The sequence below is a fragment of the Miscanthus floridulus genome, chromosome 9 (genome assembly GCF_019320115.1).
Source record: "Miscanthus floridulus cultivar M001 chromosome 9, ASM1932011v1, whole genome shotgun sequence".
NCBI lineage: Eukaryota > Viridiplantae > Streptophyta > Magnoliopsida > Poales > Poaceae > Miscanthus > Miscanthus floridulus.
Window position 1 is genome coordinate 93964465 of NC_089588.1, and position 72089 is coordinate 94036553.

The 72089-nt window shown below is 42.7% G+C and overlaps 1 non-coding gene and 1 pseudogene across 1 annotated transcript; one reads left to right on the forward strand and one right to left on the reverse strand.

Annotated features, from left to right (window-relative positions):
• Positions 1-20817: 20817 nt before the first annotated feature.
• On the reverse strand, positions 20818-20924 carry LOC136484454 (small nucleolar RNA R71). Its single transcript, XR_010765973.1, has one exon. It is a non-coding gene; the product is annotated as a small nucleolar RNA R71 (small nucleolar RNA).
• A 25057-nt stretch (positions 20925-45981) lies between these two features.
• On the forward strand, positions 45982-47896 carry LOC136480313 (regulator of nonsense transcripts UPF3-like; annotated as a pseudogene).
• The last annotated feature ends 24193 nt before the right edge of the window (positions 47897-72089 follow it).

Sequence of the window (72089 nt, forward strand, 5' to 3'; positions counted from 1 at the left end):
TTGATTATATGATGGTTTGATCCAATGGAGGAGGGATGGAGAGCATGCAGATCACTGATGTGGTGATGGAGTAGCCCCTACTCCACCTCAAGCTATAAATAGGACCCCTATCCCTCATTTGTAATGGCACCATCTCATTCCATCACTCCATGTGAGAGTAGTAGGTAGGTGAAGATCTGTATCTCTACTACTTAGAAGTAGAAGATAGAGAGAGAGTGAGGAGGAGCTTGGGGAGGAGCCAGGGCTGTCGGCATCCTCTCCACTTGTGCTTCGGCGGATGAAGCTCTTCTTCGAGTGAAGTCCAGCATCTTCTGTGGTAACTCTGCTCTTTTGCATTACTTAAGTATTATTTATATTATTGTGTTTACTGGTTTCACCACTTGGTTAGAGTGCTCTGATCTTGTTCCACCATACGTAGGATTAGAGTAGTAAGTTTATAGATTAAGCTTGGTGCTTGGGCTATAGCTTACCTGTGTTTATGGCTAGGCCTCTGGGTAGATTGTGGTAGGTGGCAGGTGGTGACAGCACTGTTCATCCTCTATATTCCACCACAATAGGTCTAGTTATTTTATCGTAGGGCTCGTGGTAGACCTTGTCTAGTTATCCCTCCTAGTTGCTAGGCAGGATATGCCCCGAAGTAAACAACCATGATATAGGCTTCTTTAGTCTTGCCTTTTTTCATGGAAACCACATATATCCTCTCTACCTGTTACTTTTACCCTTGGACACTCTTAGTTCTTAACTAGTCTAGTTTGCGTTCCCCGTGGAAATTTGATACCTTGGAATACTCCTAGGTGAAAGCTACATTGACATCCGTGCGCTTGTGGATTTATCTGTTTGCCATATCTTGTGTCAACAATGACCAAGCCAACGAATCAATACATGGGGCCAGAGTCGATGGCAAGATTTTACGCTGAAGCCCTTTGACTACCCAAATCACCGACAAAGACCAATGTGGTCTTCAGCGGCTCTGGCTAGGTCCCTCCATGGTATTGATCCCACATGCTCTAACTATGGACTACGATCAGTAGCTGGATGGTACCATGGAGGCATTCTACCCTATCTTCGTGAAGCATCCTCTAACACCCTGGACGAGCGGACATAGCTGCACCCAGGTGATGGCAGAGGCTGATCTTGAAGGCCATCTCCTAGTGACACCGAAGTCGATGGAGGACTAGGGTAGCCATGGCGACGGGAGACTAGGAGCAACTGAAGGGTTTCTCTAGTTTGTTTGATGGTAAGGGATGAAGAAGGTTGGGATCGGAGTGCGCTTCAAAGGCTCGCCTTACCTTTGCTTAAATGGCCACACCTCAATATGCGAGCGGGGAAGGAATCACCAAGATGCATGGTTTGTGTGGTCACCCACGCGGGTCACGAGCAACGGCGCGACGAAGATGACGGGTCATGGAAATCGAGGCAGTTTACATTCACTTGCACATTTCATACTCATCTATAAAAGGCCGGTCTTGGTAGGACTTTCATTTTCATTAATTAGGCACGATTACCAACTATATATGAGTCATGAAAGTATGGAATGAACATTCAATAATAAAGTCTTTTGAATTAGTTTGCTGACCCCTTAATTTGTTTCTCCAGTGTTGCTTTCCCTAGACCGTTTGATATGGCTATTTAGACCTATCATCGTTAAACCACGAAATCTAGTGTCATCTGATCTAATTGCATGCATAATTGTTTATAAAATTGAAATGTTTCAAACTGCATGTAATTTTTTTATAGATGGGGTGTCTAGGTGGTAAGTCTAATGAGTTTAGAAAGGAATCCTATTTGCTACCCTGCCTTAGCCTTTGCTTTTATAGAAGGAAAGGCGAGCTAGGCGCCCATTGGATTTCCATATGATTGCACATAGCGAGAGTAGGAGTTAAGGTGAGACCACGTCTCCCATGATCTTAGTGGAGCATGCTTATCCCGGAACAGGCATTGGAGGTTGGATGGAGAAAATTGACTACACCACATGGCTTGTTGTGAGTTCCCACGCTAGTTTGTAGAGGGTATTTGAAGAACTCATGTTGTAGCCCCCGCTCGGCCACCTCCCCCACCTCCTCAATCAACATACATTGATCGCGCCACTCTACCTCTCTAGCCATCTGGCTGACCGCCATCCACACGTCATAGCTCCATCCACAGCCCTCATAGTGGCGAGGCAACACCCCACGTCGCTATTGCTAGCGCTGCCTACCGAGCTTGCCATTGAGATCATCGGCCACGTCGCTATAACCTTGGAGCAGCCCATGGACGACCTCAGTAGCCTATGGGCGACTTGCTCATTCATGTGCTGCATTTGCAGTGACCCCACCATCGGTCGGTGCATGGCAATGGACTGATGAAGACGGGGGGCGAGGTCATCGAACGATCTCGACAATTACTACACCCTCCTTGCTAGCCACACCCAACTAGGCAACCCGAAGGCTTACTTCCTCACCAGGATACCAATGGTATTCATGGATAACCATAGCCCTCGGCCATCCCTCGATGATCTCTCCCATGCCGTCGATGGTGGGCACAATGTGGCAACCTATCTAGTCGCCATATTGCTCTATAGGCGCAATGATGATGCCGACGACGATGACACTGCACGGTGGTACATAAGATAGGTCGAGGGCGAGGAAGAATCATCGGCGGCAGTAGTGGGACGGTGGTGGTGAACTAATGATTAGGTGTCTACGCAACAAGGGGTGTATGCTATGCTGCCAGGCGACCACCAATGTGATCATCCAAACAACATGGGGAAGGATAACGCTGCCACTACCGGCACAGGTGCGTGGCGATCTTGCATGCGCATGCGGTGTCTGTGACCATGTAGATAGATGGGAAGGAAGGGCTGTGTTTTGAAGTGAGGACTGTAGGCTTTCCCAAGAATTTGAGTTGTTTGCATGGGAAATGGGAATAAGAAACTGTATGTAGTTATCTTTTGATTTTCTGTTGCTTCTACTTTTGTTTTCCTATTCTTTTGTTTCAATATTATTTGTAGTGCCCCACAACTTAAGACAAATTAATAATAGACTATATGTACAATGGTTGGCCCTTTAAGTTTAATTTTCTTAGAAACAATGCGTTATATCTGGCGGATCAAAGGACGCTTGAAACAATCTCGATTTTCCACGAAGGTAAAATCCACAGATTCGAAACATAACATGATAGTCCCAGATGATCATTCCATCACATTATCGAATAACAGTTGATATCACAAGTCATACATCAAATACCTATTTTATAGAATACAAATAGCTAGGTTTACTTGTTATTACACCGCCACTTGGTGGAATCAATCAGAGCACACAACATCTAGAATAACATAGGGTAGAACGGTGGTGGGCGTCGACTCCATCTTCACGAACCAATCTTGAGCGCTAGGAATGAGACCAACTAATCCTTCAATCCTCCATTGTCGTCAGTCGTAGATGATGTGCAAACCTGCCAAATATCTTTTAGTATGGTTTGTACTGGGCACTGGCTCCCATCCTATGCTTGGCGTTTGCTATGTGGTAGTGGAATGCAAGGGTAGAGCAAAAGACCTATCTGAGGATGTAGTTTCCTATGTGAGTATGTCAAGTTTTAATAATAATTCATCAAGTTTCATACCATCCACACATGTTTTCCCACCCATCACAAACATCTCACCACACTCTCAATCTCTAGCGGCAAGAACGACTCCCTCTCGTACCTTGCCTTATTGGCTAATAGCCGAAGTCCAACAAACCCAGAGGGGAGAAGAAGAAAGGACTACACTCACTAATCAAGGGAAGCAGAGGTCATAGGAATGTCCATATCCGAGGACAGTGGCTATACATATATATTGATCAACTCTATAGAGCGTGTACACCTAGAACCAAGATCACCATCATCGGCGGTGCCCTGCCTAGGCTGATACCGACTGCCTCCCAACTGGTATGGTGCCATCCTACCATTCAGCCCTAGGACACCCCAGGAGTCCACCGGCACACTGAAATTATGAGACGTAGTACTAGGCCCCAAAGGTCACTATGCTATCTTAAGAGGGTGTGGGCCATACGCCCGTACCTCCCTACACTATCCACTTCCAACCTAGTGGTAATGGAACCATCCTAGTTGGTCGGGTAACCATCCCCCCACCCATTCAGGAGCGAGTGATGTGTACATAAGGTCCTATGATCTAGTTCTCTCGACATACCAGTCCTTAGGGGGACCAGACTAAGATATCTTCTCAATAGGGGATAACTAACATCCAGTGCCTCGATGACACCTCCATCTCGGGGCTTCATCGCATAAAGACACTCAACCTCGGGATCTCCTCATCTCACATGCACCAGCCACAGGTACCACTCGTAGGGGATGCCTAGGTCGCACCCCCCTAGCAAGACTTGTCCAATGACTCATCATAAGACCCCGCTCATTTGACTTAGCCCTCACCACACACCCAAGACTGCACGCCAAGATCTCCTCGGTTGTTACCACATTATCGGCACCAAGTGCCTTAGCCACTCAAACATTCCTCCACCAAGCATCACATCATAGATATAATGCATAGTAGAAGTAGTAGTAAGTAAGTAAGCAAGCATCTATCCTAATAGCGGGTGTACAATGGGTATGGGTTGTGACAAGGTAATGGCTTACAAGCAATTTCTACCATGCAACCTATCACAAATCATTTTCATAAAAGTACAGCACTAGCATTCAATTTTATTGCATGTCTAATAGGATTCTATGAGGTTGGGTGGGATGTGGCACCTACAAGCAAATCTTCTCCAAGCTCCTTGGTGTAGCCGGGGTCATATTCCTCAGTCTACGACTCCTCTGAGTTTGTCAAATAGAACATATAGCTGCGATAAGCAACTCCTATAGATGATCACAAAGAAGCAATCAAAATTCAAAACATCCAAATGCACTCAAACATAAGCCTATTAGAGCTTATTTTTAGAAAATTTTGGGCACTGGTTTCATATTTTTCTGAGGTTGGATGAGTTTACTATGAATTTTCTAAGTTTAAATCATATTTTGAAAAAGAAAAAGAATTGGATTAACTAGAGGATGACATGTGGCAGCACGTGATTGGGCGAGGCGGTTCTAGTCGTTGACATGTGGGACCGGGTCCATGGTCAATGTTGACTGGGCTTAGGCTGGGCTCGGTGGGCCAGATATTGGGACAGGGTTGGGTCAGTCTAGGCCAGGCTGAGCCTGAGCACTTGTCGTGCAGGCAAGCGGCCATGTGGCGTAGCGGGCTGCTACTAGGCTTAGGTCCCTAAGGCTGGTCCATGGTGGACAGCGCGGATGTGGATCCATGGACCGCAGGCATGGTCTATGGTGGATCGCGTCTACTCCCTCTCTCTATCTTTGGTCTATGGTGCACCGGGTGCATGTGGGTTCAGGCGGGGGTGTCGGTAGCTCCCTCTCTATCGCGGCAGCGCTCTCACCAGAGGCAAGCTCACATTATAGTGCTACAGTGGCTTGGAGGGGAACCTAAGGGGGTCTATGGCATCATGAGGTAATGGGGAACTCCATAGTGGGCCAAAGACGGTGACTTGGAGGCTTGGGCACCCGGCATAGGCATCATGACTTATGGTGGTGGCTGTAAGGAAAATGGACCCTTGGCCCATTTACTTTGGATTTTGGTGTTTGATGATCAACACAACCAAATTGGACTAATGAATTTGCAAGTGATTGTTTTGTAGTTCAATAGGATGCAAGACGTGACTTGGATAAAGGCGACGTGATGATCCGATGATCAACACCTCAAGCAAGACCTTAGAAGCACAAGAGAAGACCCAAGATATCAAGCAAAGTCCAAGCATGAAGATAGAAACCAAGCCATACGCAAGATCACGAAGAAATGAGCTCATAGAGGTGACTGGACGCTAGACCGGACGCTGGAGGAAAGTGACCGGACACTCCGATCAAGAGGCTCAGCAACAGGCATGACCGAACACTAGACCGAACGCTGGCGACAGATCGACCGGACATAGGACAGCAGAGTCCGATCGAGTACAGAGAGGTTCTAGAGCGGCGAAAATGCGATCGGACACGTCCGGTGGCATGTGACCGGACGCTGGCAGCATCCGATCAGTAGTTCGTGACTCCAACGGTCGGGACGACCGGACGTGTCCGATCAGGATGACTCCAGCGTCCGGTCAGTAGCAGAAAAGTGGGATTTCATCCCCAACGGCTACTTTCTCAGTGGGGCTTATAAATACAACCCCCAACCGGCCATTTGGAAAGTGTGGAGTTGAGGAAACATACCAAGGGTTTTGATACACCATTTTAGTGATCTCCACTTACATACTGCTTAGTGATTCATTAGGTGATTAGCGTAGGTGCTTTGCGAAGTGCTTAGGTTGATTAGACCACTGCTTATGCGCTTGCTCTAGGTTTAGGCCTAGTGTTTAGTGAGGTTTGCATACCTCTTACCACTCGGTGCTTGCTCGCACCATTGTTGTACATCGGAGGGGCTTGTAGTCTTGCGAGATCACACCAACCATGTTTGTGGTGTGGCCATCACCGTGTACTGGAGGGAACAAGGCCCGCGGTGTTTCGGCCGAAAGCTTGATAGTGAAGACGGCGGGGAGCATCCGGGAGAGGCTTGCTAGAAGGCATGTCGGAGACCCACTTGCGCGTGGGGAAGGCCTGAGGCTATCCATGGAGTTACCCGACCAGGAGCTTGGCCCTTGCGAGGGATTCCTTGTGAGGGGCTCCAACGAGGACTACGGGGAAGCTTGTGCGCTTCTCGATACCTCGGTAAAAATACCGGAGTCAACGATGGGAGTTTGCATATCTCTACCTTACTCTTTAGCTTCCGCATTTACATTAATTGTATTACTCCTTTTGCGGTAGAGATAGAAACGCACTAGCAAAACCATAGTTGCACATTTAGATAGTTTATCTTTTGCGTAGGTTTTGCTAAGGTTAGAAAAAGAGGCCATAGTTTAGAGTTAGTTTTTTTGAGTTGCCTAATTCACCCCCTCTTAGGCGTCACAGTCCCTTCAGTGGCATGGATTGATGGCAAGGGCACTAAGGACATTGGCATAGGGCAAGCAGGGCTTGTATGGCTTTCGGTTGCTCCAGCAAGCATGACTAGGGTACCTGGCGAGGCTCCAAGGGCTCTAGTGAGGTTGGCCACGGCGGCAGTGGCTCGGTGGCAGTGGCGGTGGCAGGTTGTAGCGAGGTGGCTATGGCCATGATTTGGAGCTAAAGGTGGCCCTTTTCCTTTGATTGGGACCATGGGGAGGCTAGATGACTCATCGACAGTGACCAAAAAGCGCGGCGGTGTCCGTACCATGATGAGGTGCGCGGTGGAGCTCCGACGAGTGTGTGGCTTCGACGGGCAAGGGCAAGATGGGGCTTTTCCTCCAACCAGCTAGTCAACGGGGTGTGCGAGGTCATGACAAACATCATCGGCTCCTACACATGATGTGTGGTGGCTGGGATCATCGGGATCATCCATGACACGGTGATGCTCCAACGTGCGGCCACGCTGGTGAGGCGAGCATGGCTACAGCATCTAGGCATCCTATGGCCAAAAAGGTGGGCACTTTGGTAGCTACATGTCAAGGCAAATCCATCCACAGTGGTTTGGGAACCGCAACCAGACTAGCGTGTCTAGAACGTCTCCAGCATGGCGGTGGTACGGGCGCGCAACAGTCCAATGAGGTAGACATGACCAGCGGCACTCGGTGCTTCTCTTCGCCTCCTATCTAGCGCCCAATGCATCCCTCGATGAGGCAAAGCTTGCTGAGGCACCTTTCATGACTCTACCAGCATGAGGTGGCCTAGAACAGGGGCGGTGACATGGCAGATGCCGACCATGGTGACCGTGGTGGGTGCGCTGCATTGGCGCTGGCATTTCTGAGTGCTAGTAGCTCTACAAGGCCTAGGCCTTGGCTTGTGAGCATGTGGGCAGATCATCACAATGGTGAGAAAGGGTTGGCCTTTGGCCCTCCCAAGGGGAGAACACAGGTGGTGCGGCATGGCATGTCCATGGCGATGAGATGCACGGCGAGCTGAGGAAACAACGGCTCACTATGGGGCTTGGGGTGGTAGGCTAGTGGTGCGGTGATGAGGTGGTGCTGTGACGAGGTGGTGCAGTGCCGTGCCAAGCTGCTATGCTAGGTGTAAATGATTAGGGAATCATCTCCTAGCTCTGGTAGTGGCTCCTCGGTGGCAGCGGCACGGTCGTCCTCCTTCTCCTTCCCTCTACCCTTCTCCTTCCCTTCTATTGGTCATGGTGTGTGGTTGGTGAATACACTAGTTGTAGAGGGGCGATGGAAGGGCGCTAGGGCACCGAGTGTGCCCTTTTATAGGGAGGTTGTGGCCATTGCTGTCGGTGAATGGTAGATGGAGGGGAAGGGGTACATGGAGGGTGATCAAGGGCTCCAACTTAGGGTTTTGGGAATGCTGGGTGGTGGTGCGGGTGCTGGTGCTCCCAATTCGAGTGGTGTCCAGTCAAAAAGGTGGATGGGGTGACATCATGGTGTGGGGCCATGGTTGTGGGTGTCAGCAGCGGCGTGGCATGGCTGGGAGAGGGTGCGTACACCGTGGATCATGGACGTGGTGTCCATCCATGCATTGGCACCCAACGGCTCAAGGGCGAGCGGCTGTGATGTGAGGGTACGGCCTTGGATGCCTGCACCAGTGAGGTGCTCTGCTCAGCGGTGGGAAAAGCAGAGGGGGAGAGTGAAGGGGATGACAAGGTGGGCCCGGTGGTCAGCGATGGGAAAGGTGACAGTGGCAGCGCATCTCAATGCAGGGCACTGGTGTGGGCCGTTGCTAGGCTGCGCAGCTAAGCGAGCACGAGCGTGGGCATGGGTGGGGTGCTAGGGCCATGTTGCTGGGCCAGCGTCGGTGCACGCATGGGCGTGGAGGCTAGGCTACGCAAGCGACGTGGGCCAGTGGGGCTGGGCTGCCTGCTGTGGCTGGGCTGCTTTCCCTTTTCTTTTCCCCCCTTTTCTAATTCTTTTTCTATTTTCTATTTCCCATTCTATCCTATACCTTGGGTTCTTATGCTTGTATACATGTGTTGCCAAGCATGTACACATCCTATGGGGTCCACTAGGGGTCATCTAGGGTATTAGTGTCCAAGCCAAGGGTTGGCAACAGACACACAACAAGTTATTTATAAAGGTTGAGTTGATTTTATTTCATCACATAAAATCAAGAAAAAGCAACTCACAAGTTGAATTAAAATGCAAATGCACAAACAAGCTAGCTTGGGTTATACTTGTGTAACTACATGGGTGGTTTCCTAGTATGCACACTCACCAAGCATGGGTTTTGTTAGAAAATTTTTTAAGTTTGAATTTTTGGTTCTAGGAAAAACCCGGGTTGTTACAACGCCTGTATGCACAACGTATGATACGCATAAGTGTGCACGTAATTTGCACATGTACAAAGTTTTCTCTGTGTTGCTTTGCCAGCCATGTGTCTAACCTGCCACTGCACTAACAAGCACGTAATTACGGCAACCACACGGGCACATCCAAACCATATGATATGGCCAGGCTCAATGGGGGTTTCACCAGAGTTTCATGGCATTAAATATGTTGATGTGGCACCATATTGCTGAAGAGAGATATGAAGAAAGTTTCATGGGAGTAGAGAGCATTTCATGGCGAAGAAACTCTTCTGCACTATTTCCAAAATATTGATGTGTTGGAAACTGAGCCATGAAACCCCCACTAAGACCGCTAAGTATTTAAAACTGAAATGTGCACCGTATGATATGCATCAAAACACTCAGCACATGTACACCATATGATACGCAGATTGACTAAACCGTGCAAGAACTAGTAACATGTGATCAAATTGCATGCATAATTGTTTAAAACTGAAATGTTTCAAACTGTAGGTATAGTTTTTTATCCAACTCAAATGTTACATTCACATTTAGGTACATTTCCTTGATGAAGGTGGCTTCGTTATGATCACTTCTCACATACACTAGTTCGTCGCCCTTGACAAATAGGGCCAGATCCACATCTATACCAAGAGCAGATATGTCTCGATAGCCATTCCCTTCTTCCTCGTTTGTAACTTCAACTGATGATCTTCCTTTTACCTTGAAGCACCACATGCTCACCACCTCCATCACCTAGGTTTTTTCCATAGAATAATTGGACTACATCTTTTGCAAAAATGAAAGGCTCATCCAAGTAGGCAAGATGTTTGAAATCTATGGTATGCATACCATACTTGTCTGTCATGATGCCCTTTGGTACTTTTACCCACTTGCACCTAAAAAGAGGGACCTTCATTTCTTCTAATACATAGTCTAGCTCCCAGATCACTTCTATGAATCCATAGTATGTCTGCGCATGATTTTTGCTGTCATAAGCTTTGATTTGGACAATGCTATTTTGGTTGGCGCTCTTGGCATCTTGTTTTCTCGTGTAGAATGTGTACGCATTTATGTTATATCCTTCGTACATCAACACTGTCGAGGATGGTCCCATCGCCAAGTGATAAAGCTCATTTGAACTAGTTTGCTAACCCAAAAATTTCTCCTTTAACCATTGACCAAAGTTTTCTCTATGCTGCTTTGCCAGCCATCTATCTAACCTGCCACTGTTTGTTGCTCATAGCTCTACCTTGTGCTCCTTGATATAGGGAGAAACTAAGCTTGCTTGGCGAAGGACATCAAAATGAGCTTGCCAGGAAGCATCAACCTCAACATGTACTAGCCTTTCCCCAATTGTCCCCCTACGATGTAGCCTTCCCTCATGCCAAGACATAGGAACACCAATTCAATTTAGACCCAAATAGTATGTGTAGAACTCGATTGCCTCCTGTCGGTGTTTTTTACCGACAAATATTTGGTTTTTATGGAACCCCACTTGGTGCGAATAACAATCACAAATGGAGATGAAATTTATATTGGTTTGGTCCCTCGGGAAGCGAGTAAAAGCCATATGTCCAGTTGCTACTCTTGTATTGCTTGTATTCGGCGAGATTGTGATTACAATTTAGCTATTGCTATGAGAGAGTCAATGATTACAACAAGGGATATTGCTAGCTATTTATTTCTAGGATCAACTTGCCCTACAGGCTATGAAGTCATGCCCTATTTGGAGTCTTGGCGCAATCTAGAGATATTCCTTCCTTGAATAGGGTCATGTGAGCCTTCGGGTCTTCTCTGATCTGAAGTCGGTAGTCAGCAATATGGAAGTCGGGGTACCGGGGGGTTTGGCAACTTGGTAGTCTATGAGTAGTTGGGATTGCCTTAGTTGGGTGGATTGCAGTTTGGGTACCAAGAAGTAGCCCGAGTTACCAATAGCAACCTAAGTCCCGATCTCATGCAAGCCGATAAGGGTGCGCTATTGGGAGATGAGCTTGTTCCAGTGCCATCTCCGGTTCATCTTGTCTTGTTAATTCTATTTCACACGCAAGCCTAGGGGTGTGCAATCATCTGTTAGTTGAAGCACTATGTTGGCTCGGTTCCCCATGAGTGCGTGTGGTGGAGTTTTAATTCCTTTTTAATTGGGATGGCATTAGAGATTCCAAGGAGGGCGGCTTGATCCTATTTAATTAGGCCCACTCGTGTTGAATCTGCATCCTCCATTCTCTAGCATCATAGCAAAGATGAGGAAGAAGACCGCTGGCCTCAAGCGTCCCTGTAAGGTGCCATGTCTGCTGCTCACTAACTCGCCCACCATTTAGCCACCGTGGCATTGTTAGGCATTATGCCATTGCCTCCGCCATCTACACCCACATCTCCATCCCCGACATCCTCTAGAGCCCAAGTGCTGGTGGTGGCATTGCCGCTAGCTGTGCTCCCTGCGCCTCTAGCCCTAGCGGTCCTAGGATGGGAAGCTAGGGTAGATGACCCAGCTGGTGCCATCGGCATCGGAGGTGGTGATTGAGCTCTCTAACGAGGACGAGCTAGATGGCCTGACCCCACCGGTTGGTATTGATCCCGCTGCCCTAGTCATCTCCATCGCCCTGGTCATCTCCATCACCTCCGCCACCCTCGACATCCCTGGCCCCTATAGTCCCCGCGCTGGTGGCTCACCAGACACTAGCCGTGATGAGGAGATTGTAAGGAAGCTCTTCGTCAGGCTAAATCGTGAGGCCATTGGCATCCCGGGGGATGGTGGCCTAGTGATCCTCAGCAGTGACAGTGAGGAAGAATCCATCGAGGAGGAGGCTAACGAAGAGGAGAAGAAGGAAGAGTTGAAGGATGAGCCCGTGGGCAGCGGTTGGTCGACGGGAGGCGAGGCTGATCCCATCTCACCACCAAGCCCTTAAGGAGCTTGGTGATGATCGGAGGTGGTGTCTACCATGATCGTCTTAGATTAGGGCTCTACTTTAATCATTTGTAAAACCATCTTTATGAATCATTAATGAAACGAGTAGTTCCCAATATGGATGTTTTTTTTAAATTTTTCATCCACGTCCTTTAAACTATCTCATGTTCAAGCCACCGCAAGCAGAGTCGCAATGCACTTTGCACGTGGATGTGGTTTAAAGTCAGGATATTTTCTTTTTATAGTTTTGTCCTCGTCATTGAGTTTACACGCAGCCCTGAGCTATAGCCTAATCAAGATGCTATAGTCGGGTTGGAGCTTTGCTCTCAACTTAGGCGTAAAGTATCTTAAATATGAATTATTCATAGGGCATCGAATCACCAATTTTATTCTAGGAATAAAAAAGTCATAGTTTTCCTTGTGAATAACTGTTGGTGTGGCAGTCTAGGTGCACATTATGGTTGTCGAGTGATTTTCCATGGATCGTGCATGACAGATGGCCATTTAACCCCTTACCTCGCCTTGGTGGCAACCACTGCGCCTATCCTCCCGCTTAGCACTTCCAAACTCTACCTTTAGCCTTTTCGCCTTTCCCCTCGCCCTCAACACTTTCCCTCCACCATCGTCATGGCCTCAAGATCTAGGCATGATGCCACCGCTTGCCATGAGGAGGCTACGACAATGGTGCCCTAGCCCCTAGTCTAACCAAAAGAAGAACCCTAGGACTTGGCGGAGCCGGTGGAGCTGATGGTCATCGTTCAACTAAACAAATACTGGGTCACCTTGATGACATCATGAATGAATCTAGAGACACTGAGGGGCGTGGTCTTCTCGCAGAAGGTTATGAATGGACTGTCACCCAAGGTGAGAATCATTCGACCTAGGACCCTTCCAAATAACCACCTTTACCACTGATTATGAATGCAGGTTTGGAGTGCCACCATCCAAGTTCTTGGAGTGAGTCTATAGGCATTATAAGATCGAGGTTGCTCAAATGCTGCGCAATGCCTTTCTATGTGAGGCGTGGCTTGGCATCAAGCCTATCTTAATTTATTGCCCTACTTTTACTTGAGCATGTACCATGGCACCAATCTATTCCTTGGGTCAATCGGTTTCTACCTTAGGATGAACGCAGAGTACATTTTGTTCCCAATTAAGTCCTCCTAGAAGGGCTATGTAGAGAATTGGTTTTACATTGATCTTCAGGAGAAGAATGTCATCAAGGCCGATTATAGGATGCCTATGACTAGTGAAGCCTAGTATTTGACCCCATCATGACTGAGAAGATGCGAGGCCATATTGAGCGTGTTTGGGCTCTCCGAGAAGCCAGATTGACTGCCGCACAAGTGGTTGAGACCTTTGCTAGGTGGAGGATCATTGCCTTGAAGTGCAAGAGTCTGGCCCACACATACTCGAGGATCACAGATCCAAACAGAGAGTTAGTGGCAGGTTAGATGCCCCATCCCAACTTTGTTCTTATTTAGAAATATTACCCCTTTGATTGTTTGATTTTAACCTTGCCATGTTTATTTCCAGAACTGCCAGAGGAAGAGATCACTCGCCAGGTGAAGTTTATCCTTGGCATGGATCGGGCCAACCAGGAAGGTGTCCTATAGCCATATAGCACCGAAAATCCACTACCTGGTGTGAGTGGCTTAGGTCTCTTTAGACTTGCTTCCCAAAACAGTCAGGTTAACTCGATCTCTTGTGTTGTCAGGCGCTCCCCGGTATTAGAATTGTCTCGGGAATATGAGTGACAATGAGGGGGACACCACGGGAGCTCCGAAAGCCCCTGCCCCTAAGCCTTTTGGGGCTGTGGATAAACCAGCCCAGGGACAAGCAAGGGTCGGGGAGAAGACTACCTAGGAGCAGGTAGTGGTTGGGGAGAGGCTACCACAGGAGCAGGCTATCCCTGAGAAGACCCCCGCCCCCAAGTTGAGGATGACTTGGGGAAAGAAAACAAAGGAGGGCATAACACGGGGGCCACGAAACCCAAGAAGAAGTTGGCCGCCCGACTAGCCCCTCAAGTGGAGAAGAGAAAGCTCCGATCACAAGGGGAACCCGACAACGTCTCCCTTCTAGAGAGCAAGAGGGCTAGGAGTAAATCCAAGAGCCCCCTGTCTGCAGAGGGTGCGAGGGTGGCCAGTACCCAAGGCGACGCTAGAGAAGAGCGCTCGATTAGGGACCCACCCCGAGGACATGACCAGGTATCCACTATGATCATCTTTGGTAGGTTATTTGAGGCATTCCCTTATTTGGATGGTGTTGATGGTCACTAAACACCCAATTTGACCATCAACATTCCACCCAATTCAAGGTGAAACAACATCACATGTGCCATATTATTTTTAAAATTCACCTAGTAGCACTTGTACATGAAAAAATATTTGTATCTAGGAAAAATCACAAAAATGGACAAATGATGTGCATAGGAGGCAATGGGATGTGGCAGGGGTCATGGGCCCATAGTGCCATGTTGTTCGATGCTTAAGGGCATTGCCCAATGCCCCACCTGGCCTACCACGTCACTGGTCTATGTGATATGCAAGGTGGCACCTCCAGGAGTCATCACCATGCTATCCATGTCAGTTTGATCCAAAGATGGAGGGTGACACTTATAGCCTTGTTTAATCCTTTGTAGTCTACCTCGTTTGTAGGCCAAGCAAGACCTAGTTACTATAGGAACATACTCTACCTATGTTTCCCTTAGTAACATCCCTAGAATTGAACAATAGAAGACATAGCTTAATAACATTAGAACTAGAAGACCTTTGTGATCTCCTCTATACTCCTGTTATCTTAAGAGTTGTTGCTACTCCTGGTTAAGTTAGATTGTAGTTAATCTCGCATGTTTTCCTGTGGATATGATACTTGGAATACTTTCGGGTGAAAGCTATAGCGGTATCCATGCACTTGCGGATCTTTTTCTGTTTGCATTAATAAATACCAACAGAGGTTGAGCTCCAATGGATCCACAAGCCCACCGTGATTCACTTAGAGGGGCCAAACCAACCTCTAAACCACCATTCTAACCGCAGCAACTAGCCTCCCTACTATGCAACCGCCTCCAAGGGCCATCAAGCACCATTGGATGGCAAGGCAGTGGGATGGGCGGTCAGACAATGCCCCCTATGTCGGCCGACGTGACCCTGCCTCTCCACCACCTCTCCTTCACCTACAAGTACCCCAAAGCCATCTACACACTATAATAGGGGCACTGGAGCTCGGTGGAGATCATCACTCAAGCATTCAAGGCATTCAAAGGTCTCTAGAGTCTCTCTAAGAGTAGTAGCTTAGAAGTAGTAGCTAGCTAGTAGTGATAGAGTAGAGCGGAGCTCACCTCGGAGTCCAAAAGAGTCTTCTGGTCTAATATAGCTCCTTTGTAATCTTTCTTTTAGCATTTACTTTATTTAGTACTTTACTTTGTTAAGTACTTTATTCAGTAATATAGCTCTGCTTAGTTCAAGTCCCGTCTTGCTCTTGTTTATCATTGGTGAGTCTAGGTGCTTGTCCTTTGGCATTTGCATCATTATTATCTTAGTGTTTAGTTCGTTCATCGTTAGTACTTGTTCTACCATATGGCTAGGGTGTTTTGATCTTATTTCACTAGAGCTTGGATGAAAACAGTAAGTTTATAGATTAAGCATGGTGCTTAGGCTATATCTTGCCTGTAGGTACAGCTAGATCCCTGGATAGATTGTGGTAGTTGGCAGGTGGTGATAGCCCTATCCTTCCTCTATATTCCACCGTGTTGGGTCTAGTTGTTAAAACATAGGGCTCATAGTGCATTGTGCCTGATTCAATTTAAGACAAGTACACCCCTCATACTAAGGACATTCTCACTATCATTAATTTACTTTTGTTGCTTTAAGATTACATACCTTGCTTCTTACACTCAGCTACACTACGCTTCTAGTTACCACTGCTTGTGTGATCAATCCTTTTATCTTTTCTTTAACATTCCTCATCCATCACCCTAGTGTTGCTAAACTTACCTACTTAGTCTACCTAGCCACATCCCCTAACAAGCCTAACCACCTTCCTTTGGGAAAATATAAAGTTGACACTTGGTTCTCACCAAGCGAAGTGCTACACGATAGTTCTATGCACTTGCAGAATCCCCTTTCCTATATACACACTTATGAATCGTCAACTAGTGCATGTTACCAATGTGTCTCTAGGTTCTGCTAGCTAGGTCCCTGTTGATATAGACTAGGTCTGATCTTCCGAAAGGTATGATAGAGTCGATTGGTGGAGACTCGACGTTCACGATCTAGGATTTGAACCAAGACTGATTTGGACCCCCGCAACCGTTACACCACTGCTTTGTTGGTTATCAACCATGCGAACACGATTGACCTCACCGAGAAGGCTTTCCTGCAAGCGAATCGAGAACACAAGCAAGAACAAGATGAATGCAATCTAAAATTGCAAATAAATATGAGGCTTATGATAACAAGAAGGAGTTCAAGTCTTTATTCGAAAGGACTAATCTCCACAGGCGAACAAGATCAAGAACTGTGGCCCTGGTTCACAGCAAGTAGCCTTGGTGGCACAGTTGCAGCAAAACGATGTCTGGTTCACAAGGAAATCAAGAACTAAACAAAACCCAAACCCTAAGGAGAGTGACTAGTTTAAGGCAGACTGGTCCTGGAGGCCGAGACAGACTCAAACTTGAGTTGCTTTGGGCCTCCACCTCGGGGACTCAAATTGAATTAGCCTCAGGCCTCCTTCTTGACTTGGAAACCCTTGCTGGCCTCCTAGCCCTCCTAACCATGCGCCAAACATGGTCATAAGCATGTGTGTCATGTCCTCATCATCCTCCCCTTCTTGACGAAAAGCCGTCCTCGGCGTCGATTTTGTTTGAAGTCGATCCTGCACAAGATGAGGACAAATGAGGTTTCCAAAATAATGGGAGTGGACAATGTTGTGAGAAAGAATATGACCACATGTCTAGGTTTGTAGCATGTTTTGTCCTATAGACATGTAGTCTGCTCTATTGAAATACACATGATCTTTGCCAATACTATCCTGCAAAAGATTAGTACTAACAAGAAACATATGCTCCCTTTCTTTGGATTCCACTTGTGTTCAAAAAGCAAAACTAGAGGAATATGGCATAACAATAGTGTTGATTTTACTATCCTCTAGTTGATCATTACTTTGCACAATAAAAGGAGAATTTGGATTTGTACAAATGTAAACTCATTGTATCAAATATTGTCCTGGGTTGTTATATTTGCCAAAAACATGATATGTATGTCTAGAGAACCATGGCAAATCAACATATGCATAAAGTTTCTCCTCTAAAGAGCTTAGATTACACAGAACATCAAATTCAATGTAACCCGAAGTATTTAAAGAAGACAACAATTTCAGCTCATCAACCTTGCTAGCATTATGAATAACAAGTCTATTTTTAGCACAATTGCTCGATTTCAGCACACATATAGCATGATCATTCTTCAATGATTGCATGGGAATAACATAAATATCATCATGCAAGTCATCTTCATCACAAGAAACATCAAGCAAATCATCTTGTGACAAAGGTAAATCAAGCGAAGGCTCCACTAAAATTTGCTCTATCATAGCATGATTGGTGGAAAAATTCAGCATGTCAAGAGAACTCTCACCTTCTGTGAGTTTAGCATCATGGGCATTACCTTTGCTCTCATGTTCAGTAGGAGTAATAGTTGATAGTTCTGAATTTTCACATGAGGTTGTGAGCTCCTTTTCTTCCATGACATCCTCTCGCGTATGTACATTATCCTATAAAAGGTTAGTCATAGCAAGAGGAATAATAACAGACTTTTCCTCTAAATAGTGCACCTCAGCATATGAAGTCAAAACATGAGGTGGATTAACGAAGGTTTCTTGCATAAGGAGTTTCATATCATTCCAAGTTTGAGGTTTATCAGAAGGATCTAAAGACTCCCACCAAGATAAAGCAGAATGTCGCAAAACACTAGCTGTATTTTTTACCTTCCTCCTTGGACACATAAAGCAAGTAGCAAATATGTTATCTATGGCAATTTCCCACTCCATGTACTTATCAGCACCTATACCATCATAAGTCGGTGGATATGAACAACCTGTCATTGTTAGAATCAAACAAGAAAACACACAAGTATGTATTTTTCTATCAGCTACTATAGGATGTGGTCAAGGAGTAAAGTCACACACTCTCAAGCATCTTACCACGGTCTTACAAGTGTTCTTACCAAAGCAATAGGCGGTGTAATTGGTCGATAACTGTGATACCGTTGTAGCTTGAGTGTAACAGTTGCAAGGCGAACATGTACTTGTTTAGAAGAAAGTGGAGCTTAGACAGGCACAATATAGTAGCAGGGAATAGCAATAATTTAATTCAGAAATTACAAGATTGAAAGGTAGTCCCAAGCTAGTCTATGTCACTAGCCTAGACTCGTCCTGGACCTAGTTCAACAAGCAACAATATCTCAGCACAAGGACTAAATAGGATGCAAGCACTTCTGAATTTTTTTCACCTTCCTTTTTTTTCTTTCCTTTTTCTTTTGGTGCGACTTTTTTCTTTTTTTTGCACCTCTTTGCCTTTTGCATTACCTTGTTTTTATCTTTTTTTTATAATAACATAATGTGCTGCAAGACAAGTGCTCATAGATCTTCTACCTTCAATGACCAAGCAACAAATCTTCTTTTTTTAGATGCACAAAACCTCAGCGCTAATCAGTCTAAAACACGCATGCGTTGATGACACAAGCTAGGCAAAATCTGGACTTTCCTTTCTTGTGGAAAATGTGACTGAGAACAACACAGGAACAAGCTATCCCAAATATCTAGACTTTCCTTTCTAAATCAATATCGCCCAAAGAAACAATGGGGATGGAATGTTACCATGCACAAGGATTATAGTTTCTGTCTCTCACGTAGAAGGAAATTCTCTCCCCTGTTTTTGTTCTATTTTGTTTGTTGACCAAAGATAGGAAACAGCACACCAGAAACACTAGAAAGATGGAGAGAATCAATCTGATGGACGTCACACAAGGAAAACAAAACCTGACACTAGAAACAAAGAACAAGACCTAAAATGATGAACACAACGACATAACAAGGGACGACCGTTCAATAAAGCAAACTAAAATTATAATATTGCAATGGCACAAAGGGGCTATAGGACAAGGAATATGTGGCAATATATATATTTTTTAGCTTTTTTGGACTCTAGGTAAAGCAAAAACAGTAACAATCTAAAGGGGAAAAATAAAGTTATACCTAATGGGCAACAAGGTCTCTGATACCACTTGATCTAGACATGGCCCGATCTTCCGAAAGGTATGATAGAGTTGATTGGTGGAGACTCGATGTTCATGATCTAGGCTTCGAACCAAGACTGATTTGGACCCCCACAACCATTACACCACTGCTCCGTTGGTTATCAACCACGCGAACGCGATTGACCTCGCCAAGAAGGCTTTCCTGCAAACGAATCAAGAACACAAGCAAGAACAGGATGAACACAATCTAAAATTGCGAATAAATATGAGGCTTATGATAACAAGGAGTTCAAGTCTTTATTCGAAAGGACTAATCGCCATAGGCGAACAAGATCAAGAACTGGGGCCCTGGTTCATAGCAAGCAGCCTTGGCAGCATAGTTGCAGCAAAACAATGTCTGTTTCACGAGGAAATCAAGAACTAAAAAAAACCCAAATCCTAAGGAGAGCGATGGCTTCTATTTATAGAGTCTTGGGCGTCACCCCCCTGGACATGCCCCCTAATGGGCCCAAACACGATACACGGTCCAACGGAACAAAAGACGGTGTCATAGCACCCTGGTAGATTCTGGATGCTGACTTGTTTCAACGATTCCCCTTGATTTTGAAGGGCTTTTGATGTGAGACCACTTGCATTAGCTTCCTTATCAAATTAGCTTTCCAACCATATATGGATCGTTGAAAATGGAGTGCAGATGCATCTTGGGTGACCAGTTTAAGGCAGACTGGTCCTGGAGGCCGAGGCAGACTCGAACTTGAGTTGCTTTGGGCCTCCACCTCGGGGACTCGAACCGAATTAGCCTCGGGCCTCCTTCTTGACTTGGAAACCCTTGCTGGCCTCCTACCCCTCCTACCCATGCACCAAACATGGTCATAAGCATGGGTGTCATGTCCTCATCACCTGTCTTAGCAACCTTCTTTTCCTTTTTCATTTTCCTTTTAGTTGCCTTCTTTTCATCCTAGCACGGTCATGGCCAATAGGACCATCCGTGAGTTTTCTGCCCCCTCGGCTGCTAATGTAGCCACTGGTCCTAACATCATCAATGCTGACACTCACTTTGAGTTAAGCCTACATTCATCATGATGGTGCAAGCTAGTCTTTTATGTGGTAAAGCCCATGAAGATGCTAATGCACATCTCCAACACTTCTTGGAGATTTGTAGTACTTGTACAATTAAGGGAGTGACCCAAGAGGCCATACGTCTTTGTCTTTTCCCCTTCTCCTTGTTGGGAAAAGTGAAACAATGGTTTTACTCAAACCGCAATGTTGTAGATACATGGGACAAGTGTTCCAATGCTTTCCTAGCTAAGTTCTTCCCGATGGGTAAGACCAATGCTCTTCGCAACAAAATCTCTAGCTTTCAACAGCAAGTCGATGAATCGATTCCCGAAGCCTGGGAACGAATGCAAGAATATGTTGCTGCATGCCCACACCATGGTATGGAAGATTGGCTTTTGATCTAGAACTTCTACCATGGCTTAGTTCCATTGGATAGGAGCCATTTAGATGCTACCGCTAGAGGAGCATTCTTTTTGCTTAATGTCATAGATGCCAAGGCATTGATCAAGAAGATGGTTTCCAACCAAGGATGGAGTGATGAACGACTATAGCCTCACAAATGAGGTATGCATTCTCTTAAAGAAGCTGACATGATAGCAGCCAAGGTAGATCTGCTCGCAAAAAGACTAGAAAATTGCGAGAAAATGAGTGCCCAAGAAATTGTACATGCCATGGACACCCGCATGACTTATGAAGTTTGTGGAGAGACTGGACATTCAAGCAATTTCTGCCTTGAGACTCATGAAGACCTTGCCTTTGTCAACAATGACAATAGTTTTCGTCCTCAAAATCAAGGATTGAATCAGTGCTCCAACAACCAAGGAGGTAATAGTTACAATAATTATTCGCAACGTCTGAGTAATCAAGGTAATAATTATCCTTTCCTCAAAGATCTTGTCTATAGTCAAGGTAGAATGACTGATAGTATAAATAAGAAACTCCATGCTAATGACAAGATGTTGGAAAACATAAATGCTAAATTGGATGATTTTTCTTTTGCTATAAAGAATCAACTTAGCTTCAATAAGATGCTAGAAACCCAATTAGCACAATTAGCAGCCGCTATCCCATCTTTTGAGAAAGGAAGAATTCCTAGCAAGCATGAAGAATTCATGGAGACCGCCAGCCTCGTCACACCAAGGTATGATTTTGGTTTAGATGGTTGGGGTGTTCCTATTAAGAAAGGTGATCATAGAAGTCCTATTATTACTTGCTTTATTGGTCCTCATATTTTTGAAAATGCAATTTGTGATCTTGGATCTAGTGTAAACATAATGTCTAAGGAAATCTATGAAAACTTGTTTTACACTAAATTAGCTCGAACTTCTATCTATTTGCAACTAGCTGATCAATCAGTGTGCTATGTAGAAGGGATAACCCTAGATATTTTGGTTAGAGTTAGAGATTCTTATGTCCCTGTAGATTTTGTGATATTAAATATGGGAATTAGCAAGGATGCACCCATCATCCTTGGTTGTCCTTTCTTTAATACCGCTAATGCTTATATATGTTGTAACACCCCAGGTGTTAGTCACTAGTTAAGCAGTGGATTTGGACTTAAGTAAACAATGTCAAGCAATGCTTATGATCTCTAATTCATAATTTGGAAGTAATGATGAAGGTATTGAGGTCAAACCTATGAAAATGAGCCCCAACTTAGACTCGAATAATGCACTTTGCTTACATATGGACTCTGGTTAAGATTAGGCATGAGTAATGTTAAACATGCTTATTTCATGAATATTACATCAACATGCATCCCTCTTGACCAGTGGAAAAGTTTCATGAAGTTTGGAGCCAAGAAGTCACATGAAATGATAAGTTATAATCTTTCTTGAATTGCTTCTTCAGGTGAATGGGAACATGGGATGTCAACCAAACCTTGCTACCTTATCCAAATTACTCTAATTTAACTCTACAATAAAAGTCATGAAGGGTTCGTGTTGAGCAAATGTCAAGAAAATGTCTCAATTGGTTGAAAACCCTAATTCTAGGGTTTAACGAGGTGCTGCTTTGACCAAGATGAAGCATGGGTTTCTGTACTAGATGTCAAGTTTGACCTTTAATAAAAGTTGAAGATTGAGTGGAGTACAACAAACTTTATTTTTGTACCAAGACCTGATTCAACTTCTAAGTGTCTCATATAGTGGTCTCAAGTTTGAATGCATTGCTATTTTGACCCCTCTAAAATTTTTGTAAGTCCTCAATCTGTAGCAGAGTGATGGCAAGTTTGTGACATTTTATCTTCTGAATTTATATGTCAGATCAAGTGGGTTCCTTTCTATGAGTTGAAGTACACTTTGTGTTAGAAACAACAAAATAAGTCTCATCACTTTTGGAGCTCGTTTGGATGTTTAAATTGAATTTCAAAAACAGAACTCGCATTGTTTTGTCCCTGTTTGGACTGAATGTCTGAATCCTGAATTTTAGTTTCGGGTACTCCACTTTGGATCCTTGTATCTCTCTAACCAGGCTGAATCAGATTTGGATACTTTAAGAAAATATGGACATCCCGCATATCTCTACAACTTTGGTTACTTCAGCTTGAGCCAAAACTAAACGAATTAGGAATTACGAGGGGAGGAAGATTGATGTTTCAGTTCTATTTTTGCGGTCCTTTTAGTTAGTTCCTTCCGATTTTGAAACAGAGCGTGCCATTGTCTGACCGTGCATAGGCACTGATGAGGACATTACTCCATCACATACAAGCCAAGGAGCGGAGGAGGTCCAGCATGGGCATCCAATTCATTTTTCTCATGGTGGAGGCATAGTCCAACTGAAGTTGGAGCCCATCTCGGGTTCCAATACCAGTCTATCATAAAAACTGGTCACACGGGTGTGTCTGGGCTCCATTTTCGACTATCCACATATGGATAGAAAGCTAATTAGATAAGGAAGCCAATGCAAGTGGTCTCACATCAAAAGCCCTTTAGAATCAATAGGAATCATCGAAACAAGTTAACATCCAGAATCTGCCAGGGTGCTGCGACACCGTCTTTTGGTCCGTTGGACCGTGTATCGTGTTTGGGCCCATTAGGGGCACGTCCAGGGGGGGTGACACCCAAGACTCTATAATTAGTAGTCGTCGCTCTCCTTAGTGTTTGGGTTTTGTTTAGTTCTTAATTTCCTTGTGAAACAGACTTTGTTTTGCTGCAACTGTGCCACCAAGGTCGCTTGCTGTGAACTAGGGCCCCTGTTCTTGATCTTGTTCACCTGTGACGATTAGTCCTTTCAAATAAAGACTTGAACTCCTTCTCGTTATCATAAGCCTCATATTTATTTACAATTTTAGATTATGGGGGGTCCAAATCAGTCTTGGTTCAAAGCCTAGATCGTGAACGTCGAGTCTTCACCAATCGACGCTATCATACCTATCGAAAGATCAAGCCTTTTCTACATCAAGTGGTATCAAAGACCTTGTTGCCCGTTAGGTATACTTTTATTTTCCCTTTTAGATTGTTACTGTTTTTGCTTTACCTATAGTCCACAAAAACCCCAAAAAAATATACACCGCCTCATATTCCCTATCCTATTACCTCATTGTGATGTGCAATTTCATCTCTATTTCGCGTTGTTGAGTTTGTGTCCTAGGGCAAGTTCTGGTTGGTGGTTTTAATCATTTTTTGTCTAGTTTGTGTCTTTTCCTTTGTTGTTCATCATAATTCGTGAACACCTTCAAGTCTTATAGTGTTTCCTTTGTATCCATCAAACCCTAGTCCACGCCATCTAATTTGTTACACTTATCTTCACTGTTTGCATCTATCCATAGCCGCTGCAACAACTTTTGCGTGCATTGTACCCGTTTTGTCCTCTAATTCAGAGTCAGTTCTCAAAACTGTCTAATACAAACTCAGATTTTGACGTTCCATATATCAAAATCGATTAGAATTTTTTTGGGTCTGCTCATCCCTGCTTTAGCGGGTTGGGAAAATTTTATTTTGGCCAAAAACTGGTCACAAGATCCTCTTTTCGTGGTCACAAGCTTTTTGTCAATTCTGAGCACGACTTCTGAATTTTTCATAGGCCACGCCTTTCAATTGTTTAAGCTCATATTTTCTGTGGTTACTTCTTTTGTGCCCCTAAGTAAAGAAAAAATATAAAAAAAATAAAAAGAAAAAGTCAAAGAATCCCAAAAAAACAACGACAACCCAAAAATAAAGAAAAAAAGAGGGGCAAAAGTGGAACAATGTCTAGAGGAGCATATAGAGAGCGTCATTTGAGCTGTGTTTACGTGAGCTGATTTTCGCCTTGTTCCTAATCATATTTCCGCTGTTCATATCACTTGAAACATCTGATACTTGGAACGTGAATAGGCCATCAACTAAGACGAGTACTCAGGATACTTATTCTGCTTTGCTATTCAATTGCGAATATTGCTATTCCTTGCTGCTATATTATGCTTGTCCATGCTCCACTTTCTTCTAACCAAGTACATGTTCACCTTGCAACTGTTACACTCAAGCTACAACGGTATCACAGTCACCGACCGATTGCACCGCCTGTTGCTTTGGTAAGAACACTTGTAAGACCGTGGTAAGGCGCTTCAGAGTTGAGTACCTTATTTTTCCTTGTCCACAACCTAAGTAGTTGGTAGGGATAATACTATTTGTGTTGTCTTCTCCTTTCTACTAACCATATTAGGAAAAGCTAAAGGCAGCGGCAATGGAAACAAGGACACACCTACAGATTTCAATGACTGTGTTTCCAAGAATGAGCTTCGTGTCGTTTTTGATGACAAGTTTAATGAGACCCTTCAACAAATCACCAACTTGGCCAAGAGGATTGAAGATGTAGAACAACGACATCCTGAACCACATCCTGAAGATGCTGATGATGATGATCTCAAAGGCGAGGATGCTGAGGAGGATGATAGTGATGCGGAGGCTGAAGCTGAAGCTGAAGCTCGACGACGTGTTGAGGATGCATGTAACCGTAATCGGTTGAACTTTAACCGACGCGGTATGGGAGGTAATAACCAAGGTAATAATGATCTTTTCTCTAAAACCAAGTTTAAGATACCTCTTTTTTCTGGTTCTGCTGATCCTAAAGCATATTTAGATTGGGAGATGGCTGTAGATAAAAAATTTAGCTCCCATCAAGTACCTGAAGAATATAGAGTTAGACTTGCTACTAGTGAGCTTACTAGTTTTGCTCTTTTCTAGTGGAATGATATTTGCAATAATGTTAATGCTAATGCTCAAATACCTCAAACTTGAACTATACTTAAATGACGAATGAAATCGAGATTTATTCCTCTATATTATCAGCGTGATCTATGATTAAAACTGTAATGTTTAAATCAAGGTAGTAAGACTGTTGAGGAATATTATTAGGAGCTTTTAATTAGTCTAGCATGTAGTAACATACAGGAGGATGAAATGGATAAGTGTTCTAGATTTTTTGGAGGTTTGCGTCGTGAAATACAGGATGTTCTTGACTATAAAGAATGGACTAGATTTTCCCAATTATATCATTATACTCTTAAAGCTGAAAGGGAAGTACCGGGACGACAACCTAGGCATTCCACGACTCTGTCCACTCCTTCACGTCCAACCGAGGTGAGTAAATTTTCTAATGTGTAGACACCACCAGTGCCTATAAAGAAGAGTTTTCCTATCACACCTTCTTCCAGTGGATCTGCTACACCTTCCTCTAGCAGCTCTTCTAAAGTTGTTTGCCACCGCTGCAAGGGCATGGGATATATTGCTAAAGAATGCCCCAGCAAACGCGCATATATTGCTACTAAATATGGTGGGTATGTTAGTGCTAGTGATGAAGAGAATGAATTTGCACTTGCAACTGATCTTTATGCAGATAAATTTGCGGATAGTGCTGAAGATCCTGATGAGGTAATTGATAGTGTGGCATGCACTATAGACTATAAATCAATCCTTGTTCAACGTGTTTTGAGTACACAAGTTGAGCCAGTAGACAAGCTACAACGCCATAATTTGTTTCAAATGTTCCTCATTGTCAATAATTTCTGTGTTCATGCTATAATTAATGGAGGAAGCAGCAATAACTTGGTAAGTTCTAAGCTTGTCAAGACCCTTAGTTTATCTACACATGTTCTTCCATATTCATACCTTGTTCAGTGGTTCAACAATAGTGATAAGGCAAAGGTAACACAATCTGCTCGTGTGCATTTTTCTATCGGATCATACCATGATTATGTTGATTTTGATGTTGTGCCTATGCAAGCTTGTTCACTTTTGTTAGGCCACCCTTGGCAATATGATAATAATGTTGTACATTATGGTAGGCAAAATAGATATACTTTTATGTTTAAAGGAAAGACCATAGCTTTACTTCCTTTAACTCCTAATGAAATTGTGCAATATGAAAAGGAACTTGTTGAAAAGAAAAAGAAAGGCCATGCTAAAGACTCTAGCAAACTAGCAAATGAACCATCAAGTAACATGAAAGAAGTTTTATTTGCTCTTAAATCTACTCTTGCTGATCATGATGGACCATGTTATGCTTTAACTTGTACATAGCCTATATGTCCACTTGGTCCTGTTTCTAGTGCTATGCCTCTTGTTGGTACTAATCTTTTGCAGGAGAAGGAGGATGAATTCCTAGCAGGGAGGCCACCATGGCAGCCGCCTTTGCGAAGGATTGGGCGCCAAGATGAATGTCTTCTTCTAGAGCCATCGTTGCTGTCGTCTAATGGAGGAGACAATCTACTTTAGTCGAGGATGACTTCAATTCAAGAAAGGGAGGATGATGAGGACATCACTCCATCACATACAATCCAAGGAGAGGAGGAGGTCTAGCATGGGCGTCCAATTCATTTTTCTCATGGTGGAGGCCCAGTCCAACTGAAGTTGGAGCCCATCTCGAGTTCTTGGACCAGTCTATCATAAAACTAGTCACACGGGTGTGTCCAGGCTCCGTTTTCGATGATCCACATATGGATGGAAAGCTAATTAGATAAGGAAGCCAATGCAAGTGCTCTCACATCAAAAGCCCTATGGAATCAATAGGAATCGTTGAAACAAGTTAGCATCCAGAATCTGTCAGGGTGCTACGACACCGTCTTTTGGTCCGTTGGACTGTGTATCGTGTTTGGGCCCATTAGGGGCGCATCCAGGGGGTGACACCCAAGACTCTATAATTAGTAGCCATCGCTCTCCTTAGGGTTTGGGTTTTGTTTAGTTCTTGATTTCCTTGTGAAACAGATGTCGTTTTGCTGCAACTATGCCGCTAAGGTCGCTTGCTATGAACTAGGGCCCCTACTCTTGATCTTGTTCGCCTGTGACGATTAGTCCTTTCGAATAAAGACTTGAACTCCTTCTCATTATCATAAGCCTCATATTTATTTGCAATTTCAGATTGCATTCATCGCATTCTTGCTTGTGTTCTTGATTTGCTTGTAGGAAAGCCTTCTCGGTGAGGTCAATCGCGTTCGCGTGGTTGATAACCAATGGAGTAGTGGTATAACGGTTGCGGGGGTCCAAATCAGTCTTGGTTCGAAGCCTAGATTGTGAATGTTGAGTCTCCACTAATCGATGCTATCATACCTATCTAAAGATTGGGCCTTTTCTACATCAGGCACCGCAGGCCACGTGGCTCCCTCACGCCCTCGCATGTGCGCCACCTCGCCCACACTCATCAATTTGGGAAGCCGAGTGCCCTCCCTTTCTCCTCTCTCACTCTCATTCTCTATCTCTTCCTTCATGCTCTCTCCCTCTCTGTTTCGCTCACCATGGCCACCTCTGCCGGTGGGTGGAGTTGCTACACCACCACTGCTCCTGCCTCGTCCATCTTCCCTCCGCCCGATAGCTCCTCCACCACCACACACTGCCCTGACACGCCCCTTCTTCTGGCCTCTCTCGCCACTGCCACAGATGGCCATGGATGACACCGCCATTACTGGCTACCAAGCTCTCGGTCGTGGCTATTCCTCCATCCCCCTCCACCCTAGCTCACCACCCACTATTCCTCCTCAACTCGTGCTGCTCCCACAGCACCCTTCCTTGGCTAATGCCACCGTCGGAGCACAACTAACCATGGTGGCGCTACTACAGACCCAGCGACGCATGTGGCTAGGCTACCTTGGGCCATCTCTGGCTGGTCAGAGTAGCCCTATAGGTGCGCATAGTCCCTAGGATGCTCCACCGCCACTCACCGACCGCCGGCATGGCCTCCTTCGGCCGGAACCGCAAGCTCGAGCCACCTCCTCTACTCCAAGTCATGTGAAGTACCTCATGCAAGAATTCAACAAAAGGGAAGGGCCTCACTACAAAGCTGTTGACTCATATCAACAGTGCCTAGAAGGAGCTGTTCGCTAAAGTCTGTTTTCGTGAAAGTTTAGGGGCCTCAGTGCAAATCTGTTTTTCTTTTATGGCTGAAACTTTGGAAAATCATAATAAATCATAGAAAATCGTAAAATAGCAAATGAGGATTTTTGGAATCCTTGTGAGTAGATATACACAGTAGAGTCATAATATGATATGTGTTAGTAGAAAGTTTCTGATGTTTTTATTTATTCTTATAAAGTGCTTTTAGAAATCCTTTTAAGTTGTCAGATGCATATCTTGAGTTATAGAAGTCCAAAAATGGTAATTCTAGTTGTGTTAATCTTGTGATGACATGATATAGCTAATAAAAATATTAAACATGCTAGTTGTGTACTGTTTTTATAATGTTTTGATTTAGTCTTGTTAAATAGGCAATTTTAGCTTGTTTTGCTTGTTATTCTCATATCTAAAGTTATGGTGCTCCAATTGCTGTGAAATTTTTATGGTAGGCTACAGATGGTATTTGTGTGCTATGGTAAAAATTTCATGGTCATTGGAGGTAGTATGACTGATTTATTGATTTAACTTCTTTATTGCTTAATAAATGGTTTTAAATAAGTTATAATTTTTATGTAGGTGAAAAAATGGAAAATGTGGATCCACTAGCTTTGTATGATGTTTTGCTACCATAATAACATATAATATGGCCATGTGTTTGTAGAAAGTGGTGTATTTTAGATTTATCTTGCTCTCACATGTTTTCTTACATTAGCAATTTGTCTTTTTTGTAATAATTAAATTATAAAACCTGAGCATGTCAAATTCGTGAAGTAGCTATGTTTTGATAATATCTACTACTCATAAAAATCTCAGCCCCAAACTAGTTGTTCTCATACATCACTAAAATTTATATATATGTTTATTAGAAGAAAGGATTAATAAAAGCATAATTGTAGATAAAGCTTGTAATTGTATTTGGTGATGCTTTGAGTGATTGGTGTTCAATAAAGTGTTGCTAAGTATGTTAGTGGTGGTTGAAGTTCTTGAATGGCTCATGTGTGCATGCTCTTTGTTAGCAAAACAAGTGAAACATCAAACTCTTACATTCTAAAATGGCTGCATGTGCATTTTCTGTTGTGATGATAACTTCATGGACCAGATAATGTTTTCTGTAAATATGGTGAATACAAAAGTTGTACATAATTTCCTTTTCTTTCTTTTCCTAAAATGTCATGATTTTAGGCCTGCTGGTTTAGGAGTTATAGATGTTACAAATTTGCTGTCAACTTTTGCATGTGCTCTGAATAGATCTGAATGATTGCTTTGGTTGACTTATTTAAACATGGAATCATGTATTGGTGATAATAGGATAGTTGTAGTGATTTTCCGAAGCTTTCTAAAATGCCTAAGATGACTGCTTTTGGTGGTCTAGAACTCCAGTTATAGCTGTTCAAAGTGGAATGGCTGATGTCTGTCCAAATCTGGATAGAGATGTGTTCTTAGTGTTGTTTAACCTTGTTAGCTGTAGAATCATCTTAAGATGATAGTAAGTAAGTTATAGATAACTTAATAATCTTTCTATAAAGTTAAGGATCATGCTTGTTGGATGAATATAACTTGAGATATGCATTTCTGAAGTTAATATTAGTTTTATGTCCTTAGTTGTATAAGCTCTGCTTCATGATGTATTTTGGCCTTGTTATTTGTTGACTCACCTTTTGGTGTTAATAATAAAGTTTTATATAATTTCATTATCTTTCCATAAAGTCTTGAATGACACTTTTTACATGCGTAGAACTCTAGGTATGATTAAAACAAGTGACTGTGGTGCTGCTATTCAGAATCTGTGTTTGTACCTAAAATTGTTTGCTTCACCTTGCTTTCATTTATGTGTTGCTAAGTGTGGCTCATGCCTTTGATGGTGTTAAGTTAATATACCTAAAACCTTGTGAAACTTGTGTCATGCTTGGTGCTACCTTCCTTGCTATCCTAGCATGATTGGTTGTGGGATGTTTAATTAAGTAATGTGGAGTGCTTATATATGTTTGGTATAACCTTGTGCTCATCTTGAATACTTTTATGTGAGGAATCTCATATTGCCATTCTTCGCATTTATGCACTTGCATTGTTGCATCTCATCTAGGAACACTAGATGCACCATGAGAAGGACATGATGATGGAGTCGAACCAGAAGACGGTGTTGGTGGACCTATCCCAAAGATGGAAGGACCCCTGGAGTACATGCCTGAATAGGAGATGCTTGCCAAGCGAGTGTCGTCTAACAAACACTAACCTAGTGTTGGATCCCAGGCAAGCCCTAGAGCATTCTAAGCCTCCTATGTTTTTACAAATATCACTTGAGTCCTTTTATGTTTGATGCATTAGGTTATAAGAGTTGATTGGAACCACTTGATGCATAGAACTACCTTGTCCAGAAATATACCTTGAACCCTATGTAGGTCTAGGATCAAATATATTCTTAGCAATGCTTAGACCAGTAGAAGTCAGGTGATTTCCTGTCACCTACGAGATATTGGTGGATACCAAAGCACGGTTGGCTATATTTGCTAACATGGAAATAACCATGTGTTGATTAATAAAAGGAGACCGGGTGGGATTGTGATAGAGAAGCAACAAGGCATGGTGGTCTTGGTGCCTATTTATCCCCATCTGTGTCAGTTAAGGACTAATTAGCTGTACGTCCTCATGTCATGTGGAACGCATGACTAGCACTTAGTGGGTCAGGTAAGTCATTCCGACCACGAAGCCGAGTAGCTCAACTCAGACCAAGACCTAGTAAGTGAAAGTGCGCACACTAGAGGCAGTAAGGATATGTGGAGAGCCTGTGGCGTGAGTCCAGGGGTAGGCCGAGCCTAAACTTCCTAGCAGACTGGTAGTATCCCTAAGGGTGCATCGCTGATTGGACCCATGACTATACCTAAGTTGTACCAAAGGTGACCTAAGACTACCTTGGTGCAGGTATGTCTAGGTTTTTGTTAGGAATAACTCTCCAGTAGGTTGGAGTCGATTCGAGTCATCGTCTCTCCCAGATAGTGAAAACTTAACTGAGCAGCAGTAACGTAGCATTAATTGATGGAATTTGATGGTTATGATGAATATGGAAATGTTACACCGGCTATGGTTACTATTGCATGTTACTAAATGATATTCCACATGTTTGGCACATGTTAGTTGCTAATCTAGAGATGAATAGCTATAATTAACTTGGTTGCCAAATTATAAAATGTATAATTCAATTAGTGGCTTTTATGCAAAATTTTGTCAAGCTAGCTCTACCTATAAATCCTTGCATACTCCTTGGTGTCACTTTGTTTCTGGTTTATGATGGGTATGTCTAGCTAAGTACATTTGAGTACTCAGGGTTTATCCTGCCATGTTGCAAGTGAAGTTCTCGACTACTAAAGATGGTGGCTAACCACTGGTGGCCTCGGTGACTCTATATTTATTTCTCATCAATATGCTTTGGTCGGAGGATGTCACTTATGCTAGCAATGTATTTGGAACTTATATTAATGTAATCATTTCAAAGCTATGTTGTTTTCCAGTAACCGGTTTTGAAACCCAAACTATACTATTATTTGTGAACTCATTTGTAATATTATTTTTGCTGCAACTTTGTGTATGTGATGTGTATTTGCTTAATCATGCGATCTTGGTTATGATGTTGATTTACCGAGGTCCTTCGTGACACTCGGCAGACTATCAGGTTTATATAAGTAAAAGTATGCACGCGTCAACGTGTTAAACGGGGACAGTCATACTTGATCTTGTATAAATTGGGTGGTTCTATCACATTTGTGGCATCTGGGTGAATTCAGTTCCACTTAGATGGAAGGAAAGAAACATTTGCTTTGCCTCTAGAAAACATGTCTTTTATGAGAAATGGGAATAGAAGAGAAGCAACCAAAGAAGAGAAGAACCAGGAAGCCAAAGCCAACTGTGGAGAAGGAAAAGCCTGGCAAGAATAAGCCAAAGCCATGAGGGACATGGCGCAAGAAGAAAGAAGCATCATCTACATCATCGTCGCCTGATCTTGTGAACATCCCTAAAGAAAAGAAGGAGGAAGAATTCCCGTACAAGGAAGAAGAACCCTGGCGCAAGGAAGAACAGCCGTGAGCCAGTACTAGAAGGTACACTTTTACTGCATTTCCATTGCATTTAGTATAGGTTGCATTAGCACATTTCCCTTTTCAACTTTGCATTACATGTTAGGTTATTAGTTGCATGTTTACGTTTTCAATAAAGGTACTTATGAAGTACTAGCATTTAGCATAAATTCATAATAATATAAAAAATCCAATAAAATAAATCTCATAATAAATAGATTTAGTAATAAATTATCATAGTAATAAATGAAGAAAGATTCAAGAAGAGCCACCCGAGAAGATGATTCCAACCTCCACAAAAGGATAGCTTGGGGAGAACCTCTCCCGCTTAGCTATGAAGTTATTCACACCTTCTCTTTTATCTGCATTAATTCTTTGTATTGAAAAAAATATATATGCATGATATATACAATAACAATAGTAGCATAATAATGAAAATAGAATGTGAATACAACTATGTTATTATAACCATTGTAGAGGAGAATCATTAAAGTTGCCTTAAACACTCTTGCTCTGAAAATTGATGTTCAAATGCCTTTTGGAAATGATGAATAATTGCTTTGTGATACTTTGCAAAAGCTTGCTATACAACCCTTTACTTCTCAAGTTTTGAGCACACAAGATTAGAGTTCATCTTATGTTGACTGCTTTTGTGGGTTGCGAATGCTAGAGCCAAGTATAGGCTTTTGTGAGATATGTGTGACAGAGATTAGAGTAAACCTTTTAACTTGTCTAAGGAATAGTTGAGACAACCTAGAGTTTTGTTCTTACAAAAAGATAAAAATCCTTGCTAGGAGTTCCTCAATGGTGAAAAAGTTTCCTACTAGAGCCAAATATATGCTTTCTAATATGATAAGCCAACACAAAAGGCTGCTTGTTTTTTTGAGTTTTGTCAAGCCTTGTTGACCTGAGTAGAGAAACTTGTCATACCCTTTGATCAAGATCGCGTACACTCCAAATATATATGTGCTACTTCTACACTAGAAGTATGCAACCACCATTCCATATTTATGCACCCCTTGCTCCATAAGAGACATATGTTAATACCCCATCTAGCTATCTATCATTATAAAGCAAGGCATAGGCTACCGAAAATAAAGAGTGAGAGCAGAGCAAAAAGCTCTATAGTTCAAAAAGAGAGAGAAAGAATAAGGTAGCCATGCTATCTCAATAGAAGCTAGAGGAGAGGACTTCTCAAAAGTAGTACCACTTCCACAAAATACCAGACACCTGCACATCTTGATCATTTTGTATGTCTTGTTGCTCCTTGTGATCCAAGTGTTTGACTTAGAAATAAATTCAATTCAAGTAAGCCTTACTTTTTACTCCCTACCTATGAACTCCACATAAGCCCTAGAGTAGGAGAAAGTTTAAGATCTTTTGGCCTTGGGGAGGATTCAAACACCATTGAGAGATTGAGTGTACCATTTGAGGAACTTAGGCAAGTTTTTCTTTATAAATCTTAAAAACCTCTAGAAAGTCTTGGCTAAACCAAAGTTTCTATCTATGCTATGCTAATCTTGCAATTGCGTATGTCAAGGTGAAAGCTATAAGCCCCATATGGCTAAGACTGATAGTGAATTTCTAACACTAACTTGCTCAACTCAAGAGATAGTATTGGTTTGTATATTGAGTTTTTGTAGGGCGTTACATTGAAGCAATTCCTGATCCAACATGCTAAAACTGCATCTTTGCTCGAGGCCAGCAAAGGGGTAGCTTGGGGAGCTTGTTGATGGTCACTAAACTCCTAATTTGACCATCAACATTCCACCCAATTCAAGGTAAAACAACATCACATGTGCCATATTATGTTTAAAATTCACCTAGTTCCACTTGTACTTGGAAAAATATTTGTATGTAGGAAAAATCACAAAAATGGACAAATGATGTGCGTAGGAGGCAATGGGCCGTGGGCCCATAGTGCCACATCGGGCGACGCTTAAGGGTGTCACCCAACTCCCCACCTAGCCTGCCACATCACTGATCCATGTGATATGTAAGGTGACACCTCCAGGAGTCATCACCACGCTTGATCCATGTTGGTTTGATCCAAGGATGGAGGTTGTTGACAATCATTAACATCAATTATAAACCATCAACATATCCTGCATATATACATAATTCCATCACCAAACAAAGGTTTAGGGGTTTAAATAAATAAATTCCATGAGTTTTGGTGAATCTGTGTTTGTAGGAGGATTTAATCAGAAAACCATCAAGGTGGACCTATTCGTCAAAGTAAATCACGTTTATCCATGACGAAACTGACTTAGGAAGACTCTAGAAGCATCTAGAAGACAACTCACGAAAGATCAAGCCAAGAGGCTGACAGGGGGGCCAGCTAGTCTATCGGTCCCATAGGTAAGCCCCTCCTTCATAAGCCAGTTCCCCACCGCCTTAAGGATTCAATCTATGACATTATTTAAGGTCGATTTGATCCAAGGGTCCAGAATTGACGTTGCCCCCTATATATACTCCCAATGTACTCCCCTCCAGGAGAGCAACCTAAAACCCTCATTCAAATGCTCCTCATCTGGATTAGAGCCAGCTATCAAGAGAAGATTAGTCCTCTATAGGATCTAGTCTTGTAATTAGAAATAGTGAAATAGAGAGTGAAGGAAGAGTTTGGAGGAAGTACGGGCCTATCGATGCTTTCTCTATGGCTTGTACCTTGGTGGATTCAAGTTCTACCTAAGCTTGCGTCTGAGATTTCTCTGGTAATCAACTTCTAATTCAAGTAAGTATCGTGTTTATATTATTGTTCAGGTTTGTGACTCTTTTGGGTGCTTTAATCTATTGGCCATAGTTTAAAGTAGTATTTGTACTATAAGCGTGGTGCTTAGATTCGGTTACTCGTGAATGTACCCTACATTCTAGATTGGTGGTAGCTCATGAGGGTGACTCTTATAGCCTCATTTAATCCTTTGTAGTCCACCTCTCATTTGTAGGCCGAGCAGGACCTAGTTACTATAGGAACATACTCTGCCTGTGTTTCCCTAGTAAAATCCCTAGAATTGAACAATAGAAGACCTAGCTTACTGACATTAGAACTAGAAGACCTTTGTGATCTCCTCTATACTCCTGTTATCTTAAGTCTTGTTGCTACTCCTAGTTAAGTTAGATTGTAGTTAATCTCACATGTTTTCCTGGGGATATGATACTTAGAATACTTCCTAGTGAAAGCTACAATGGTATACGTGCGCTTGTGGATCTTTTTCTATTTGCCTTAATAAATGCCAACAGAGATTGAGCACCAATGGATCCATGGGCCCACCATCATTCACTTGGAGGGGCCAAACCAACCTCCAAACCGCCATTCTGACCACAGGCAACTGACCTACCCACCTTGCAACCACCTCCAAGGGCCATCAAGCACCATTGGATGGCAAGGCGGTGGGATGGACGGTCGGCTGATGCCCCCCTATGTTGGCTGATGCCACCCTACCTCTCCATCGCTTCTTGTTCATGTACAAGTACCCCCATGCCCTCTACACACTATAAAAGGGGAACTAGAGCTCGGTGGAGATCATCACTCAAGCATTCAAGGCATTCAAAGCTCTCTAGAAGCTCTACAAGAGTAGTAGCTTAGAAGTAGTAGCTAGCTAGTAGTGATAGAGTAGAGCAGAGCTCGCCTTGGAGTCTGAAAGAGTCTTTTTTGGTCTGGTATAGCTCCTTTGTAATCTTTCTTTTAGCATTTTCTTTATTTAGTACTTTACTTTGTAAAGTACTTTATTTAGTACTATAGCCCTACTTAGTTCAAATCCTATCTTGCTCTTGTTTATCATTAGTGAGCATAGGTGCTTGTCCTTTGGCATTTGCATCATTATTATCTTAGTGTTTAGTTCATTCATCATCAGTACTTGTTCTACCATCTAGTTCAGGTGTTTCAATCTTATTTCACTATAGCTCGGATCGAAACAACGAGTTTATACATTAAGCGTGGTTCTTAGGCTACATCTTGCCTATAGGTACAGCTAGATCCCCGAATAGATTGTGGGTAGGTGGTAGATGGTGACAGGCCTTGCCCTTCCTCTGTATTCCACCATGTTGGGTCTAGTTATTAAAATGTATGGCTTGTAGTGCTTTGTGCCTGATTGAATTTAGGGCAAGTACGCCCCTCGTACTATTGACATTCTCACTATCATTAATTTACTTTTGTTGCTTTAAGATTACATACTCTACTTCTTACACTCAGCTATACTATGCTTCTAGTTACCACTAGTGTGATCGATCTTTTTATCTTTTCTTTTACATTCCTCATCTACCACCTTAGTGTTGCTAAACTTACCTACTTAGTCTACCTAGCCACATCCCTTGACACGCCTAACCGCCTTCCTTTGGGAAAATATAAATTTAGCACTTGGTTCTCACCAAGTGAAGTGCTACATGATAGTTCTATGTGCTTGGAAAATGCCCTTCCCTATATACACACATACGAACCATCAACAGTAACTCCATTGTTGATCCTATATGGGTTGTAAAAAGTGGATGATTCAGGGGTTCCTTGAGGACACCTGACAGACTACCAAAATTATCTAGCTCTCGTGAACAGTAGTCAAAGGTCTTTAGGACAATGATAGGTGCTCGTGGGCCATATAATTGGGGTGGTTCTACCATAGCTGGTATCATAGCTCATACGTACATGGATCTGCTACAACATTACTTTTGAAAACATCAAAAGGATCTTACAAATTAAAAGTTTTTGAAGAGTAGCAAAATAAAAATGCTCTTTAATCTCCCTTATTCTTGCTGTAGTGCCTCGTGAAGACTTTCTGATGACTCAATTAGAAGGCACTGAAAAGATTTCAACACTTCTTTAGCAAGTCATGTGGAGAGTCAAACTTCTTGGACAAAGCTTTGCAGAGTGCTATTCAACATTCCGGCTGTTGTAGTGAGTATAGTATAAAATATTGCCCTATATAAGTAAGTTATGTCCTGCTGACGTGTGAAGATATATAGGACGAGCATGCATCATATCATCAATATAAGGTTAAAATATAACCATAATTTACATTTCCTCCTTTCATTCTACAACAACTATTCTTCTTTATAGCTGTTTTGTACTAATAAATCTCGCCATGTACCAGGTTTTTGCTAAATAACCACCGCTACTAGAAATATCCACTTCTATGATGAATAGATTTCATCACTAAAGGAGCCAAATTCATCATAATTTTAGTTTTATGATGAAAACTGGTTTGTCATAGAAGTCACGTCACTTTTGCATATCTATGACAAATCTAACAAAATCATCATAGAATTGGATAGATCTATGATGAAAAGCAGACTATCATAGAACTGTTCTGGCATGCGTGGCAGGGGAGCACCACTGTTGGTGGGCGCTTCCATTGGAGATGCTTTCCACAGTGTACATGCTATAGCCCATGTGTACATGCTATAGCCGGATGCATTGGAGATGGTTTGGGTACGCTGTCACCTTCTTATTGCATAATGTGGCCATCTTTGGTTCTTACACATTTTAGGTTTTTACTGGACCACGTATCATTTCCCTGTTGTTCCACGTCAGTTTTCTACTAGCATAGGTGTCGTGTTGCCGTTGGATCACATGTCACTTCTTCATTGGACCACGTGTTGTATTTTTATTGGTCCACGTGTCCATTTCTTATTTGACCATGTGTCACTATGCTGTCCACCACATGTCGTATTTTTATATGTCCACATGGCTTGACAATTTCCTTCCGCGTGTCGGATTTTTAATAGCCCACATGTTGTGCCCTGGCCAATTCATGTGTCGTGCACTAGTTCGTCCACATGTCACATTTTTGTTTGATCACATGGCCTAGTCCTGGTTCTACCGCAGTGGAGTACAATCAATTCATCATAGAAATAATTTGAGATCATCACTACTGCATAGACTGACTACATAACTATTTAGCCTAGCAATCAAATAACAACAATTTACATTTCACACGTCAGCAGTGAACTACTGATAGAGTATCACCACATTAAACAGGCATACGAGTCCACACATCAAACTAGCACATGAGTCCACACATCAAACCACAAATGTTCACTGCATCAAGCTATAGGAGTTGAAGACTAAGAGTTACCAGAAGAGCTAAAGCGCGTGCATAGCTCACAGAGATTGTTGTACTCCTCCTATTGCCAGTTTCTTGTATTCCTCAAGCTCCCTTTTAGTCTTTTCTATCTTCCTCTTCAGTTCATCCACTTGATCGGCGAGGGTAGTGGAACTTTCCTATTCAGCAGCAAGCTATTCCCAAATCATTATCTTTGTCGATGTCTCTGTTCTGGTGGAGCTTGTCTGGATACTAGCATTCGTCAAAAAAGGTTGTTGTCGCTTCCCTAGGAGGGGGCCTTGCCCTAGTGGATGCAGAGGACCTTGCAAACAACATCAGTACTAGTAATTAGTTGCTAGCCCATCAGTAATAGGTTCTGCTTGCATAGTTTCCATAGCTTCCTATGAAATTCAATCAAGTAAAACATTAAGTTACAGATAGTGTAAGAGGACTTCAATTGAAAACCCAAGAGATTGATTCAAAACAAATAATGCATAGGTCTTCCTTAGCTTACTGCTCATAGACATTATATAAGCTTTAGTAGATTTTAGTAGATTTCCATAACACTAGGCTCCTGCTACATTTTCTTCTTTTATGGCAATGGCTTCAGTAGATTTCAAGGGAAGAAAAAGAAGGTACTTACAGTTGTTGCTCTTGCAGCATCGCTCAGGCCAATTTTCCTACTGGTATGGAAGTCCCTAAAGACTTCCACAAGCAGTTAACATCTTCATTAGGTGGACCATTTTCTTCTTCAAGTCCTTGATGTTGTTCTGCTGCATTCCTCTTGTTCTCCTTCTGTTCACATTGCACATGAGTTTCGGTTTATATTTATACAAAGGCAAGAGTAACAATAAAACACAAGCCATCACTTACAAAATTTGCATCTAGACAATATAGGAGCGAGATCCAGTAGCCTAGTGGTACTTCACTTTTGCACAGGTTTCACATGTTCTTCTTAGATGTTTCCTATAGCTTCATTTGTGTTAGACTACAACACAAGTAGACCATAGCAAGACTAGAAAGGAAATCGATGGGTTCACACACCTTGTTCTTAGCACTAGACCAAATCTTTATAAGTTCACACCACTGTGCATCGTTCATGGATGAGACAGGAGAGGTCATACAGATCTAATTAGCAGGGATGCCATTGAAGTATGTTGCGGTAGAACCGACCAATTTATAAGAGCAAAAGTACAATGGCAACCACCGAAGCAATCACGCTATCATACTTGAGCCCATATAAACCTAGTAGTTCATCGAGTATCATGAAGGATCTCGAATAATCCAACACACAACCAAGATCATACATGATTCAACATACAAGCCACATGTTCCATAAGTCCACAAGTAGTTCAACATACATCAGAGTACGAAAAGAATTATTACATCCCAAGTTCAAATGTAGTAGTAGCGGAAGCAAATATAGTTTTAAAACTAACATTACACGCCCTTGTTCAAATACATGCCAGTTCATGATCCATTCCAACAAAAGCATTAGAGATCAGATAACTTAGAAGAGCCTTGCCCATGGCCTTACTCCTCGTCCATAGCGGGAAAGAAGCATTTCTAACAATATCCGTGATAGACTATGTTATCTGCAACAAGTGGGAAATAAACCCTGAGTACAAGAGGGTACTTAGCTAGACTTACGCGTCATAAATCAAAAATAAAGTGACTCCAAGGATCATGCAACACTTTATAAGTGGAGCTAGCTTGACAATATTTTGCATAAAAAGCTAGTAGTTGAGCTATACATTTTATAATTCGATTCCATGTTAATTGTAGCTATTCATATCTAGATTAGCATCTATCTTGTGTCAAACATGTGATGTATGATTATGTAGCATGACAATAATAACCATAGTTAGTGTAACATTCCCATGTTCATCATAACCATCAAATTCCACAGTTCAAATACTACGATGCTAGAGCTAGTCGAGTTTCTCACTATGTGAGAGAGACGACGATTCAAATTGGTTACAACCAGTTGGGAAGTCATTCCTAAAACAAACCCACACTTCCCCCAGTCGGGGTCGCATCGGGTCACCTTTGGTACAACTCAGGTACATATTTCGTGGGTTCGATCAGCGCCACACCCTCTAGGACACTACCGGATGCTAGGTCGATCTGGACTCTAACATGCCCTTGGCCTCATATTGGCTCCCCACACATCCTTACTACATCTAGTGTGCACATTGTAACAGAAACGAGGCCCGGCTTGAGTTGAGCTACTTGACTTTATGGTTAGAACGAGTTATCTGGCCTAGCTAAGTGAGAGGCATGCGTTCAATCTCGGCAGAAGTGCCAGCAACGGTATGGTCCTTAATCGACACAAGCGAGATCAAAATGGCCAACCCAACCCATTGGTATACTAATTCCCACCTGGTCTCCACTTAAATAACATCCTATGGTTATTTTCCACGATAGCAAATATGGCCAACCGTGCTTTGGTATCCACCTATATCTCACAGGTGATAGGAAATCACCCGACTTCTACCGACTAAGCATTGCTAAGCATATGTTCGATCCTAGACCTACATAGGGTTCAGGTATATTTCTAGACAAGGTAGTCTATGCATCAAGTGGTTCCAATCAACTCCTATAACCTAATGCATCAGACATAAAAAGGACTCAAGTTGATATTTGTAAAACATATGAGGCTTAGAATGCTTTGGGGCTTGCCTTTTAGAAAGGAAGTAGGCCTATGCTTTGGGCACTCTAGTAATTCTTCTAGGGCCTGCTCTTCACTTTTGGAGCTACTTTCTACGGTGTCTCCTGGTCTTCTTCCTCCACTGCCTCAAATTCCAGCAATGTTATCCCTTCCGGCGATCCTATATGTAGGAGCACGAAATAAGATACAAGAATGCATAGGGAATGACATGGATGATATGATATGATGAAATGCATAATCATAAATGTCCTTAGCAGCAAGATATTAGGGTAATAACAAGAGTAACTTTCTTTTACAGAGTAGGTGTATATCTCTTCTTTAGTAACTTAAACAAACATCTAATTAAACCACTTTCTAGACTGCAAGACAACAGTCAATTGCTTTGACCATAACTAGAGTTTTACACACCCAAATAATGTGATTGTGGATTTTCTAGAAATCTTATAAATTGTTTACAACTTTGTTATTGACAAGTTTCATAGAAAAGATTATTCTCATCACGAGGCTGTCACCACAACAGAAACTACACATGGTGCCCTCCAGTTGAATTATAAAGCAATAATTAACTAGCTGCCTATAACCAATTAATTTTGAGCACAACTACTCATATCAACCGATCATATGCATCACACGCACCACAGAAAACATTATGGTTAAGCCCAAATAATTTACTTATAGGCATTTATTAATTTCCTAATATAATAAGGTGATTTCAAGGATAAATATTTCCATTGCTCAATACATTCTGAGAAAATTACAGTAGCTTACTCCTGACCTCAATAGTCTACTGTACGAATTTCATTCCAATTGGATAAGTCCAACGTCCTCTACAAAAATGGCAATTTGCATAGGCTTATTTCAGTAAAAATAGTTTATCCTTGTGAAAAGTGTCCAACAACATATTTCATATTTTTCCTACTTTCATCCTAGCATAAGAATACCGTGTAACAATTTTCATGATCATAAGTTATGTATATTTACCCCATTTAATTTCACTAGAAGGTAGCATTTAATTAAGGTTAAATAGTAAAACCATATTTCAAGTATGACTACTAGTAGGTTTAGTATTCTTCCTAGCTAGATAATGTCAACACAAGACCAACAAAATTGGAATCACATTTTTAGCACTTCCCTAGCTCATGTTATGCATTTTACAAGATAGAAACCATTTTAAAAGCACCTAAATATCTTAATTTAATTACCCTAGAAAAATACCCCAAATAGTAGTTTTTACATTTTTATCAAATATTACCCTTCATGATGAATCCAACAAAATTTAGGTTCACTCAATTTGGACACTCTAGCTCTAGATATGAATTTTTTAATTTTGAATTCATTTCTGAAAAGAATAAAGAAAACATTTAAAACTTAAATCGCTACGTGCACCTAGTTGTAGTGTACCCAGAAACATACAGCTGGGTCCCACAGTCAACGGGCCCCACATGTCATAGACACTAAGCAGGGGCGATAGTTGACTAGCGAGAGCTCACCGACAATGAGGTCACCGCCGTTGGACTCAACTCGTCCTCATGCGTCGATTGATGGGCACTACTAGAAATGTGTTCATCAATGACGATTCAGTCGTGGACGCTTACAAATTTCATCACAGAACAAGCGCTTTCTATGACGAAATTTCCTAGCTTCGTCATAAGTAACAAGTGACTGAGCTTTGGCACGAAGAATAATGACGAAAACAAAAGAATCGTCATAAAACAACAAAACTAAATCATCATAGATCGTTTGGCTCGTGTACCACCTCGAGGACGTGGCGCCATGGTCCCACCAGCAGGTCCCACCTCGAGGATGTGGCGATGTGGTCCCACCATTGGGTCCCAACCTCGAAGACGTGGCGATGCGGTCCCACCAGCGGGTGTCAGCCTGAGGACGTGGTGGCGAACAAGTGGGGCAGCGTGGCCCACATGGTCTAGGTGGACCTGCATCCTTCCGCCTCCCTTTTTTTGCCAAAAAATAGCACACGCAGGGAGATTCGAACCCACGACCTGCTGCTAGACATGTTGGTGCGTTACCACTGGAGCACTCGTCGTTTTGTGATAAAGGCATGCATGTTTTTCTATTTGTAAACGTATAACATGATAATTGATGATTTTTTTCCTAAAATTTTCTAAATCATTGTCTATCAATTTATTTTGTTAGTTTTGTCAATATATACATATGAAAAGTTTGAGCAATTTAAATTTTGAATTTAAAAAAAATGCAACTTCAGACAAGATTTTGGTTCCACAAATGATTTCAGCTGAAAAAGTGATAAATACCAAAGTTGAATAACTCATCAATATCTACAACTTTTGTATTGGTCATTCTTCATATGACAAAGTGGTAACTGACATTATTCATAAATGTGACACATCTCTCATAAGGTTTTATAAACTATATGAAACATGTGTAAGATTAGTGAACAATGTGTGCTAATAATTTATTAAATGAAGAAATGACGAAAATAAAAGTTGTAGATATTCATGAGTTGAACAACTTTGGTAGTCATCGCTTTTTATGTTGAAATCAATTTGGGTCTCAAATTTTGGTTCGAACTTGTCAGTTTTTCAAAATTTCAAATTTGAAAGGTTCAAATTTTGTGAAATGACAAGATGACTAAAATAAAAGTTGTAGATATTAATGAGTTGAACAACTTTGGTATTCATCACTTTTTATGTTGAAATCAATTTGGGTCTTAAATTTTGGTTCGAACTTGTTGTTTTTCAAAAATTCCAATTTGAAAGGTTCAAATTTTGTCAAATGATAAGATGACTAAAATAAAAGTTGTAGATATTAATGATTTGAACAACTTTAGTATTCATAACTTTTTATGTTGAAATCATTTTGGGTCTCAAATTTTGGTTCGAACTTGTTATTTTTTAAAATTTCAAATTTGAAAGGTTCAAATTTTGTCAAATGACAAGATGACCAAAATAAAAGTTGTAGATCTTGATGATTTGAACAACTTTTGTATTCATCACTTTTGCATATGAAATAATTCAGGGTTTGAAAATTTGGTTTGAACTTGTCAAATTTCAAATTTTAAAATGTGTAAAACATTATCACATCCAAGTTTGATCAAACTTAAATGCTAAAGCATGATTATAGAAATTTTTAGGAAAAAAATCATCATATTTGGAGTTAGTATGAGGGAGAACAACTAGTTACAAAGTTTATCCACAGATTAAAAAGAGAAATCACACTGTTCTAGATGATCCTTACATGATCATAGTGAACAGTGTGATTTCTTTTTTTAATCTATGGGTTAACTTTGTAATTAGTTTTTCTTCCTCATACTAACTCCAAATCTGATGATTTTTTTTCTAAAATTTTATAAAATCATTCTCTATCAATTTATTTTATTGGTTTTGTTCAATATATACATATGAAAAGTTTGAGCAATTTAAATTTTGAATTTCAAAAAAGTGCAACTTCAGACAAGATTTTGGTACCCCAAATGATTTCAGCTGAAAAAGTGATAAATACCAAAGTTGAATAACTCATCAAGATCTACAACTTTTGTATTGGTCATTTTTCATATGACAGTGATAATGACATTGTTCACAAATGTGACACATCTCTCGTAAGGTTTTATAAACTATATGAGACATGTGTAAGATTAGTTAATAATGTGTGCTAAGAATTTGTCAAATGAAAAAATAGCCAAAATAAAAGTTGTAGATATTCATGAGTTGAACAACTTTTGTATTCATCATTTTTTATGTTGAAATCAATTTGGGTCTCAAATTTTGGTTCGAACTTGTCGTTTTTCAAAATTTCAAATTTGAAAGGTTCAAATTTTGTTAAATGATAAGATGACTAAAATAAAAGTTGTAGATATTAATGAGTTGAACACTTTTGGTATTCATCATTTTTTGTAGTTGAAACTTTGTCAAATAACAAGATGACAAAATCTGCATACACTCTTAGAACCGTACGGAATGAGAGGCGTGTGAACCCAGGTTAAATATTGAAATTTCTCCTTCCCCCACATCTCCTCCTCTACCCCCATCCCCCAATCTGCGGCAGTTTCCAATTTCCCATCCCCATCCCCAAACCCCCCAAACCCTATTCGATACCAAAGCAGAAGAAAAAAAAAGAAAAATTGCACGCGACGACGCGATGGTGAAGGGAAGGGAAGGGAAGCAGGAGCGAGAGACAAATCCCCACTCGGCTCCAAACCCTAGCCACCTCCCCCGTCCTCCCCCTTCGTCCCCCAGATCTCGCTGGCGTCTGCCCCACCTCCCCTCGATGTGACCCAGCCCTAGGGTTTGAGACGGTGTCGCGGTGGGGGGGGGGGGGGGTGTTCGCGGCGATTCAGCGACTGCGAGTGGGATTCGAGGTGGCGTCGGCGGCGCGAGTGCACATGAAGGACCCGGCGCACCGCACGAAGGTGGTGCTCCGGCGGCTGCCAGCCGGCGATCGCGCAGCAGGCCGTCCTGGACCAGGTCGACTGCGCGCTTCGCTGGGCGGTACGACTGGGCGTGCTTCCGCCTGGGCAATGCCAGGTCCGTGCTCTTTGCGTTTCCAGTGCTTGTGGCGTTGCTGTGGGTGGGAGTAGGTCCGTAATTAGGACTTGTGGTACTATCCTATTTAGCCTATGAACCATGGTAGGAAGCTATTATTGCGATGTCTCTGATTAAGTTCCAGTTTGCTAGTTCTAGTGTACTCTTCTCAGCAAGCAATTAGCCTGCTCATCAGTATATTGCTTAATTTTGAAGCTAAATGATGGTGACATTCTTCTTTCTCCCTTTTTATCCAGCCAAAAGAATCATAGGTATTCTCGACTTTACCTTAATTTCAAGCGCCCAGAGGACGTTGTTGAGTTTGCTGAGGTCTTCAGTGGGCACGTATTTGTGAATGAAAAGGGTATTTTCTTTATCTTGTTGAATTTTGTCCACGATAATCTATATTCAGTTATAGTTAGCTTTCTAGAACACTGTCCACTTGACCTATTGGTGTATAGGATTCTGTTTTCCCTTGGTGAGTGTGGAAGAAGAGATCCAAGAAAAACACACTAGTGAAAATTTGGTATGAAGGAAATTTTGAAATTGAATTGGATGTACTTACATAAGGTTGCAGCATTGCTAGCACATGAACGATGACATACTGACATTAATCTTGTCCTTGACTGTTATTGTGCTTGTTGATCCAACTTAGGTCAGTGCTAATGGTGGTCGCTGGAAGCAAGAACAACATATGTTGGCTTGATAATATTTCTTGTACAGTGTTATATTGTTATGCTGAAACAGAAATAAACTACTTACCAGTGTATTAAATTTGGTGTTTTTTTTGGCAACTATAGACCACGTGTGTTTGTAGTGTTTTTTGGGGGAGTGTCATTTATGCTCTGCTGTGTAAATTGGGTCTCATGGATGTTGTGTATGGTTCTGTCAGGTGCTCAATTTAAAGCTTTCGTGGAATATGCACCATCACAACAGGTTCCCAAGTCAAATATCAAGAAGGATGGCCGTGAAGGAACTTTTATGAAAGGTCTTAGGCAATCACTTTTCCTAATTCTTTGCCCAATTGTACCGTTCTATCATATTACCATTTTCCTAAACTTGGATTTTGTTGTTTTGGAATTACTAGATCCAGAGTACTTGGAGTTTCTTGAGCTTATTTCAAAGCCTACTGAGCATCTGCCTAGTGCTGAAATTCAGCTTGAAAGGAAAGAAGCTGAAAGGGCAGGTAGAATATGCCGTCATTACTTTCTATTCATAATAGTACTCCCTCCATTCCAAAATATAAGACATTTTGGCTTTGCTAGATACATAGCTTTTGCTATGCACTTAGATATACACTATGTCTAGATACACACTAAAAACAATGTATCTAGAAAAGCCAAAACATCTTATAATTTGGAATGGAGGAAGTATTTGCTATATCGATGTGTCTTTCCAAATATGCCAAGCATAAAATGGGGTTGTCACATTTGGTTGTTTTTGTCAGCTGCTGGAAAGGAGGCACCTGTTGTGACACCTCTTATGATGTATGTCCGCCAGCAAAGGGCAGCTAAGAATATGGCTCAGGTACATTTATTCCTTAACTGATAACATAGGGCTATTCTTTATCATATGTTAACTTGATACTATTTTCTTAAATTGCAGAGACCTAGAAGTAGGCTTAGCAGAAAAGTTGCAGGTGTCGTAACTAGCAGTTCCAGTCCTAAAAGGTCTTCTGAGAAGTGCAGATCCTCCACGGTACCATGCTTTATTTGGAGCTTTCTGATTTTTTCTGATAAAACTTTCTATTCTCAGTTTATAATTTGTTTGACATAACGGGTGTACCTTCACATGGGTGCCTATGTTGGCAATATTCCTTTGTTCAGTAAGATTCGTTCCGTATGGTACTAACTCATCATTATGTTTTTCCTCATTCATCAGATGGTCCCTGATGTACTATGCTTACGGTTTACTGTATTTATGAAAAATAGCACAATTGATCTTATTTCTATATCTCATTATGTTTTTCCTCATTCATCAGATGGTCCCTGATGTACTATGCTTACGGTTTACTGTATTTATGAAAAATAGCACAATTGATCTTATTTCTATATCTCTGGTTTCTGTGCATAATGTGCTCCTTGTATAATTATATACTTTAAATGAACTCACTAAAATTGTTTCCTTTTTAGGTGATAGTTGCATAGTTATTTTTAATTCAACTCCTATAGACCTATGCATGTATGTTTCCATGATATTCAATTGAGGCACCACCAAACCTTTAGTTAATTTGAAATTTGAAAAGATTGTTGTTACTTGATTTGAATTATGTATATATATGTGGTCAGATTTGAATTTGAATTATTTATTTTTTTTACTGGAAAATCCACTGTAGGGGCGGTTCTTGATTGAACCGCCCTTACAAATACACACAGCAGGGGCGGCTGGTGATACAGCCGCCTTACAGAAGTCCACTACATGGGCGGCTGATATTACCAGCCATCCCTACAGAGGGCACTGTAGGAGTGGCTAAAACACCAGCTGCCCCTACAGAGGGCACTGTAGGGGCGGCTGAAAACACCAGCCACCCCTACAGAGGGCACTGTAGGGTTCGGTCAGGAAACCGCCCCTACAGAGGCACCCTCTGTAGGAACACCCTTGGGAAGGGCGGCTGGCGCAGCCGTCCCTACAGAGGCTCTAGAGCCTGCCCCTACAGTTAAATTCTGTAGTAGTGTATGTTGCTCATTTTGCAATCAAGGCATCCTTATCTCTCTATGTTGTGAGGCAGATCTTTTTGTCATAATCAATTTACACAAGGCCACTGGACTTTATTTCTCATGGTTCACCATATGTGTGCTGCAGATACTACACGGACCCATCTGGAACCTTCTGGCAATGCAATGCAAAGGCAATTGGATCAGGTTCAGAAGGAGCTGATAGCTCCTTGCAGGAGAAGTACAACAAGGTATGGTTCAAGATAAATGCTAAGTCTTGAGGGAGCTGATAGCTCATTTTGTAGGAGTTGATACCTTTCCATTCTGTCTGACATTCCTAGTGTATCTGGAACAACAAGGCCTTTTTGTTTTGTTAGCACTTGAGTGCTTGCTTGGTCTTTTTGTGATATGGATATATGTTTTGTTGTCATAATATGAGTCTGTCTTTTATTATTGTGATTCTTGTACTATAGAAGATGTTTAGAAACTTTTGGCTAAACAATCTTGTTTGGGCCACAATATTACAGAGTTTGCCAGGATACTTGATCATGTATTTTACTGATGATTTGGGGGAGCACGTGTTGGTAATTTAAATTTTTTTTGCGGAAAAATGCACTGTAGGGGCGGCTGGTACTGTAGCCGCCCCTACAAAAATGATTTGTAGGGGTGGCTGGTTACAACCGCCCCTATAAATTGTTTTTGTAGGGGCGGCTATAGTACCAGCCACCCCTACAAATCGTTTTTGTAGGGCCGGCTACAGTACCAGCCGCCCCTACAAATCGATTTGTAGGGGCGGTCTGAGAACCGTCCCTATAAATGCATGATTTGTAGCCACCTTTTTATAGGGGCAGCTGGCAAAACCACCCCAACAAATGGTTTCTAGCCGCCCCTAAAAATGGTTTTTACGTAGTGTCAATCAGTTTCCAAAGGATCTTCTCATTTTAAACCTATGATCTCATTTGACATGTTCATTATCTTGTAGGAATCAAGTGAAAACAACAAGCAGAATCACCTTAAAGTCAAGTATCATCAAGCTATGAGTTCTCGCAGCTATGTGGCACACTTACATGCATATGTAAGTAAAGAGTACCCTGTACATATTTGTACTAAACAACTTATTTTGCATTTCATCTGAGAAAACTTTGCTATAATTGGTTATCAATGAAACAGAAGAAGAAGAAAAATAATGCAGAACCAAGCACAGAACAAAATGAAGAACTTGATGCGGTGGAGGCCTTCAAGACCTGCCATACCAGCTCCAAACATGGTCTGACTGAACTAGCAAGAGAAGCAGTTGTAAGTCACGACATCTGTTTTGCTGTGCCAACAACTATTCATTAATTGGATAATATGTCTTGTTTTAAACATTTTGTATTATGTCTTTTGCTCAAAATTGGTCATAATCCAATATAGCTAGACATACTTGCTAAATAATAATCCTATGTTGTTGACTTCTACTTGTATTCAGTTACCTGACAACAAATAAATGACTCATGATTGCATACCTATTTGGCATCAGTTTCTGTCAATGCAGCATAGGTTTTTATTTTTTAAAATACATCTTGTGTGATATTTCCTCCTCAAATTAATGCAATAAGTATCAACTAATGATGGGTCATTGCTGTTTCAGTCAAATATGGAAGCTTTGAGGATAGAATCTATTGCTGAAGGTGAGACAGCAGTGTCCAGTGTGCAGGTTGTGTCCCAGGTGCTCTCCCAGAACAGCTCAAACCTTTTCCTGAAGAGTGTTGGCATCAAACCAGTGCCATCCTCCAAATTATCATCATCAAATGAAAGCGAGCTTCGGGAGCAACTAGCAGCTGAAGCTACGGCTGTTGTACAAGGTGAAATCGATGAACTCCGGAAGAGAAGTGAAGAAGCTGAGGAAAAGCTGGCGAGGACACAAAAGGAGATGGAGGAGTACAACAAGCTGACAGAGATAAACAACAAGGCAATAGAGGAGAACAATGCGCTGCTCAAGCGTATCTTGGCCATCAACAATGCTTCTTCGACATGAGCGCTGCTCGTAGCTGTTGGTTCATTAAGCAAGGGGTCTGCTGGTGATTTTGTTTATGTAGTAACTTATGTTGCTGCTGGTTGGCAACTTTTTATTATTTCCCGTGATGTTAATGTGAACTGAGATGAAACTAGTAGTTCAAATGTGATGTCTAGTGAGTTATGTGAACCGAGTTTAGAATTGTTGATTAAGTTGTTGGTCATTGGAATACTAGATTTGTTAATTTATGGAAGCTTTTGGTCATTCCAGTATTATTTGCATTCTGTAATGAAATTAGCATGTGCACTTGTAATGAATTATCTGACCTTTCTGTGATGATTTGGTAATTGATTCTGTGATGAATTTCTATTTACTTCAGTGACGAAAATGAGAACCTATCACAGCAAGCCTTGTGGTCCAATAAAAAGTGGACACGTGGACCATCCACATCACTGACCACGTCAGCTGCCACATGGTCGGACACGTCACCTACAATGTGGACGCGCCACGTGGACAAGATATGTCAGTTGCCAGCGTGGTAGACGTCGTCTGGCTGCCTAACAGATGGCAAGTCATGACGAAAAAGGGGCTATATCAATGACGAAAATAGATCGTCATAGAAAGAATACACTTCTATGACGACGACCATTTCGTCATAGAACAAATGCAAATCTATGACGAAAATAGACGTTTCATCATGGTAGGTAAAATATGACGCGCATTCAATGACGAATACCATATCGTCACAAATTCGTCATAAAATAATATATGTGACGATTTTGGAGTCTTCGATGATGAAAGAAGAGCATCATTGATGTACACATCCCTAGTAGTGGGGTGAGGTTGGCCGAGTGGCTCGCTAGAGCTACCTCACCGGTGAGCATGGCGGCTCGGTGGCGGCACGCGGTGTCGGACTCACCATCTCCGGCGACGACATGACTAGGCGAGTGGGGCTACCGCATCAAGATGTCTTAGCAGAGCTATAGGGCTAGGTCAGAGCTACGGCGAAGCGGCGGTGAGCTCTGGCCATGTGCGTGGCGGCATGGCGACGTGAGCACATGGTGATAGCACCTCGCATTCCAATAAGATGGCAGTCGGTGGTGGGTCTCCATCATGGGACAAGCTACTAGGGTTCATGGCGGTGCTGAAACACGCACTAGAGGGGGACAATGAGGTCTAGCCAGGGCCAGCTGTGGCGAGCCTAAGCTCATGGCCATGGTGGACGTGCACGTCGGATGCACATTCCCGCATGGTTGCTACGGTAGCGGTTAAATGAGCTACAGCATGAGCTTCTATGACATAAAGCAATGATGGACCAAATGAGAGGAAGGTAGGAGGTGCAGTGGAGATGGCTAGCCATGGGCGAGCTCAAAGCTCGGCAGTGCACCGTGGCCATGGCGGCGATGGCAATGGCTCGAGGGCCCTCACCTTGGCTCGAGAGGCGACAATGGCGGGTCGGGAAGGTAGAGGAGAGGGTGGCGGAGCTATGGGCAAGATGGATTGGTCAGAGGTGCGGCGATGGTGGCACACAAGCATGACAGAGGTGCACGCAATGGCGACGGCGGCGCACTGCTACTGTCACCGCGAGAGGTAGAGTAGAGGGACGAAGGGCACAAATGAGCAAGGGGGAGCCAGCAGTGCCTTGTCTTTGCCCTTGGGTGTGCCAGCGCGACTATAGTGGGGTCAGCCACAGCACATGCGGGCCATTCGGTGGCCACGGCCTATGGCTAGTCTTCCACGATGACGTGGAGAAGGGCCGATTCAGGCTGTCTGACGAGCCAACTTCACGCCTCCTTAACTCCTAATCCAGTCCAAGTTAGCAAAATGTCCATTAATCAAAATTGTAGATCTACATGAGATCTCCAACTTTTCTTTAGGAAGCATTGCCAAATTCTCACTAGTTTTCATGTTGTAAAGCTCCAAAGTGGTGTACCTTGAAACTGGAAATCAGCTCCCAGACTTAAGAAAATTGTCCCTAAACAACATTTGATTGCTTCTTGTGTGCCCTATTTGACCATGTTAGGCACTGAATTAGCTCATGACCCTTAAATAAAGTTTGTTACCCATGTCAAGAACTACAACTTTTATTAAGGGTGCAGTGTCATGCAAACACTCTAAACTATAGTTCAACTCTAGTCAAAGTAGTATCATGAAAAATGAAGTTTTGAGTAAACTAGGACTTAGAAGCAAAATTGGCCCATGTCATGAATACAAACATTGTTCCATTTTCCATCCTAGATGTGTCTAAGGTGTTTTTGTGACCTCACAACCATCTCTTACATTTGTCACACATGATCACAAGCATATACATGTATATGATCAACATCGCATATGATAAGGATAAGGTGAATGAAATAAAACTTCATATGCTCATGCTCATGAATGATTGGATGATGCTTGTGCTCATGAAATGCAAGTGCCAAATGCAATGCTTAACACTAGGGTGTCACATCCCCTCCCCCTTATGGAAATCTCGCCTCAAGATTTGAAAGGCCTACCATTTTTCATAAAAGGCGGGGTAAACTTCATGTAAATAATCCTCTCTTTCCCAGGTTGCATCTTGTTCACTGTGGTTATTCCACACCACTTTGTAGAAATTGATGACCTTGCTCTGGGTGACTCTTTCCATTTCTTCCAACACTTGTATTGGTTTTTCTTTATAAGTCAAATCCAATTGGAGCTTAGTATTGGTGGGTTCAGTAGCTTCATCAGGTACGCGAAGACACCTTCTCAGCTGAGAAATATGGAAGACATCGAAAATAGCACTCATCTCTAGGGGAAGTAATAACTTGTAGGCTACATTTCCCTTTTGTTCTATAATCTGATATGGCCCTACATATCTGGGTGCAAGCTTCCTCTTTAGTCCAAATCTCTACACACCCCTCATGGGCGAAACTTTTAAGTACACATAACCTCCCACTTCAAAGGTTAGTGGCCTTCTTCTTTTATCAGTATAACTCTTTTGCCAGGCTTGGGCTGCCTCAATATGGCCTTGTATAGTTTGAACCTGTTGTTCGGCTTCCTTGATAAAATCAATACCATAGTACCTCCTTTCCCCGGGCTCAACCTAGTTCAAGGGGGTCCTACATTTTTGGCCATAAAGTGCTTTGAAAGGAGACATCTTGATACTCTCTTGATAACTATTATTGTAATAGAATTCCACGAGAGGTAACCACTTCTCCCACGATCCTTTAGAGGATATAACACATGCTCTTGACATGTCTTCTAGGATTTCATTCACACGCTCGGTCTGCCAGGAGGTTTGTGGATGGTACGCTGAACTTCTGATTAGTTTAGTTACCAAAGCTTTATGCAAGTGTTCCCAAAAGTGAGCTATAAATTGTGGTCCTTGACCTATGATTATGGTTCTTGGTACACCATGTAACCTCATGATCTGAGCAACGTATAGCTCGGCGTACTTCCCAACGTGATACTTTGTGCTAACTGGTATAAAATGTGCTAATTTGGTGAGGCGATCCACAATGACCCATATAGAATCGTGACCTTGCTATGTGTGTGGGAGGCCTATGATAAAGTCCATACTTATTTCCTCCCATTTCTAGCCTGAAATGGACAATGATTGTAGCAGTCCAGCAGGTTTTAGATGATCTGCCTTAACCCTGGTACAGGTATCACACCTAGCAACGTAGGCTGTGATTTCTTTCTTCATCTTTGTCCACCAAAAATGGGTTTTCAAGTCTTGATACATTTTGCTACTACTAGGATGGATAGATAACTTGGAAGAGTGAGCTTCTTCCAGGATTTGATTTCTAAGTTCATGATCCTTCGGTACTACTAGTCAATCCTTAAACCACAATATCCCCTTTCATCTATCCTAAAGTGTTTGAAGTCTTGATTCTGCATTTTTTGCTTGAGATAAAGGATCCCTTTATCTGTTTTCTGGCCTTCTATAATTCGGCTCTCCAGAGAACAGCTGACTATAATATTATGCAACACCGTAGGATGCAATAAGTTGAAACCATCTTCTAGTAGCGTTTCTATTATATTGCAATGAGGTTTCTGACTAAGTGCATCTACCACTACATTGGCTTTTCCTATATGGTATTGCACTTCCAAATTATAGTCCTTGATCAGCTCTAACCACCTCCTCTGTCTCGTGTTTAGCTCTAGTTGAGTGAAGATATATTTGAGACTTTTGTGATCAGTGTATATGTGACATACATTTCCCAACAAGTAATGTCTCCATATCTTCAATGCGTGACCAACTGTGGTAAGTTCTAAATCATGTGTAGGATAGTTGACTTCATGCTTTCTTAACTGTCGACAAGCATAGGCAATGACTCGTCTCTCTTGCATTAGCACACAACCAAGTCTGGTTCCTAATGCATCGCAAAACACATCAAAGGTTTTTTCTATATTAGGTTGTGCCAAAATAGGAGCAGTGGTTAGCAAGGTCCGTAGAGTGTGAAAAGTAGACTCACACTCCAAAGTCCAATTAAACTTTTCATCAATCTAAAGTAATCTGGTCATGGGCTTAGTTATCTTAGAAAATTTAGGAATAAAATGACGATAATAGCCTGCTAGCCCTAGAAAACTCTGAACTTCATGAATCAAAGTCGGGGCCTTCCACTCCATGACCTCTTGCACTTTAGATGGGTCTACAGAGATTCCATTTTCTGACAATATATGCCATAGGAAAGGTACCTTCCATAACCGAAGTCCACACTTGCTAAACTTGGCATACAATTGATGCTCCCTTAGTCTAGATAGGACGATCCTTAGATGCTTGACATGATCTTCCTTGTTTTTAGAGTAAACTAGGAAATCATCAATAAACAGAACCACAAACTTGTCAAGTTTGGGCATGAATACTAAATTCATCAAATACATGAAATAGGCAGGAGAATTTGTCAATCCAAAAGACATGACCAAATACTCATACAAGCCATACCTAGTAGAGAAAGCTGTCTTAGGTACATCTTCTGGCTTGATTTTGATCTGTTGATAGCCTGATCCCAAGTCAATCTTAGAGAATATATTTGTGCTTGCCAATTGATTAAACAAAATATCAATACGAGGCAAAGGGTCCTTGTTCTTAATTGTTATGGCATTGAGTGGCCTATAATCCACACACATCTAGAAGGACATGTCCTTTTTCTTCACAAACAAGGATGGACAACCCCACAGCGATGAACTAGGTTGAATGAGACCCTTGTCCAAAAGCTCTTGTAGCTGAATTTTATGTTTGGCTTGAAAGCATCTAGGACCCTAGTTGGGTTTCGGTGATTAATGACAATATGAGATTACTATGACTAACATGTGTTTTCTAGAGGCAATTTAAGTTAGGTCATGGTAATGAAAATTGATGGGGCAATCATGGTTGTCATGCCCCTACATTGGAAATCATTTCGGTTTTCAAAGGATGGACGACAAGGTTAAGGATGGATTAGTTCTAAGTGTCATTTGGTGTTGAAGAGACACTTAGATTAGTTTAGGACTTTGTTTTTCCTTTGGCCATACTATTAAGGGGGCTATGGACTAGTAGCTTGACCTAGGTGAGTCTAGTGGGTTAGGTGTGGTGTACGCTTGTCAAATCTAGCACTAGGTAACTCCGGAGTAGAACTAAGATCAATTGGAGCAAACTTCATTCACATATGATTTCGAGTTGGAAGTGAATGGAGGGTCAAATGACTGATCGAACGCTGCTCTGGTTGTGACCGGACGCTGAAGGGTGAGTCCGGTCAGTTCATTTGATCAACTAGAGCTGTCTGGTTGTGACCGAATGTTGAGTGAAAAGTGACAGGATGCTTGGTGCCAGAGTCTGGTCAACTCCAGAGAGGTTTCAGAGAGGGAAATTCTTGATCGGATGTGTCCGGTCAGTGCTGATCGGACGCTGGTCAGGATACGATAACTGACCAGATGCTAAACAGCGAAGTGAACGGACTCTGGGAGCCAGTGTCCGGTCAACATTAGTAAGGTTCTAGAGAGCAGCTTTAATGACTAGACATGTCCAGTCGGTGCTAACCAGACATAGGTCAGAGTCCGGTTAGAACTTAACAGCTCTTTCTAACATAGTGATGGGGATAACTGACCGAAGCATCTGGTCACCCTAATCATAGCGTCCGGTCACCCCGCAGAGTGATGACTCAGCCTCCAAACGTTATGTTGTGGTCAAGGAGAGTAGCAAGTGCGCATCCACTCTTCTCATTAGGCTTGTTGTGGTCAAGTGAGAGTTCATGCTTGTTACTCTTGGTGTTCGCCATCACCTAGATGGCTTGGTGGTGATCGAGAATTTGGTGATCATCCGACGGAGCTTGTGGATGATCCAACTCAAGTTGTGAGCAGTTGTGGGCAATTCACTGCAACAGAGTGTCGAAGAATCAGCCCATAGGGAGCACTTGATCCTTGCGCAGATCAAGGGGGAGCTACACCCTTGTGTGGGTGCTCCAGTGAGGACTAGTGGGGAGTGGCCACTCTCTAATACCTCAGCAAAATATCGCCATGTTCCTTCTCCTCTCTTTATTTTAAGCATTTACATTTGAGCAATTCATTTCATGTCTTTACATTCTTGGAATTGCCATGCTAGAGTAGAATTGGAAGCTAGAGTGCAAAACTTTTGTGTGGTAGATCAATAGGAACACTTTCTAGGCACAAGGGGTGAAGTGGGCTAAGTGTAGGGTTTAATTATTGCAAAGAATTTTAGAATTAGCCCAATTCACCCCCCCCCTCTTGGGCATCTCGATCCTTTCAATTGGTATCAGAGCCTCATACTCACTAAATTAGGCTTAACCTCTTAGAGAAAGATGTCCCATGGGGATGGACCTCCTCCTATCTTTGAGGGGGATGATTTTCCTTATTCAAAAATCCGCATGGAGGCTTACTTAGAAGCTCTAGATGTTGGAATTCTTAGAGCCACCTCTCAAGGTTTCCCAAAACCTAAGGATCTCACACACCTTCAAGGCGATGATGTCAATTATGAGAAATAGAATGCAAAGGCTAGAAACACCATCTTTAGAGGCCTTTGCAAAGATGTGTTTAACCATGTGCGGGACCACAAGGACACCCAAGCACTATGGTCGGACATTTGTGTGCTCCATGAGGGAACAAAGAGTGAGCATGAGGAACACTATCATCTAGTTATGAAAAAGCTTAATTCATTTGAGATGCTTCCGAATGAAAGTGCTAATGAAATGTACTCAAGCTTGAATGTCCTTGTAGAGGAAGTCAATGGGCTTGGGCTCACACAAATACAACAATCCGATGTTGTAAGAAAGATCTTAAGTGTCCTCCCCATTGACAAATATGGGCATATTGTGACTATGCTCCATCAAGGTGATCTTTCCACCGCTACACCAACACAAATATTAGGAAAGATCAATGCACATGAAATGTATATGCATATCACACCACAAGATGGCTCTTCCTCCACCAAGAAGAAAGACTTGCCATTCAAGGCTAGCCAAGAGAACAAGGGCAAAGCAAGAATTGAATATGAGAGCTCAAGTGATGATGAAATTGATGATGCAATGTCTTGCTCTCTTGGTGAGAAGAACTGCCAAGATGCTTAAGAAGCTCAACAAGAATGGTGTCAAATTTGATGGCAGGAAGAAGAAATTCTTCACTAGCAATAGAAGGAAGCCCATCTCGGAGATGGATTGCTATAATTGTGGAGAACTTGGTCATCTAGCACATCAATGCCCCAAGCCAAAGAATGACAAATACAAGAAGTACAAGGGCAAGAAAGATGACTCAAGTAATGAAGATGATGATGAGAAGAAGAAAAACAAGCCATACAAGAAGGATGGCAAGAAGGAGTTCCATAAGAAGAAGAAAAATGGCAAGGCACACATCGTCGGTGATTGGCTCACGGATATTGATTCATCAAGTTGCTCAACTGATGATGATAGTGAGAATGAGAAGGTGGCCACTATTGTGATTGATTCTTCACTATCTTCACCGACACCACCACCATCATCCTCTACATGCCTATGCCTTATGGCCAAGGATGAACAAAAGGTATCAAATGATGATGATAGTAGTGGTGATGATCATGCTAGCAATGATGATAGTGATAGTGATGATGAATTTGAATCACCTTCCTATGATGATCTTGTCAAGTTGCTCAATCAATATACTAAAATTATTAGAAAGACAAGAGCTAAAAATGAAAAGCTAGAACTTAAGAATGACTCACTTTTAGCTAAATGTGACATAGCGGAAAAAGCTAGTGTTGAGCTTAGAGAAGCAAATGAAGCTATGTCATCCAAACTCAAGGAGCTCAAATCTTCTAAGAAGGAGCTTAAAGAAAAACATGATAAACTTGAGGGGATACATAATGAGCTCATCACTAGCTATAATATGCTAAAAGAAGAATATACAATTCTCAAGATCAATCATGATAATCTTGTTGTTTCTCATGAGCTATTATCCAATGAGCCACATGATGCTACTAACCATGTTAGTTAAGATTAATATAGCTACATCATGTGATGATTTGATCATTGAGAGCATTGAGCAAGGTTCTAGTAGCAAAGGCAAGCAAGTGGTTGAGTCCGACAACTATGATGAGTATGTCAAGATCAAGAATGAGAATGAGAAGCTCAAGAAAGATCTTGAAAAGCTATCAACCACCAACACTATTGTGATAGAGAACCTTGACCATGATAGTGATCTAGCTCTTGAGAATGAGATGATCAAAGAAGATAACAAGAGACTAAAGAAGGAGAAAAATCATGATGAACTCAAAGAAGAGAATAAGAAGCTCAAGTTAGAAAAAGAACATCTCAAGACCGGCTTGAGCAAGTTCACAAGAGGTCAATATCTTCAAAGTGAGCTACTCATGAACACCGTCATGAAGATGGAAAGAAGTGGAATTGGGTATTTGGCACATCAAGAGAAGAAGGCTCAAGCTCAACACCAACAACACAAGTCAAAGACAAAGCCAAAGAGGTGTTTTGAGTGTGGACAAGAAGGTCACTTTGCCCATGAGTGTCAAACTCCACCCCCACAACCCTTGCCCAAGCATGCTAGACCCTTTGCTTTCAATGCTCATTACATGCTTAGAAAGGACTCTAGTGGAAAAATGAAAGTTTTGTTCTTAGGACCTCCCAACAAGAATAGGCATAAGAAAATTTGGGTTGCAAAGTCACCTATTGAGAAAGTCAAGGGTCCTCAACAAGTTTGGGTCCCTAAACAAGCTTGATCTCTTGTGTGTAGGTGAACTACAAGACCAGTGGAAGTCATTAGGTAATTGATAGTGGTTGCACTCAACATATGACCGGTGATCCTCGTATGTTCACCTCACTAGATGAAGAAGTTGATGGTCAAGAAAGAATTACATTTGGGGATAATTCAAAGGGCAAAGTTAAAGGATTGGGCAAAGTGGCAATATCAAATGATCATTCAATCTCAAATGTGCTATATGTTGTTTCATTGAGCTTCAACTTGCTATCCATTGGTCAATTATGTGATCTTGGCTTCCAATGCTTGTTTACTGAGAAGGAACTGGTTGTTTCTAAGAAAGAGGATGATCAAGTTATATTCAAGGGATTTAGATACAACAACCTATATCTAGTTGATTTCACCTCCAAAGATGCCAACTATAAGACGTGCCTATTCACCAAAACATCACTTGGGTGGCTATGGCATAGAAGACTTGCTCATGTTGGGATGAGCTCACTCAAAAGCTTATGAAGAATGAATTGGTGAGAGGGTTGAAGGATGTGAAATTTGAGAAGGACAAGCTTTGTAGTGCATGTCAAGCGGGCAAGCAAGTTGCAATCACTCATCCTACAAAAGCTTTCATGTTAATAACAAGAGTGCTAGAGCTCCTTCACATGGACTTATTTGGACCAACAACTTACAAGAGTTTGGGAGGAAATTTTATTGTCTTGTGCTTGTTGATGACTACTCTAGATATACATGGGTGTTCTTCCTTCATGACAAGACTAAGGTTGCTTCATGTTTCAAGAAGTTTGCCAAGAGAGCACAAAATGAGTTTGAAGTGAAGCTCAAGAAGATAAGAAGTGATAATGGAAAAGAGTTTGACAACACAAACATTGAAGCTTATTGTGATGAAGTTGGGATCAAGCATGAGGCCTCCACAACATATACTCCTCAACAAAATGGTGTAGTTGAGAGAAAGAATTAGACACTTATCACACTTGCAAGAACAATGCTTGATGAGTACAATACACCCAAAGCTCTATGGGCGGAAGCTATCAACACCGTATGTTATGCATCCAAACACCTATTCCTTCAAAAGTTTCTTGGCAAGACACCTTATGAGTTCCTCAATGGGAAGAAGCCGGATATCTCTTTCTTCTGGGTGTTTGGTTGCAAATGCTACATCTACAAGAAGTGGCAACACCTAGGGAAGTTTCAAAGATATTGTGATATTGGCTTTCTTGTTGGTTACTCATCAAAGTCCAAAGCATATCGAGTATTTAATCATGCCACCGTCTTGGTTGAAGAAACATATGATGTAGAATTTGATGAATCTAATGGCTCCCAAGGAGCACATGAGAATCTTGATGATGTAGGTGATGAACCATTGAGGGAGGCCATGAAGAACATTCTGGTTGGAGACATCAAGCCTAAAGATGATGAAGATGATGTACAAGTGATTGATCCACCTTCTTTATCAAATGTGCCAGAAGATGGTGATAAAGATGAGAGAGTAGAAAATGAAGATACTCATGTCTCTCATGATCAAATGGTGGCACAAGCTTAAGATGTTGATGCTCCACAACCTCCCCCTCAAGTGGTTGATAGAAGAAATTCACCTCTACTACAAGCTCATCCACAAGATCTCATCATAGGGAGTCCTTCAAAGGGTGTAATGACTCACTCTCAAAAACTTGCTTCATTTATTGAACATCACTCTTTTGTCTCTTGTGTTGAACCTAAGAATGTAGAAGGAAGCTCTTCAAGATTCGGATTGGATAAATGTCAGTGCATGAAGAGTTGAACAACTTCACTCGCAATGAAGTTTGGACTCTTGAAGAGCGACCACAAGGTGCAAGAGTCATTGGAACAAAGTGGGTGTTCCACAACAAGCAAGATGATCAAGGCGTTGTAGTGAGGAACAAGGCAAGACTAGTTGCAAAGGGGTTCTCTCAAGTTGAAGGGTTGGATTTTGGAGAGACCTTTGCACCGATTGCAAGACTTGAAGCCATTCGTATCCTCCTTGCATATGCATCACATCATGAAATGAAATTATATCAAATGGATGTTAAAAGTGCATTTTTAAATGGCTTCATAAATAAACTAGTCTATGTTGATCAACCTCCTAGGTTTGAAGACCCTAGATATCCTAATCATGTTTATAGGTTGTCCAAGGCGCTATATGGGCTTAAGCAAGCCCCAAGAGCTTGGTATGAACTGCCTTCGAGATTTCCTCATTGAGAAGGGCTTCACCATTGGGAAGGTCGACACCACACTATTCACCAAGAAGCTTGATGGAGAAATCTTCATTTGTCAAGTATATGTTGATGATATCATCTTTGGATCATCAAATGAAGATTATTGCAAAGAGTTTGGTGAATTGATGTCGAAGGAGTTCGAGATGTCAATGATTGGAGAGCTTACATTCTTTCTTGGTTTTCAAGTCAAGCAAATGAGAGAAGGGATTTTCATCTCTCAAGAGAAATATACAAATGATCTTCTCAAGAGGTTCAATATGGATGAATGTAAGCCAATCAAGACACCAATGCCATCTAATGGACATCTCGACCTAGATGAGGGAGGTAAAATGGTTGATCATACTCTCTACCGCTCTATGATTGGTAGCTTGTTATATTTGACCGCATCTAGGCCCTACATCATGTTTAGTGTGTGTATGTGTGCTAGATTTCAAGCTAATCCTAAGGAAGCTCATTTAGTTGCCGTTAAAAGAATCCTTAGGTACCTTAAGCACACACCAAACATTGGTCTTTGGTATCCCAAAGGAGCTAGATTTCAACTAGTTGGCTATTCCGATTCGGATTATGCCAGGTTGCAAAATTGATAGAAAAAGCACATCTAGAGGGTGCCATTTGCTTGGTAGATCACTAGTGTCTTGGTCCTCCAAGAAGCAAAATAGTGTGGCTTTGTCCACCGCCGAAGCGGAATACATTGCCGTGGGTGCTTGTTGTGCACAAATACTTTACATGAAGCAAACTTTGCTAGACTATGGTGTAGTTCTAGAAAAAGTACCTCTTTTGTGTGACAATGAGAGCGCAGGTAAAGCTTGCTAATAATCAGGTTCAACACTCTCGCACCAAGCACATAGATATCCGCCATCACTTTCTTAGAGATCATGTTGCTAAAAATGATATATCACTAGAAGGTGTAAGAACCGAGGATCAATTGGCCGATATCTTCACTAAACCTGCTAGATGAGGCGACATTTTGTCGGTTGAGGAATGAGCTCAATGTGCTTGATTTTAGTAACTTCACTAGAAAATGAGCTTGAGTTGTCCCTTGCATTGCATTGTAATATACAACATGTTTAATTTTTTGGTAATGCATTTAGGGCTTGTCTAACATGGTTAAGATAACCGTCGAAAAGCGTGTGAAGAAGCTTAACCTTGGATCAAACTTGACAAGCAACTAGAATTAATTTCAAGTATTGCATTGCATATGCATGTGTGTTGTTTTGTCGTTTCCTTTCGATTACCCTTTTATTGCATATTTTCTTAAAAAGAAGTATAGCCTAAGGCAAAATATTTTGAAAAATTTGAGGGTTTGAGAGAGGTCACTCACATCAGTCCTAGTTGGTGTTTTTGGGTCTTATTGAAGTTGGGACTTGATTGAAAATAGGCAGCGTGAAGGAACATTGAAGATTTGCTAAAGAAGGGCGACCGGATGTTGGACTGGACTCTACTTCCAGTGTCCGGCCAGTTCACAGGAGGTGAACCGTTGCTGCACAAGAGTGACCGGGCACTGAAATAGTGATCTTCCTATGTCCGATCAGATGGTGTCCGTGCGTCCAGTCAAGTAAAGAAGGTGTTGTCAGGATCGACCGGACTCTAGCTACGTCCGGTCAAGGGTAACCAGACGTGTCTGGTCATGACTTGAGAGGTTTTGGACCTCTCTGTTGTCGACTGAACTCTAGGTGGCAGCGTCCGGTCGTTGCCACCAGAGCGTCCGGTTAGTAGAAATCGGTTGGATCTAGGACTCTATTCCTTTCCTTTTCTTATCTGTCACAGGGGGGCACCATATAATCCTAACTGCCATGCTCGCATTTTGCCCTAACCACGCCACCGAGCTATCCCACCGACATCACCGTCGCTCTCCACGCCTCCTGCCCACACCGCCTGCCCATGTTGCTTGCTCACATCGCTGCCCACAGCCGCACCACCATGCACCACCATGCCATGCCTCCCTCACCACATCCTCACCATGCCCGCACCTCAGCCACGTGTTCATGCCCTAGCATCGTCGTGCCCGCACCTCAGCTGCATGCCCATGCCCTAGCGCTGTCGCGCCAGCAACTCTGTCGTTATGTTGCCACATCCATGCCAATGCCCTAGCCGCCATCCACCATGCCCAGTACATTGCTCGGTCACCATCCACTGAAACCCTAACCCTAGCCGCTCATTGCTGACCCAGTGGTGCCCCATCATTCGTTGCTCTACTGTTTGGTCATTGGTTCATCGGTTTGTTAGGTAGCAAGCCATCAGCTCTAATTTCGTATACATTGCTGGCTTCTTAGTGTTTCACATCTCTAGATGTATATTATGATTATTTATGTATCCTATCTATTCTATCGTGCAGCGAGTCGGTGCTTTTGTAGGTTCTCTTTGACAGTTATCAGTGAACTCAGGGGCCAAGCCCGTGAGTATAGATCATGAGGCTAAGCCTCGCGAGTGTTAGTTGGCAGTTGATTCTCATCCGTGGCAGTAGTTCTTTTTAGCTCTAGCAATGACACGTGTCAAGAATGCCAGAGGTGGTCCTAGGTGATGAGGATCCGAGGCCTCCACCTCGCTTGACTGCTCAGAGAAAGGCAAGGCCAAGAAGACTACGACGAAGAAGCGGAAGCTCGTCGATGTAGAGGCTAAGAGAGCAGCAACAGTGGCAGCAGCAGCTGAGCGAGCAGAGAGAGGTGGAGCTTGGAGTGGTGTCCGTATTACAGACCAGCTATCACCAGCTCAGAGGGCCACCGTCGAGAGGGTTGAGAGCTCTTCATGGTAGTCCAGCTAGGACTGTCATGCTTAGGAGGACGGTGTGTTCGCTATAGAGGAGAGTCAGCCTCAGGGGAGCCAGAATAGCAGACACAACCACCAGTACAGTTAGAGGATACTCAGTAGGCTGAGCAAACTGAGCAAGCAGAGTAGACTAAGGAGACAGAGCAAGCACCTCAGCCACAGCTATGATGCTCTGGTCATACTCGTGCTCAGGTGACGCCGAGGCCTAAGACACAGAGGAGGGTTCTCATCCGCCCCCTAGACCACATGGTTCCCCTAGTGACTCACCTTGACCCGAGGGTAGCTATGGCCTAGCTAGTGTAGCAGCTCTGTTTCATGCAGTTCGAGGACTGGTTTCCACTGAGGCAGGATGAGCGTGCTTCAGAGCACTTCTATACACCACTATAGGTGGACTTCTACAATGCTTATCTAAATAGTGGAGTTGCTTTTAAATCATAGAGAGTTTTCTCTATTGAGTCACTTGTAGCAGTAGTAGGTGAGCAGATCTGCCCTCACCTCTCATATCTACCAGGGTTGATAGACCTACTTGGATAGACTGGCCAATATGTTCCATCATGGGTCCGTGAGTTCTACTCTTCACTTTGGATTGACCCGAGGCATAGATTCATCCACTTTGCATTCAGAAGGCCATGACTACAGGCTATAGAGCTCGAGGGTCAGAGAGATTCTTAGGATTCTAGAGTCACCCATTCGTCTTTATGAGGTTTGCTATGGTCAGACAGAGCTTCCCAGACGCCCTCATGGCAGGCTTGTGCCACCCACAGATCTGGTCCGACCATGATTCACAGAGCCATTTGGTGAGGGGTCAAGCAAGGACACCATGGGACCTTACTCCTATAGCTTGGCTTCTTGATGCTATCATGAGGAGGACCCTGCTCCTGAGGATGGGTTATCACGAGGGATTGACTCGCATTCAACTATGGTTGGTGAACTCTCTGGTGCAGCAGACAGTATTTGATATTTGGGATGTCATACTATTAGAGATGGAGGACACTCTTGTAGAGGGGTTTAGAGGTCATAGACAGCTGCCTTATGCTCACTGGATTACCTTCTTGATTAGAAAGGCAGTTACACAGAAGTGCCTAGAGGCGATGGCTGAGTACACAGGTGCTACTATAGAGTTCCCTCCTTATAACATGACTCAGATGCTCTGCCATGGTACTGCGAGGACACCTTGCCAGCCGAGTTGTTGCCTAGAGGTCTCAAAGACAGTAGCCCTACAGAATGAGATCATCAAGGGCATTATAGCGATAGACGAGGGGCAGCTAGATGCTCAGCAGGAGGGTGTGGTCGAGAGCAACCCTAGTGATAGTTCTGATGATGATTATTAGGCTATTCCTTAGATGCCTCCTTGACCACATGATAGAGAAGCTAGTGGCTCCAGCTCAGCTCCATAGCCACCACTAATAGACCCCGCTCTTCTAGCTATTCTTGAGCGAATGAGGTAGGATCAGGCACGCTAGGCCCAAGAGACTATAGCTACACTAGCACAGGTTCAGGCTAGATAGGATGAGCTCTAGAAACAGCAGTAGGCCATACAACAGCAGCAGGTCATGCAGCAGCAGCAGCTCCTAATCCAGCAGCAGTTACTTGGTTTTATGCAGCATGTCATCACTGCTATTGGGGCCGCTCCTCCACAGACTACACCTCAGATAGGCTAGCCTACCACCACTTTAGTGACTCCAGCTGTACAGCCTAGTGGGCTTTAGAGTCAGGGACAACTAGTTACTCAGTTTGCTTCAACTATAGAGCAGGTGTCCCAGTGGTTTGCTTCACTAGTGATAGCCTAGGGTACTCACTTCACACCTATTGTTATGGGCTTCACTCCGCCTCAGTGTTCCTCGGTGCTTGTGATTGACACCCCAGTTCCTAGGAGCCTCAGTGCCACTTTTAGCGAGCTTACAGGGTAGCCTACACTGCTAGAGCTATGAGTCCCTGCTTCTACCATAGTTGCTCCAGTTACTGGGACTACTAAAATGCCCCCATCAACTGTTGCATCATCAGAGCCACCAACTATAGTGATACCTTCAGAGTCATAGGCCATGCTAGTCTCAAAGCAGACCCAGACTGCTTCAGCTTCACTTCCAGCAACACAGGGTCAGACCTCTCAAAGCTTAGGGTCAGAGGATGATGTTGCATAGTTCTAGATTTCTCACCGCACCTCAGCGCCCGACTCGTCTGCTCCTGCCCTACCGTTTGACCCTTAGGTTTTGGTGCTTGATGCCAAAGGGGGAGAGGGATCGAGTATGTTAGATCTAGGGGAGCATCATATCTAGGGGGAGCATTTGGTTTATTTCTTTTCGCTCGTTATGTGTGATACATTATGCATTCACATTTACTTTCATGCATTAAACTACATACGTGTGATTGTGATATTTACGTGTGATTGTGATACTTATGTGACATATGTGCTCTCTAGTTTGATTTATATATGTCATGTCACTTAGTTATGCTCATTTGCCTTGCTTCCGTGTTTTACTCTGATTCAAATGAGCTTTATTTCTTATACTCATACTTATTTCATATCTATTGAGTACACCATGTTGGCTTGGGTCATATAAGCATGACTAACTCCTTTGCTCTTATTGTTAAAAGCTTATATGAACCAAGCATGTTGAAAACCTCATCTCTTTTACATACTCGAGGTTGTATTGTCATCAATCACCAAAAAGGGGGAGATTGAAAGCATCTAGGCCCCTAGTTTGGTTTCGGTGATTAATGACAATATGAGATTACTATGACTAATGTGTGTTTTGCAGAGGCAATTTAAGTTAGGTCATGGTAATGGAAATTTATTGGGCAATCATGGTTGTCATGCCCCTACGATGGAAATCATTTTGGTTTTCAAAGGATGGACGAAAAGGTTAAGGATGGACTAGTTCTAAGTGTCGTTTGGTGTTGAAGAGACACTTAGAGTAGTTTAGGAATTTGTTTTTCCTTTGGCCGTACTATTAAGGGGGGTATGGACTAGTAGCTTGACCTAGGTGAGTCTAGTGGTTAGGTGTGGTGCACACTTGTCAAATCTAGCACTAGGTAGCTCTGGAGTAGCCCTAAGATCAATTGGAGCAAACTTCATTCACATATGATTTCAAGTTGGAAGTGAATGGAGGGTCAAATGACTAACCAGACGCTGGTCTGGTTGTGACCAGACGCTAAAGGGTGAGTCCGATCAGTTCATTTAATCAACTGGAGCCATCTGGTTGTAATCGGATGCTGAGTGAAAAGTGACCAAACGCTGGGTACTAGAGTCCGGTCAACTCTAGAGAGGTTCTAGAGAGGGAAATTCCTGATCGGACACGTATGGTCAGTGCTGACCGAATGCTGGTCAAGATACGGTAACTGTCGGATGTTGAACAGTGAAGTGACCGGACTCTCGGTGCCAATGTCCAGTCAACATCAGTAAGGTTCTAGAGAGCAGCTTTCATGACCGGACGTGTCTAGTCAGTGCTGATCGGACGTAGAACAGAGTTTGGTCAGAACTTAATGGCTCTTTCTAACATAGTGGCGGGGATAACTGACCAGAGCGTCCGGTCACCCTGACCGAAGCGTCTGGTCACCCAGCAGAGTGATGACTCAGCCTCCAAACATTATGTTTTGAATGAGGGGGTATAAATACTTACTCCACTCATCCAAAGGAGGCCTCTTGCCCATTTGTTCAGCTGAGAAACGCCCTTGAGAGTGCAAAGGAGAGCAAGAGCCTAGTGAGGTGATTGAGATTTGAGAATCCAAGATTATTGCCTCATTAGGGCAAGGAGAGTAGCAAGTGTGCATCCACCCTTCTCATTAGGCTTGTTGTGGTCATGTGAGAGTTCGTGCTTGCTACTCTTGGTGATCGCCATCACCTAGACAGCTTGGTGGTGATCGGGAGTTTAGGTGATCATCCGACAGAGCTTGTGGATGACCCAACTCAAGTTGTGAGCGGTTGTGGATGATTCACCATGATGGAGTGTTGAAGAATCAGCCCATAGAGAGCACTTGATCCTTACGTGGATAAAGGGGGAGCTACACCCTTGCACGGGGTGCTCCAACAAGGACTAGTGGGGAGTGGTGACTCTCTGATACCTTGGCAAAACATCATCGTGTTCCTTCTCCTCTCTTTACTTTAAGCATTTACATTTGAGCAATTCATTTCTTGTCTTTACATTCTTAGAATTGCCATGCTAGAGTAGGATTGGAACCTAGGGTGCAAAACTTTTGTGCGGTAGAACAATAGGAACACTTTCTAGGCATAAGGGGTGAAGTGGGCTAAGTGTAGGGTTTAATTATTGCAAAGAATTTTAGAATTAGCCCAATTCACCCCCCCTCTTGGGCATCTTGATCCTTTCACGGCTAACTCATTATGTGGCATCCTATATGGTCTTCTGGAGTTAGGTGCGGTACCCGGCTCTAATTCAATTCTATATTCCACATCTCTATCCGGTGGTAAACCAGGCAATTCATCTAGGAATACATCAGGAAAATCACAAACTACTGGAATATCACATAGAGTAGTGGCTTGGATGGCATATGATAAGTTTTGAAGATCAAAACTTTGGGGAAGTGGTACTAGAAAAGCATTACCCCCCGTGGGTTCCCTCAACATATTTGTTCTAGTGGTAGTGTCAATGAGAACTCCATGACCACTCATCCAACTCATGCCTAAAATCACATCTATGGCTAATCCTGGAAATACTATGAGATCCATAGTATACTTCCTCTCTTGTATGGAGATAAGCACATCTCTAACTATTTGGTTTGTAGAGATAGTAGCCCTAGCTGAACTTATACTATAGCTACCCTTGTCTACCTCAACTATCTTCTGATCATGCTTAGATGCAAATGTCTGACTCATAAAAGAATGCGAAGCTCTAGAATCAAACAAAACAATGGTAGGATGTTGGTTCACAAGAAACATACCGGTAGTAACAACTTCCCCTATAGGAATTTCTTCCACTGCAGTATATGGTACATGCCCAGGGCGCACCTTAGAATTGTCCTGCTCTGATTTCCCTGGTTCTGATTTCTGCCTTTCTTAGGATAGGGGCACTCTCTAGACTAGTGACCCGTCTGATTCTAGTTGAAGCATGGCTGGTTGTTTCTCAGCCCTGTTGAGCTTCCTTGGCTTGCATTTCCCGTGGGTACACTACTAGAAACTCGAATACTTCTGTGGGTGACAAATTTTTCTGTGCGTTTTTTTTCGACATGCACAGAAAAATTATGATTATTCTAGTCGGTTCCAAAATATCCTAACAGAAAAATACGAAAACCCATAGAATAATTGTATGATTTTTCTGTGCGTGACAACAGACACACGGAAAAAATAAGCACTCACAGAAAAATGCAATTTATTCTGTCCGTTCTTAAAAAACACACAGAAAAAATATATGTACGCACACAAAAAGGTTATTAATAAAATAAATACCTAACCCTAACCCGCTAGCGCCCCCTCTCCTCTCGGCCCCCAGCGCTCCTCCCCCCGCCGGCACCGCCTCCCTCTCCTCCTCTCCCGACCGCTCCTCCTTTCCCCGGCGGCCCCTCCTTCCCTGGTAGCCCCCTCACCGAATCTGTGGCCCCTCCTTTCCCCAACGGCCCCTCCTTTCCATAGTGCCCCCTCCTTCCCCGACAGCCCCTTCTTTCCCAGCGGCCCCCTCCTTCCCCGGTGGCCCTCTCGCTAGATCCGCCGCCCCCTCGCCAGATCCGACGCCCTCTCCCCAGATCTGGCGCCCCCTCCTTTCCCGGCGGTGTGGCGGTGTAGATCCAACACCCCTCCTTTCCCTAGTGGCCCCTCCTTCCCTGGTAGCCCCCTCCTTCCCCGGCGCCCCCCCCTCGCCGGATCCAATGCCCTCTCCCTAGATCTGGCGCCCCCTCCTTTCCCGGTGGTGTGGCGGTGCGGACGCGCCATGGACGGCAGAGGGAGGCCCTCGGCACGGTGGCCCAGCCGGTGCCCCTCCCCCTTCTTCTCCCCGGCTTGCGCCCCTCCCCTCCCCCTTCTTCTTCTTCCCCAGCGGGTGCCCCTCCCCTCCCCCTTCTTCTTCCCCGACGGGTGCCCCTCCCCTCCCCTTCTTCACCCGGCTAGATCTAGCCCTCCCTCTCTCGGATCTGGCCAGTGGCTGCAGTGGTGGTGGTGGTGGCTAGCGGCAGGGCATGGTGGTGGCGGCCGCCCTCCCCTCCCCCTTCTTCTCCCCTACCGGCGCCCCTCCCCTTCCCCTTCTTCTTCCGGGTGGGTGCCCCTTATTCAGTATTATTTTGTCTTGGTGGGAAAGGAAATGCCTATGCTGTACTAGTGTTGTATTGGTTTTAATTCAGTTCATTTTTGTTAACCTGATTCTAGATATGTTGTGCTATGTTATTTTTTAACAGCATTTCATCATTGACTTTGATCCAAAATAAGAGTCATCATGTACATTATGGTGTCCAAGCAACCTAACTGCATAACTAAAAGGATTATGGTAGTTTGATCATGGCATACCTATGAAGCCAGTGCATAAATTTCATATTTGTGTTTCTTGAACATGTGTCTGGACTGGATAACGGAATGAGTTTGTGCACTTTTTGTGGACCATTCCACCGATCCATCTTCAAATGCATATTTGTAGTTGTAATTTTAATTGTGTTACTACTTACAATATTACTATGTGATGCCATGGTCATGGAACCTCTTAATATCAGACAGTTGTTCAGAAGTTTCCAGCAATTCACATCCGTCGGTGTTGTCAGTCCAGTGTATTTTACAAAGAATGTGTGCAAGATGGTTATGATATGTTATAGCTTACATCATGGAACCAAATTAGTACTGATTTTATTCATTTTAGTTGTTTTACTTGAGTTGTTATAGTACTATAAGCTAACAGCTGAAAATATCCTACAAATTTCAAATTATCAGTCCCAATTACCTATAAGATAATCAGCTTGCACCTACCAGCTCAACAACTCTCACCTGCTTTGCACTGACTTGCGCGTGTTCTTACTAGAATTTTCCATGATCGTATTTCTTGCTGGTGCCTTTATGACTGATAAATTGCTTCTATACCATTTGTTTGTGTGTTGTCTTAAACAATGGCATTTGATTGTTAAGATCTGTGACTGTTAAGCCCTTGGAATCACTTAAAGGTAATTCACTGGATGAATGTTGCTTTTAGTTTGTGTCCACACATTTGCTAATTTATGTTCCTTTTGTGGTTTTAGCAAGC